The 71,195-nt window shown below is 46.4% G+C and overlaps 2 protein-coding genes across 9 annotated transcripts in view; both read right to left on the bottom strand.

Moving 5' to 3' along the window:
* Positions 1 to 11,311, bottom strand: part of SLC45A3 (solute carrier family 45 member 3) — a 21,881-nt gene extending 10,570 nt beyond the window's left edge. Inside the window, exons 1-2 of one of the 7 annotated variants that reach the window (XM_055333972.1) lie at positions 8,879 to 8,905; positions 4,327 to 4,457 (exon numbers count right to left, since the gene is read on the bottom strand). The gene's annotated coding sequence lies outside the window, so the exon portion shown is untranslated. Of the gene's footprint in view, positions 1 to 1,139; positions 4,231 to 4,326; positions 5,891 to 8,878; positions 8,942 to 10,079; positions 10,159 to 10,388 lie in introns of those variants that run through there. The other 6 variants (XM_055333973.1, XM_055333975.1, XM_055333971.1 and 3 more) reach the window with 6 other exon arrangements.
* Positions 11,312 to 38,550: 27,239 nt separating this feature from the next.
* Positions 38,551 to 69,789, bottom strand: NUCKS1 (nuclear casein kinase and cyclin dependent kinase substrate 1). Of its 2 annotated transcripts, none has more exons than XM_055334018.1 (7): positions 69,694 to 69,789; positions 50,760 to 50,809; positions 47,816 to 47,921; positions 45,125 to 45,180; positions 42,713 to 42,865; positions 41,352 to 41,501; positions 38,551 to 39,819 (listed from the first exon to the last, which is right to left on the bottom strand). In XM_055334018.1, exons 1-7 carry the CDS (start codon positions 69,708 to 69,710, stop codon positions 39,620 to 39,622), a joined length of 732 nt encoding a protein of 243 aa, XP_055189993.1. In that variant the 5' UTR covers positions 69,711 to 69,789; the 3' UTR covers positions 38,551 to 39,619. The 2 variants fall into 2 exon arrangements, with proteins under 2 accessions (XP_055189993.1, XP_055189994.1); XM_055334019.1 differs by having other exon boundaries at positions 41,352 to 41,498.
* Between the last annotated feature and the right edge of the window lie 1,406 nt (positions 69,790 to 71,195).

Below are 71,195 nucleotides of genomic sequence, written 5' to 3'. Positions count from 1 at the left end.
GGCCACCTTTCCTCATCCCTGGGGAGCAGAACCCAAGCACCCAGGCTGGGCCAGTCAGTGAGCCCAGCCCCACGTAGCAGGAGACCCAACGAGCAACCCTCTGGCACCCACCCCATCATGAGGGGCCTGGGAAACATTTACCCAAAGAACACAGGGCTGAAAGCAGCGTGGGGGTGGGCGGTGTGAGCCCTGAGGACACCCCATCCCCACCCACACCGAGGGAACCCTGGCCAGACCCCCCCCACCGAGGAGGCAACCCCTCTAAAGTTTCAAAGCTGGCAGGGGCTGGGGGGGACACTGCAGCACAGCCTCTCGGGCTGAAACACCCCACGCGGGGTTAGGCCACGGGCAAGCGTGGGGAAATGAAACCAAGCAGCAAGAGCAAACTTGGCCTGAACTTTCTCCAAAATTCAAAAGACAGAGTGAGGAGGTGGGAGGAGAAGCAGAGCCCACTCCCGCCGCTCCCTGCGGGAAAGGAGGGTCAGAGGGACGCATAAAGAGGCCTTTGAGGGCTTTCAAAGGGGCTCCTGCCACCCTGACGACTGAGGTGGAGCTAGAGGGAGCGGATTCTCTCCGCTGACAGACAGAGGCCAGAGCAGCCCCGCCTCGGGCCAGTGTCAGGCAGCAATTCTATGGCCCCTTTATGCAGGCCTCGTCCCCCTACCCCGCCCAGGCACATCAAACGCCGGCCCCCACCCTGACCCCAGCAGCTCGGCGACCCCCGTCCTCCCTCCACGCTCACAAAGGCGGCCCAGCTTTCTCACACGCTCCTCTACCCTTCACAGCCCCCGGGCAGCCCCTCCCGCCGGGAAGGCAACGGGGTGGGGGGCTCCCTCCTGAAACAGTGACTCAGCTACAGAAAGGGGGGGGAGGCCCTCCGGCCAGTCTCCCCAACACCCCCCATCTCCTGGGCTGTCGGCACCTCAGGCCACAGGCCAGTAAAGGGGGGGGAGAACCCCAGGTGGAGGCTACAAGGCTGCAGGGAGGGGGGGACCCCCATTCCTGCACACGGGACTGGATCCTAGAATCCCATCCGAGCTGAGCTCTCCGGGCCCTCTAGGTTCTGGGGTTCACCAGCCCCGCATCCCTGTGACCCAACCCTTGCCTCGGTTCCAGGGGACGAATGTCCTTGGCCTTACCGGGTGAAAGCCAGCACACTGTACCCTCGAAATGAGCTCTACCCTCGCGGGGCCCTAGGGTGCCCCAGAAAGAGGCAGTGCCGGCCAGCCAGGAGACCTGAAAAGGAGCATCCTTGTGAGGCAGTAGCTCCCATCTCAGCCCCAGTCAGGGATGCGGGGCTGTGGGAGTGGCTACCTGGGCAGCCTGGGGGGTGGGGGGGCGCAGGAGGAGACCCTGCCTGGTCAGCGCCTTCCTACTCGCCTTTGGTTCTCGGGGCTCTAACTTCCACAGAAGTGAGAGTCTGCTCTCCCCAGCCCCCCCCCTATAAAAAAGGCACTGATCTGCAGAAACACCCGGGGCCCACGTTAGGCAGGGCTCCCCCGGACACCCCGAAAGTCTGCTCACAAGGCAACCCCTCACCCCCAGGGACTGTCAGGAGGAAGGGCTGGACGGAGGGGAGGGGGCTCCACCCCCACCCCAGTCTCGCTCCCTAGCTCCTGCCTCCCCCAGGGCCCAGAGGCCAGGGATTTGGAGTTCGCCCGCTGCGCTGCCTTTTCTTCCCTCGGACTGGAAGCCTTCTGCTTAGCAGCTTGTCAGAGGGAGTGAGGGGGCTGCAGGCCGGGACACAATGGGGGATTACGGAGAAACCTCTCGGCCTGCAGAGTAATCCATCAAACTCTCTCCCGGCTGCCAGCACCGGCCCCTTCCCACTCAATTCCCCTTCCAGCTGCCGCAGGCCTCCCACCCCCGCCGGCTCCTGAGCCCCGTCACTGGGGGCGGCACAGAGAATCCCAGGCCCTGGGGGGGCAGAAGGGCCACACCGCAGACACTGGGAACGGGGAGCAGCTCCCTCCCCCCACTCACCCCCAATGTGTGAAAACCCAACAGGTGGCAGTGGCTTGAGGAAAGTTGCTTTTGTTGCCCTGTCTGAGAGCCCCAGCCCCGCTTCTGAAAGGAAACAAATGCGCAGAGGTTGGGGGAAGGGGAGGGGGCTGGATGAGCAGGCGGGCAGGCAGGCCCTGGAGCCCAATCTCATCTCCCCTCCCCTCTGCAATCCAGTTGACGGGAGTCCTGGGGCTGGCCTGACCCTCACCGTGGTTGGTCAGTCCCAGCCAGACTAAGCTGAGGTGAAGCACCTTCCCAAGGGATCACCTGGCCATTCCAGAGTGACAGGCTGCATGGACACACACCTGACTCGGGACAGTGACCGCCCACAACCAGACTTCCTTTCTGAGCACGGAGGCGACCCGAGGTCACACCGGGTCACCTTGACCAATGCCCTCGGAACCAAGGCGACCGACCGCACCCTTCATCCTAGAGCTGTCTTCTACCCCAGGGACCGCCAGCTTCTGAACACTGGCGGTGCTGCAGGGTGGACCCTGGCATGCAGTCAGCCTGATTCGGGCTCATGTGCCAACTGCCCTCCCAATCCCTCCCACCCTGAGGAGGTGGGTACAAGGAGTACACACATTTGACAGGTGAGGAGACAAAGGAATACCATCCGCCTCCTAGACACAGCTCGTGGAAGTTCCCGGCAGCCCCTCCTTCCGCTGTCTGGGCTTCCTCAGCCCAGAAACCTGGCAGAGGGCTCTCTCAATCCCAAACAGGAGCACCAGAGGTCAGAGGGGGGGCCACTAGCCGCCTTTCCTCTCCAGTAGCATTCCCCTCTCACCCACGTGCCACCCACGCCGGCACTAGCGCCCCTCTCAGCCCCCAGAGGCCAGAGGAATGCCAAGAATGTAAATGCCTCCCCAGGTGCTGGCTCCGACAGGTGAGGAGAGGTCACTGCATCAGACCTGCCTGCTGGCTGAGGCTGCAAAGGCAGATAGACGTGGAACAAACATCCCACAGTTATGAGACAAGGGTGGATCCCGTCCCCAGGGACAATAATCAGGGTGGCTGACACTGGCTAACTGTCCAGAAGGTGTCTGGCATGTGCTGGATACCTGACATACCTTCCTCTCCAATTCAACTGCTGCAGGGTGCTCTGAACTGTGAACCAGGACCATACAAGTCTACTTTTCAGCAACTTTTGCTGCTGTAGAGCCTGGCCGGGCCATTTTACACACACCAGGGACTCACATGTGTAAAATGAGAACTAGTCCACACACTGTCTAAGGTTCTTTACAACTGTACAGCTAAATGCTCTCACACCCACCCGCCCCCCACTGCCCAGCCTCAGGTACGGTGCTCTCCTTAGACAGGTGCCTCCTACCTAAGTGCTCGCTGCCAAGCCACATGGCACTGGGGAGGGTGTCTCATAGCCTTCCACTGTAGAGAGGAACAGGGAACCAGGTGGCGAGGGGCTCCCCAACTGCACTTACCCCATCCTTTACCTGCCGCCACACTGCCCAAGGGTTAGCAGTCACTTGAAACTGAGCCAAGTAACGGAGACATCTGGGGGCAGAGCTGCCCTCTTTCCTACTCCCTCCCACAGCTCTACTGTTCCTGGCAGAAATTGGTAAATTCTTTCTCTATTTGGGCCACAACAATTGCTTCCCTACAAAGTGGGGTAGCAATACCAAGAAACTCCTTGGTCCCTGGCGGGGAGAACAGGGAGCTTGGCACAGTCCTCCCGGCCCCTGAGACGTGTCCTCCTCCTGCTGCCTTCTCAGTCCCTTATAGCCCCTGCGAGGTGAAACCTAACAGCCTCCCTCCTAGTGAATTTGAACTTTGCCAGCCAGCCAGATGGGGCAGCTCTCCCCATCCTGCAGAGCCGACCCTTGCCCCCTTCCTGCAGACTGGCTTCCCTTAGGAGGTGGAAGCACAGAGGCCAGAGGCCAGGGCACGCGGGGTTTGGGCAGATCTACCGATGAGCAGAACCCCAGGGTGGGAGTAGGACCAGGACGCTGGTCCTAAGTCTGCTCTGTCCCACCTCTAGTCTCAAATTCAACGGTCTCTCAGGCCCTCTCAGCCCTGATATCCTAGGTTCTGTGACCAGTCCTATTTATCGTCCCAGGGCTATGGGCCAGACCTAGCCCTATGGAAACGTGTTCTCAACAGCAGCCACTCAGTGGTGAGCAGGGTGCAAGGGGGCTCCAAAAAAGGACTCTTTTATTAAAGAGTCTGAGTTTGTCCACCCTTGGAGGAAGTATGCCTCAGTGCATGCAACCTAACCTCCCCCAAAGGAATGTCAAAGAGCGCTAAAACTAACTCCCTCACTCACCCACCCACCCACCCATCCAACACTTGCTGAGATCCAATTACCTGCAAGCCCACCGTGAAGGTGCTGGGGATACAGAAGCAACTGCCTACGGCCCCTTGTGGCAGTGCTGAGACACAAGTTGCTGGAGTTGGGGGCCCAAGGTGCAGGGCATCAACAGCTCTCCCAGGGCTTCCTGGAGGAAGAAGCCATGTTGTGGAGTCTCATAAGATGAGTGGGTCAGAACCATGCAGAAAAGGGCAAAACACAGCCATTGGGGCCTGGCTCTTCTGCACACACCTGCCTCTCCTTATGGCCCCTCCCTGGTGAGGTATGGTAGAAAGAATACCAGACCCAAATTGTGGCAATGCGTTTCCATCTCAGTTCTGGACCCAAGCTGGGGGAATTTATCAGCACTGGGCCTGATTTTCCTTCCAAAGTAGTCACCATGTTCCAATTACTTCCTTGGGACGCCTCCCCATTCACCTGACCCCTGTCCAGTTCAAATCCCATATCTCCTCTACAGCTCCCCTGGAATCCAAGCCATCACGGATTCCCCCCTTTCCTCCAAATCTTGCTGCCCTCAACAGGCAGCCCTCAGGGTTGGATAACTGCCAGTGATCCTTCTGGTCTCCTTCCCCATCCCCCGCCCCACTAGCCCTTCAGCTCCTGGAAAGCAAAGGACCACAGTCCTTGTCCAGGACCTAGAGGGGGGAGTGCTCAATCAAAGGCCTTCCAAGTGAGGCTGAATCAGGATTCCTGTCTGATACAACGTGACCAGCCTGCCCAGGATTCAAATACCTCCCCACTCAAGGTATTTGGGTGCTCAGCTTTTTCCAGCGGCAGGACCCCGGACTGGGGAGCTAGACCGCCACATCCCCAAAGATGGGCTGTGTGCTTCCAGCTTGGACACTGCTTGCCAGCTCAAAGGATATTCAAACTTTGGGTTTGGGGTGGAGCATGACAAAGAGCATCGGGAAAGGAGGGACTTTTCTCTGGCTGGCTGCTTCTGAGGGCAACTACCTGAAATTGGTAACTGAGGGACTATGGGCCATTAGACCAGGAGCTGGTCTCCAGCCCCTTTCTTGCTTCCCAGAGAGAGTGATCTCCAGAATTAACAAAGGGAAAGGGAACAAACAAGTATTGAGCACCTGGTCTGTGCAGGCCACTTTGTTAAACAGACCTATCTCATTTAATCCTCATTGTAATATTGCAAGGTGAATATCATCCTCTCCGTTTTACAGACACTAAAGTCAACAGGTGAGGTAGGCCTGTCTCCAACATCAGAAGCAAGAAGCCCTTACAAGCCATTCAGGGTCAGGGGCAAAACTGTGGACCTCTTCCCTGGAGGAGGAAACACAGACCTCATAGTAGGAAAGGGATTAAATAGGAAGCTCTGGCCAGATATCAGGACCATCCCGGGATGGCTCGGTCAGCCCCCGCCCCCAAGCAGGGACACTTAATACACTAGACAAAGCTCCACACTCCAGCTCTATTGCTGGGAGTCAAGTGGCATCAGCATTTGAGATGCTGGGCCTGGCACCAACTGGTCCAGCCTCTCTGTCCTTGCTGCCCAGCAAACAGGGCCAATGACTATTCAAAGAAAGCCAGGCTGGGTTTTTCTTCTGGATATCAGAAAGCAATGCATCCCAAGGGCTGGGGGGGGGGGGGAGGGGGGAGGAGGACAGAGCAGAACCCCAACTTCAGTATGCCCCCTCCGCCTCATACAGTTTCCCTAAAATTCACAGCAAATAACCCTTCTGCATAGAAAGCTCTTAATCTTTCAAGATACATATTCATCTCCATTGTCTCTTGGTATTCTCTTCCACCTTGAGGAGACAGGTAGGGCAGGGGTTTCTGGACTGATTAAAAAACAAGTCACACACACAGTACTGACGGAGGAGAGACCAGGATGTCCAGTCCTGGTGTGTTCTTTGCCCTAGACCACAAGTTCAACAGCAAGTAGGTCATTCACAGTTTATATATAGTTATATATGGTCTAAATCTCTTGCTCTGAGACTCTGGTTTCTAAGCATAAACCGCAAAGATTGCCTCCATGGTCACCAAATAACAGCAGCTGACATTTATCAGGCTCTTTTTACACACCCCTGCTGCGCTTGGAGCTTTACCTATATCAGCTCCTTTAATCCTCCTGATACGGGGAGGCCAGTACTGTTACCGTCATTTGACAGTGAAGGAAGTTTGAAGCACAGAGAAATTACTTGCACAAGAGGAAATGGGATTAAAATCACGGCACCTGGATGCCAGAGGCCAGTCTCTTTGCTAGTCAGACAGGCTCCCTGAGGTCCAGGAGAACTTGCTCCCAAAGAAACAAGAGCAGACCCCAAGCACAGAGTCCCAGGCTAGGTGCTGCTACCCATTTGGCCCCGGGGGGAAGGACACAGTATTAGCTAATGTTGAAGGACCACTTAGCACAAAGTCCAGTGCTCTGTATGTGTGATTTAATAAAGCTCTGCATTTGTCATGTTGTATACATTTTATACAAGCAGCTATTTATATTTCATAAACAAAAAAAGCTATGGGGCACCTGTCTGGCTTGGTCAGAAGAGCATACAACTCTTGATCTCCGAGTCCTGAGTTTGAGCCCCAAATGCGGTGTAGAGCCTAAATAAATAAACTTTAAAAAAAAAAGGCTGTCTTTACAACTTTATCATTATTACTATCAGCCCCATTTTGCAGCCAGATATCAGAGGCTTTGAAGAGGTTAAGTAACTTGCCCAACATTCCACAGCTAGCGGAGCATCCAAGATATAAACCTTGTCTTTCTGACAATCTAGGTTTTTACCCATAAGGTTGTGTTGTCAGGCTCAAATCATCCAAACGCTAGAACTTAATTTCACCTTCAGAGTCCTTAGACCATCCCCATCTTTCCGCCTTGTTCCTTCAGAGCCCTGCCCCGGCTGAGAGGGGCCTCCACTCCATCCTTCCACTCCCTAGTGGCCTGTTAAGACCTCCAGTGGGTCACCAAGAATCACCATGCAGCTCCTCCTCCTCCTTCGGGATACCCCGGAGAGCCAGGAGGGGCAGGGGAGTTCAAGGCACACTCCATGACTACACAGGAAAACTTCCCCTCGCACACCCCACACACATACTCTAATTGGGGCCTGTATGTCCACAGCTGTACATTCATCCACAGCTGTATTTTTCTCTTCCTACTCATCCTGCTGACTCAAGCTCCATTTTTCTGAGCACTTTTAGAAAAACAGAGTCCTGGCTCCATGGCAGGCCTGGGGGGGAGGAGATAAGGAAGGAATGAGGGGATGGGACCCATCCAACAGAAGGGCCTGTGACCTCAAATACCGCAGCACTCACTCCCTAGGAGAAGCTGCGCTGTGCTTTTCCCCAGGCTTCCCTTCCAGCCTGGACCTCTGCGGCCCCCCCCTCCCTCCCCCACCATGTGCCAGTCTGCTTCCCAAGCCTTGGGCAGGTGAGCCCACGCCAAGTTCTGTATTGTTCTGAAAGGAGATCTGCTAAGTGCAGGAGGAAAGCGGCCAGAAGCCCCCCGGGGGCCTCACCCCAGGCCTGAGCGAAGCTTCCAAGAGCCCAGTAAGGGTCACTCTGGGCCTGGGTGCGCTGGCTATTCCCGCCTGCAGACTGCAGGGCAGAAAAACAGCAGCTGGGCTATTCTTAGTGTGCGCTCCACTGGGATCAGGTCTGTGTAACAGCTGAAGGGCAAGTCCTCACCAGGTACCCACCATGCCAAACCCCTCCCTAACCCCAACTCTGGCCCCGGAGAAAGGAGGAAGCAGGGTGGCAGGAGTGGCCCGCGGGGGAGGGGGAAAAGCTGAGCAAGGCAAGAGCGTCAGTGAGGAAGGTGGAAGCTGATTCAGAGGTCAAGGGCAAAAGCAAGTGGGGGGGGTGATTCTTGTGCTTGGGGGGAACAGCAGGCCACGGGAAGGGCTGGCTCTCACTCGGGAGAAAGGCGCAGGTTTCCAGGAGCTCGTCCAGCAGGCCACGCTGCTGCTAAGCCCAGAGCCCAGGGAGGCCACAGCGGATGCCCGGGTACCACCTCCTCGCACCTGTTTGCAGGTCTCAGCGAGAGCCCGGGGAGGCGCGGAGAAAAGGGCCTCTCGTCTCGCGTCCCTCCGCCCCAGAAGGGCGCAGCCGGGGGCGGAGGAAGCCACACACCCGCCCCCGCCAGCCTCAACTCCCCGCCCAGAGCCCCGCGCCAAGCGCTCGCTGCCCTTTCCCTCCCGGACAACCCCGGACCCCAGCCCCAGCGAGCGGCATCCCGGCCGCGGGCCCCTTTCCCGGCTCCCCAGCCCCGGGCTGTGCGCGCCGCGGTGACTCATCCCGTCCCTTTCCGGTGGAGCCGAGACAAGGGAAGAAAATAAATGCAACTTTCCAAAGAAAACTCTGACGCCGGAGCTGCCACAGGAGCGAGCTGCCCGTCCGCCCGCCGCCCGGCCCGGCCCGGCCCGGCCCGGCCCGGCCCGGCCCGGGGTGCGCCCTGCGCTCCCGCCCCGCCCGCCTTCGGCGCCGCGCGGACCCCGCTGCAAGACGCGGGGCGCGCCCGGGGCCCGCCGCCTCCCCCGGGCACCCGCGGGGCGCAGGACACGCCCCCCGCGCCCCCCGGAGCCGAAGGCGCGCGCCTACCTGGCCGAGGCGCGCGGCTGTCCCCGCCTCCTCCCGCCGCCCGCCGCCCGCCGCCCGCTTTTAAATCTCCAGGTGGCTCGGCGGGGGGAGGGAGCATGCGCGCTGGGGCCGCGGGAGGGGCGGGGCGAGGCGGGCCGCGGCTGCGGCTGCGGCTGCGGCTGCGGGGCGGGGAGGGGTGCGGCGGGGAGGGAGCCGCAGGTCGCGGAGCGGGCTCCGTAGCCGCGACCCAGCCGGGCAGCCCCCGCGCGGCTCCGCGGCTGCCCTGGCATCACCTGGGCCCGTGCGCCGCCGAGACCTTTAGGCGAAAGCCGCGCGGCCCCGCGGGGCCCCGCCCTCCCGAGCCGGGCGCCCCCAGGACCTGCACGTGCCGTCCCGGCCGCCCCGTCGGGCCTGAGCTGAGCCCCGCCCCGCCGGGAGCAGCCCGGGAGAGGAGCCGTCGCCTCCCGCCCAGGTCCCCCTCCCAGCGTTTGCTCCCCTCGGCGACGGAGGGAGCTTCCTTGCCGCTGACTCCGTCCCTGTCTCTGAGGTCGAAAGCCCGATTTGCATCCTTCGTCTCCTTAGGGGAAGAGGGAGCGATGCGCCGCCTGTGAAACGCTCCTTCGTCGGCCGCCGAGCGCGGTCCCAGCGGGGCGGCGTCTCCAGAACGCCCCCGACAGAGGTGGGACGATGCAGGTGGGAGAAGGAGAGCAGGAGGCCCAGGCTGCCCTTGGGATGGGGGAGGCCCAGCTGGGTCTTTTTTTCCCTCAAGGGGCTTTATTTGGGTGGAGAGAAATCCAGTGTGCGTGCGTTCTTGACTTGAATGCCACAACATCTCGGGAAGATGCCTTTGAAGCGGAGGACACCCTTGGGTCTGGACCTGGACTGGGCGCTGGGGCACCGGGACCCGGTGCTGGCCCCATCACCCACCAGGCACGACATGAAGCAAGCCGCATCCGCATCCTAGGCTGCTGGAAGGAGCTGGGCAGGTCGTCTCTAAGGGCACCCGAGCTGGGAGGCCAAGAAGACAGGGAAGTAGAGAAGGGAGACAGGAACATTGGAGCCCTGGTAGCTGTGGGCCAGAGGGCGCAGGAGAGAGCCGAGAAGAAAAGTTGAGAACTTTCTGAGTCACAAAACGAGTTTGACTTGGAAACTGTCTCAGCCCTCACTCCCGCAACAGGTGACCCTCTGGAGCCCCAATGGCTTTCCCAAGCCTTTGGCATACCCATTGTGTAGCCCGCAGGTACGGTCCTGGGTCCCTGAGCAGGTGTCCCCTCTGCCCCAGAAAGGAGGGCAGGAGTCAGAAGGAATTCCAGGTCAGCCGGAAAATTAGAGCGGGAGAGGGTAGATGATGGCATTTTCCAGGCTTGGGAGAGAGCACTGGGAGCAGGAGGGACCCTCTCTGCCCCCTTGACTTCTAGCCAGGAGCCCACATGCCTGATGCCTTGTGACCTGGGAAAGCGGGAGGAGGGGTCAGAGCCAGGAGCAGACAGCGAAGTATGGGCTCCTGGACCCTATTCAGCAGTCTGCTCACCTGAACAGGTAAGTGCAGGTGCCCCTTCTTCACCAAGCCAGGTGGAAGCCCTCTCCAGGGAGTGCCTGCCCAGCACAGGGTGCTGCAGGGCTGTCTGCTATGAAGATGCTTCCTCCTTTCTCAACTGGTGTAGCCGTGTCATGGTAACAATAAGTAACTATGACTGATTGTGCCAGCCACTGCTCTGCACGCTGTCCGTGTCTTAGCTCATTCCTTCCCTATGACAACTCAAGACACGGGTACAGTTTTGGATAAAGAAACTGAGAGGGGTGCATGGGTGGCTTAGTTGATTATGCATCTGCCTTCTGCCCACGTCATGATCCCAGGGTCCCAGGATGGAGCCCTACGTCATCAGTCTGTGCTCAGCAGGGAGCCTGCTTCTCCCTCTCCCTCTGTGCTCTCTTTCTCTCTCAAATAAATAAAATCTTAAAAAAAAAAAAAGAAAGAAAGAAACTGAGACAATTCCTTAGTCCAATGACTCCTCCCCACCCATGCATACCCTTAGTCTCTGGGTGCCAGAAACAAGGCAGAGGCTCACCAGTGACTTCAGAATCTTAGAGAAAGTCCTGACACCCTTACTACTTGTCACAGTGCTGGTCCTTCTGCACAAATAGTGGCTTCTGTAGACCTTGGTTCCCCATTAAGTCTGCTAGAGGAAAACCACGGGATCCCTGAGTGGCTCAGCGGTTTAGCGCCTGCCTTCTGTCCAGGGCGTGATCCTGGAGTCCCAGGATCGAGTCCCGTATCGGGCTCCCGGCATGGAGCCTGCTTCTCCCTCTGCCTGTGTCTCTGCCTCTCTCTCTCTCACTCTGTCTCTGTCTCTCATGAATAAATAAATAAACTCTTTAAAAAAAATAGAGGAAAACCACTATGTCCCTTTCCTTCCTCTCTGCCCCCACTATAGACACACGTGTGCATGCACACACACACACACACACACACACACAGCCTGCTCCCTAGCCACTTCCCATTTATAGGAAATGGGGGATGACGTGAGGAGCAAGGCCATCCTTGGGGAACAGCTAATAGTCTGGCTGGATATTGGAGAAACCAAAGATGCTGGCAAAAGTGCATTAGTAGCTTCTGCTCCAGCCCCACCTACAGCCCCTTCCCATTATCCTGGGCTCAGAACAAGCATTATCCTCTTCCTACAGAGATAAGATACCCAACTGGGGCTGGTTAGCCTGGAGGAGGGCTCAGAAGGCAATAAGGATCTGGCTCCCCTCTGATGTTCCCATCTCCTCCTGCCATCTCCACCATCCAATGACTGGTCCCTTAAGGGCCTCTTCGCTTCTTCCCCTGCCTGCCTCTGGATGAGGGGTGAGCCGTCTGTTTAAGCATAAAAGCCACCAGCAGGGTCACATCCAGGCTGTGAACTGGGAAGGGGGAGGGATGGGTCCCTTGGACATGGTAATTCCACTTATGAGATTTTTCTTGTGGCAAAATAATCAGAGATATATGTATCAGAAGTATGTATAAGGTGTTCATCTCATCATTCTTCACAAGGGTGAAAAACTAGAATATAACTTAACCGGCAGCATAATAAGCCATCGGCGAAGCAAATTGTGGCAAATCCCTATAGTGGAACATTATCCCATCATTAATAATGGTGATAACATAGAAGAATTTCTTTTTTTTTTTAAGATTTTATTTAGGGGATCCCTGGGTGGCTCGGCACTTCAGCGCCTGCCTTTGGCCCAGGGCGTGATCCTGGTGTCCTGGGATCAAGTCCTGCATCGGGCTCCCTGCATGGAGCCTGCTTCTCCCTCTGCCTGTGTCTCTGCCTCTCCCTCTCTCTCTCTCTCTCTCACATGAATAAATAAATAAAATCTAAAAAAAAGATTTTATTTATTCGAAAGAGAGAGAGAGTACTAGCAGGGGAAGGGGCAGGAGAGAGAGAAGCAGGCTCCCCGCTGAGCAGGAAGCCAGACAAGGTTTCAGGGCTCATCCCAGGACTCTGAGATCATGACCTGAGCCTAAGGCAGGTGCTTAACCGACTGAACCACCCAGGTGCCCTTAAAGATTTTATTTTTCGGTAATCTCCACATCCAACATGGAGCTCGAACTCACAATCCCGAAGCCAAGAGCTACATACTCTATTGACTGAGCCAGCCAGGCGTCCCCACATAGAAGAATTTTAATTGATGGTGAAACACTGATGATATATTACCAGTGAACATATCGGACTACAAAATAGTATGCACAGTGGGATATACTTTTTTTTTTAATTAGGTATATACAGGGATGCCTGGGTGGCTCAGCGGTTGAGTGCCTGCCTTCAGCCCAGGACGTGATCCTGGGGTCCTGGAATCGAGTCCTGCATTGAGCTCCTCGCAGGGAGCCTGCGTCTCCATCTGCCTGTCTCTGCCTCTCTCTGTGTGTCTCTCATGAATAAATAAATAAAATCTTTTAAAAAATTAGGTATATACTAATGCAATGAGCATCTTGGATTGGATCTTGGGTTAGAAAAGAGACCTTAGTGGAAAAACTGGCAGAACCTGAATAAAATCTGCAGGTTAAGGGTGCCTGGGTGGCTCAGTTCTTTAAGCATCTGCCTTCAGCTCAGTCATGATCTCAGGGTCCTGGGATTGAGTCCTGCATCTCCTCAGAGATCCCTGTCAGCAAGGAGCCCGCTTCTCCCTCTCCCTCTGCCTCCCTCTCCCTCTGCCTGCTGCTCCCCCTGCTTGTGCTCTCTCTCTCTAATAAATAAATAAAATATTTTTAAAAACATAAATTAAAAACCAAAAAGTGAATACTGGTTTTCTATCATTGGGAAGGGTGATTTTGATCTGGGGGATGCCCCCTAGGGAAACTTCTGTATCTCCAAGTTCCCTATATGGATCCGGCATTGCTTTTGTAAATAGAAACACTCAATAAACATCATTTTTTAAAAGGAAAAGAATAAAATAAGATGAAGGAAGGAGGAAGAAGGAGGGATGAGAAACCACCAGGGACCTAAACAGGAAAACCAGCCCCAGGGCCTCCTTACCTGAGAGAGAGGTTTGGGTGAAGAAATGACATGGAGCAGAATTTGAGAAAAATGAAGAAAGAACTGGAGGGATTATACCCACACACCTGGGCTGTAGTTCCACTACAAACAAAAATTTTGTGGGCACAAAAGAGGAAGAAATTGAACCCACCGAAAAAAGAACTGGACAACCACATCTTCCCTCTCAGACCTCAAGCTTGGGAATAACATCAGCTTCTAGTTCCTGAGGTCACTCATGCTCCCCTGAGACTGCCATTGCTAGAAGGTGGAGCCTTGTAATTCCTGGCAAATGCAGCCCCCCATTACACAACGGGGGACGGTCCACTTTGAGAGCCGCCCCACACAAGGAAGGTTTTAAAACCACCACCAAACTTCAAGGGTTTCCTTCAGGAAACTCCCTCTGAACTTGAAAACCAGAAACCCTTCCAAGAAAAGAACTTTCCCCTGGATTTAAACTTCCTTCTGAGTTCTCCCTCCAGCCCACTTGGGCCCCTTGGGGAACCAGGGGAGAAACCAAAACTGCCTTCAAAGCCGAGAGATCCAGCTGAGCTGGGAGTGCAGAGGTGGAGTAATGTGGCACCCCTCAAGGTGCCTTGCCAAGGTGTTGGCTTTTCCGTAGACTGCAGCAAAGCCAGTGTCAAAAAAAAAAAAAAAAAAAAAAAAAAAGGAAGGGCCGACCTAGAGCAAGGAAGGAGTCACAGGAGCCAGATCACAGACAAGTTGACTGAAGGAGCGGGTTCCAAGCAGCTTTAAGCAGGTTAAGTGTGGTGGGGACATTGCAGGGCTTTCAGGTACGAGGTAAGGGGTGAGCCTGGGTAAGCACAGTAGCCCGCCCCAGCTCTGAGAGCCAGTGAACCTCATCCACTCTCCTCTCAAAGGCCAGACCCGAGTCCCTTAGCCTCCTCATGTTTTAGAGGCATCAGCGGAGTATTCGAGTCAAGAAGCCTGGAACTAGAGCAGGGAAGGCTCAGTCTGAGAAAACCCGACAGGCTGGTCAGGACGGGGTTTGGGTGGGGGTTAGAGGCCCGATGGGACTCCTCCGGGGCAGTGAGGCAGAGGTAAGAAAGGTGATGCTGTCTCCTTCCCCAGACGGGTTTCAGGAGTGAACCAGACAATGTCCCTGTAGGGGCCTAACTGGGAAAGAGACTTGTTACCTGGGCTGGGTTCTAAACCGCCCCGAGCAACGAGGTGATTAGGTCGCTGTGAATGCCAGGGATTCTAGTCGGGGAGCTCAGACCGCCTGAGGGGCCAACTACCAGGTGGGGTTGGAGAAGAGGAGGGACAACCCGCGGGACCTTGGCTCCCGGCTCCCGCCCACCCTGAGCTCTCGCACCAGCTGCTCTCTGAGAGGCTGCAGGCGCCAGCGGAAGCCTGGGCTCTCCAAGACCCCTCACCAGGTGTCCAGTCATTCATCTCTCATTCAACAAGCATTTATCAAATAACAGTTACAACTCAGGCTCTGTGCTAGGATGTAAAAATTTGTGGCTTTTAAAAAAATTATTTTTTAAAAAGATTTTATTTATTTATTTATTTATTTATTTATTTATTTATTTATTTGAGAGAGAGAGAGAGAACGTGAGAAGGGGAAGGAGCGGAGGGAAAAGGAGAGGAGACTCCAGGACCATGACCTGAGCCAAAGGCAGATGCTTAACTGACTGAACCACCCAGGTGCCCCTTTAATTTAATTTAATTTAATTTAATTTAATTTAATTATTTTTTAATTTTTATTATTTTTAAAGATTTTATTTATTTATTCATGAGAGACACACAGAGAGAGGTAGAGAGGCAGAGGGAGAGGCAGGCTCCCTGTGGGGAGCCCAAGTGGGACTCAATCCCAGGACTCCAGGGTCATGACCTGATCCAAAGGCAGATGCTCAACCAGTGAGCCACCCTGGCATCCCCCTTTAATTTTATTTTTCATTAATCTATTAATTAATTGACAGAAAGAACACAAGCAAGGGGAGCCAAAGAGGGAGAAGCAGACTCCCCGCTGAGCAGGGAGGCTGGGGGATCTTGAGCCCAAGGCAGATGCTTAACCAACTGAGCCACCCAGCGCCTCAAGGATGTAGTAACTTGATGCCTGCAAAGCAAGTCACTTAACCTGGGAGTCTCAATTTTTATGCAGAAAGCTCGTTGGTAAGAATGCAGGCTGTTGCCTAAGTAAGAGAGAATCTCAGTGCCATTTGTTCATCCTGCCTTACGTGCAGCATCCTACCCCTGATGCCTGCTAGGGTGGGAAAGGACAGACGAGGCTAGCTCTCTGCCCTCGTACATGATACAGTCTTCTAGGGAAAAGAGAAAATGCTGTAAAGATGTGATTCCGCAACCTATGAGCAAAGCACAAGGACCTCCAGCTTACACACCAACTCCAGGGGTCAAAATGATCCTAGAGTTCAGTGGGCTAAATCCAGGGAAGCCAGGCAGAGCTGACAAGTTCTGAGCTGGGGTTTTGGGGCCAGCATGCTGGTGACAGGGAATGATAATTACTTGGTTCTGTGCTATACTTAACAGCTTACAAAGCACTTTCACAGACATGGGGTTTGATTCTCACAGGCACCTCCAAGGTAAGCTGGTGCCTACTTCCTTTTACAGATGGAGAAACTGAGGTCAAGTAACTCGCCCGAGGTGGCAGAGCAGAAGCAAGTGAGAGCGCGAGGCCTGGCATTTGGGGGTGCTTAGGGCCCTGACTCCCCACCTGGCGGCAGAAGCCAGGGATCGGCTCTGGCCTATAGCTCTGCAGCTCTGCCCAGGTGGTATGTTAGTGCAGGAGCTCCGCAGGCCCGGGCAGAGCCCAGACCGGGAGGCCAAGGAGCTCAAAGGGGATTTGGTTGCCGCCTGTGACTCCAGCTCAGAGTGGGGAAAACAGAGAGGTCAAGCAAGGGGCAGAAGGGTGCAGGGGAAGGAGCTCCAGGGAAGGCCTCATTCCCTTCTCCCTTGGGGCTGACTCTCTGGACTGCAAGGTGAGAATACAAGGAAGACGGCTCAGCCATACCCACCATCAAGGGCTCTCACACAGAGGCGAGGAGGGCCAAATGAGGGGGAAACCCTAGAACTGCAGCAAGAGGGGAGGTAGACTAGAGGAGGGACTTCCTAGGCATCTGAGGTAAGGTGTGAAGTCCTAACGTCCTTCCCTAAAGGTCCCCTCAAGCTGAATCCAGAGCAATATAGCGAAGGGATGAGGGATGAGTGAGGTAACCCGAGGCAGGCCCCATCCTGGAGATCTGGTGGGGAGGAATCCTGTGGCCTGGGCAGCTTTGTCTCTTGGAGGAATGACCTGACTGTCCCAGGAGTTGTGGGGAATAGGCTTGGGCTGGAGTGACTCTTGGCAGAATTTCCTACTGTACCTGAATCTGTGTGCGTGTCTGCGGGGTGAGGGGAGCTGATACTAATTTAAGTGGCTATAAAGCCATTCTCACGGTCCTGATGCAATGCTCAAGATAATAAGCAACTGAGTAATTAATAACTAGATTGTGAACTAACCTCTTGCCTCAGGGTATGGTGCCACTTTTGCACAATCCATCCCCAGGCCTACGGGAAAGAGAGGCTCAGGCCTGAGCCTAGTTCTGGGCAGGGCCACCAGTCCCCAGACTCTGGAGCCCCAGGAGACAGAAGGAATTGGTAGGAAGGGCCTTCTGCTGGGCTCTAAGTCCAGAAAAGGTATTGAGAACAAGCCATAGAATCTATATTCTAGATTTGGCTTGATTTTTCTTTCCTTCCTTTCTTTTCTTAGCAGGCTCCATGCCCAACATGGGGCTTGAACTCACGGTCCCGAGACCAAGAGTCACATGCTCTACTGAGTGAGCCAGCCAGGCGCCCTTAGTGTTTCTTTCCTCTAATTAATTTCAGAGTCCCTCCCAGGGCTGCCATGTACAGTGGTACCTGTTGTACACTCCCCAGGCACAAGGAGGCAAAGCTCATGGCTGCATCACCCTTCCTCTATGTTGCATGGGGGTGCTGTATGGGCTGGCAGTAGCCCTGGCATCTTCAGTGGACCAGGCTCCGTGCCAGGCTCTGAGGAATACTTCTCTCCCCTCCTCCGCTTCAGGTCACTCCTGTCCTCCTTCTCGTATTTTTAATCTCACACCCGTACCCAGCATAGGCTCTCTAGAGGTTTGGTGGGTACAAAGATCATGGACTCTGGAGTTAGACAGACTTGGGCTTGTTGGCTAACTGCGCCCTCACTAGCGGTAAACCTGGGGCAAATGATTTAACCCTGCTGAGCCGAAGTTGCCCCGTGCAAAATGGGGATGGTAGTGCCCATCCCACAGGGGTGGGTGAGAACTACAGAGCTCTTAGCTTAGTGCCTGACACAGAGCAGTAAATAATCACTGCCCTGGTCCCCTTCCCCACCCCCACCCCCTGCCTCCTGCCCCCATCTCAGGGCCACTGCCAGGTTCTGTACCCCCCGCCTTGCCAGTCTGTGTGTCTGTCCCTGTTCCCTATTCCATGAAAATAGGAGTCCCTTGCATGTAACTGGCACTGTTTTCAAAACCCTTGCACAGACCCCTCCCATGTGCTCCTGACCTTTCTCGGCACCAGACAGCAAGTGTATCCGTTCTGCATTTATGGGATGAGGACACTGCACTGAAGGGGTGACTTACCAAGGCTAATGTGGCTACAGAGTGGCAGAGCTGGACTAGAACCCACAGCCTACCCAATTTGTGCTAAGCTCCCCAGGGGTCACGTGGGGGTTTCTAGAACTTCACCAACACCTTCCAAGAATAAAAAGAGGGGAGTGGCAGGTGCCACCTGAAATCCACTCTTCCAAAACCTCTCTTCCTCCCTCCCAGCCTAGAGCAGGTAAGAGCAGAAGAGGGGCAGGGACCAGAGGAGCTGTTACTCTAGCCTGGGCAGGAAGCAGACAGCTATCTCCAGCTAACTGCCAGGGCTGGCACCGGAAGGCCGGGCCCTATCAGAGATGCTGAGATCAGACCACACGCAGGGGGCTGCCTGGATGTGAGCCGTTGATAGCATCCCCAGGGCCCCCCAGCTCTGGGACAGCCTTCCCTCCCGTCACTCACATCTCCTAGATTGTATAGTGTCTGAGCCCCCAGCCCTCCTCCTCCTCTGCTCCGGGACATGCTGTGCCTTGGTTATTTCTATGTCTCTCGGCCACTTTGGGCCTGTAGGCTGACTCTGTCCATGTAAGGGGTGGACACAAAGATGGTAGCTCACTTCCATGAATGTTCCCTCCCGGGCTTTATGGTTTTTGTGCTCAGTGCGTCCTTTGGCCCTCACAATGACCTTGGGAGACAGGTATTATTAAAAGAGGGTATTGGGGATCCCTGGGTGGCTCAGTGGTTTAGCGCCTGCCTTCAGCCCAGGGCATGATTTTGTAGTCCTGGGATCGAGTCCCACGTTGGGCTCCCTGCATGGGGCCTGCTTCTCCCTCTGCCTGTGTCTCTGCTTCTCTCTGTGTGTCTCTCATGAATAAATAAATAAAATATTTTTTTTTAAAAAAGAGGGTATTATGAACTTGGAGAGGTAGCAGGTGACTCGCTAGGGCTACACAGTTGAGCCTGGCCCCAGCCCCTAGTCCCCTGACCACGTCTACTTCTAAGGAAGGCCATTTAAGGGGGTGGAAGGCGCTGGGACCGGAGCAAGGGGAGGCAGGATACATGCTCCGGCTCCGGCTCCGGCTCCGGCTCTGGCTCTGGCTCTACTCCCAGAGAAGTCCTGGTAGGATGGGCCTTTTCTTCCTTAGAGGGCACAGGGCAGTGGGCAGGGGCTCCACGCAGCCTTCCAGACTTCCCAGAGAGATGGAGGGGCCCTGGGAAGAGGACGAGGCAGCGATGCAGGGCAGCAGCCCGCTTCTGCACCGCGCCCTTGCCCGCCTTTGCCCGCCCTCTGCTGCCTGCCCACCCCAGCACCCAGCTGCTTCAGGGCCTGAGCCTGTGCATTTGCATTTTGATTCTTCCCCCTTCCCCCTGCAGCCTGGGGAACTCACACCCCACCCCTGGGGCCACACAGCTCCTCCCGCACCGGAGGGAGAGCCTCCCAAGGTGATTATAAGCTCCCTGCAGAAAGAGACCTGTCATTAGGGGCAGACTTGCCACTTCCTAGAAGCAGCAAGCTCTCCTGTTTTTGTTCTAAGAATCTACGGGGCTGTCGCAGACCACGGAGCCTGCTGTATGGACAGGGACCAGCTTCCCAGGAGAAAGGGTGGCGAGGGCTCCTCGCCTTTGTCTTTGACAGTTTGCTGTGCCTGAGGTCAAGCCACTGCAACCACCCTACCTCCCACCTTCCAGGAAAAAGCTAAGGGGAGGGGAGGTTAGCTGAGCTGCAACAGGGTGGGGGGCTCCCGTGGGGCACTGCTCTGGGGCCTCTCCCCTCAAAGGCTTAGCAGGTGTGCAGCTCCCCTCCGTTTCTCTGGCCACGGGTGAAGCAGGCCTTCCTGAAGCATGCAGGCAGAGGACCCTGAAAGAGGAGTGGTCCCCAGAGGCCATGCTGTCCTCCTCACTGCCAAACAGCCTCTTAGACAAGCCCTTTCGCTTTTTACCATCAGCCGAGGGTCCACGTGCTTTTTCTGTAAAAGGCCAAATAATAAATCTTCTGGGGACCACATTACCGAACTCTGCCCTTGTTAGCACGAAAGCAGCCACAGACGGCTCACACACGAGTGGGCATGTCTCTGTTCTAGTACAACTTTATTTATGGACACTGAAATTTGAATTTCATACAATTTTCATATGTCATGGAATAATCTATTTTTTTCGACCATGTAAAAATGTAAAAATGCTTCATCACTCGTGGGCCATACAAAACCCAGAGGTGGTCTGGATGTGGCCCACAGATGGTGGTTTTCTGTTTGTTGCATTAGAGTTGCCTTGTGTGTCACCCTCCTTAAATAAAAAGGATGGTAAAGTTGATGAAAGGAGTGGAGAATAGATTAGTGTGCACCAGCACCTAGGGGCTATTTTACTGCCTTTGGATAACCATGTGGATTTATTTTTAAACCAGTGCTTATTCTATATCTATTTTGTGCTTTCATGTGATTTTCTCATCCTCACGGCAGCTCTTCTGTTTAACATCTGAGGAAAATTAAATGCAAAGAGATAAAGTGACTTGTTTGGGAATGCGCAGTTAATGTACAGTGTTCTGGCTTTTTCCAGTGCAACTGGTGACAGGTGACACACGGGTGACAGGACAGGCAACGTCCTCATGTCTTAGAGTGTACATTCTAGCAGGGGAAACACACAGATTCAAAGCTAAATAATTTCAGATGGCTATGAAGGAAGGAAAACAAAATAATTAGTTAGAGGGCCAGTGGGGAGGTTTCGGGGGCGGAGATCAAGAAAGAAAGGACCCGGAGATCCCTGGGTGGCTCAGCGGTTGGGCGCCGGCCTTCGGCCCAGGGCGTGATCCTGGAGTCCCGGGATGGAGTCCCACATCGGGCTCCCTGAGTGGAGCCTGCTTCTCCCTCTGTCTCTCTGTCTCCCTGTCTCTCTCTCTGTGTGTCTCTCATGAATAATAATAATAATAATAATAATAATAATAATAATAATAAAGTTTCCTTTCAAAAGAAAGAAAGAAAGAAAAAGAAAGAAAGAAAGAAAGAAAGAAAGAAAGAAAGAAAGAAAGAAAGGACCTTTTGAGGAGGTGACATTTGGCTAGATCCTGAAAACTGAGGAGGAGCTCACCCCAGGAAGATCTGAGAGGAAAGCACTAGAAAAATGGAAGAGTAAGTGCAAAAGCCCTGCAGCAGGCAAGTGCCAGGAATGGAAAGAAAGCCAAAGCAAGAGAAGGAGGCAGAGATGGGGTGGGGAAATGAGCAGAAACCAGATGATAAGAATTTGACTTTTGTACAGCAGGAAGACACTACAAAGAGTCAAGCAGAGGAGTGACATGATCTAATTTATGTTTTTAAAGATCGCTCTGGAGGTATGGGTTTGCCAAGAAGTATTAATAAATCCAGTGAAAGAAGAAGTTTGAAACAAAACAAGATGCTTTCTGTGACCACTGGAGTAGCATGGAGGCCCTAAATGGGATGGGGGATACACCCAAGGAGAGCTCTGTACCCTCTCCTGTCTCCCCTATGACCACTGTCCCCCACCACACACACTTGAGGAGACCAGCCCTCTGAAACCCAAAGGGAGACAGGAGAGAGCACTAGCAGAGAGGGCAGGGTGAAGGAGACATTTGGGAAAACAGTGTCCTCTTGTCCCCTGCCACCCTAGAGACTGGCTTCAAAGGCCAAGGGCTCTTCTCAGCCATGCCTCTGGCCCCAGCCTGCACCTGGGAGGTACCAGAGGCAGGACAGGTAGATAAGGACAAGAAACAGGGTGTCAAGAGTCTGCAATCTCCTTCTTTTCCAGAGGAGAGACCCAAATGGAGCTAATCCCAGTTCAAAAGCAACAAGAATGGGAACAAGTAAGGAGGGTAGTGTTTCTCCCTTGCCAGTGGCCAAGGGCTAGGGACAGTCCCATGATGGGATCAAAAGGTTAAGCATCTTTGTCAGATCAAAGGCTCTTGGTTGGGAGGAGGGCCATGCAGGGGCAAGCAGTTTCTGGAAGGCTTTGGAGGCATTAAGGACTTTGGCTGCTTTGCGGTTTGGAAATTGGAAAGGAGGGGTGGGTTGGTGGACGGTTCGCTTGCACTTGGCAAGGAAAGGCTCTTCCCCAGCACAACCCTGTTGCTGTTCCACAGAAGGGCAACCGCTGTCCATCTCAGGCCCCAGTGTAGTAAGGAGAAGCACACCTCATAAGCAGAAACAAGCAACATGGCATGTCGAGCCAAGTGGCGGTGGAACGGGTGACTGCTTGGGGCAGAGCCCCGTTGGCCGGGTCCTGCTCTGCGTTGAGGCAATGCCAGGGCCACAGAAGCAGAGACAGGCGGCCTGCATCTAATCCAGGGCACTGCTGAATCCAAGTGCCCCACCTTTGCTCAACACCCCACCCCCCTTCCGTCACCCTTGTGGCTCTATGGGCTTCCTTTACACCAGATTTCTGAAGTCTTTCCTGATTAGCACAGCTTCGATGTCTGTTGCCCCTACTTCCCCTTTGGGAGGGGAGAGAGGAAGGAAACTGACCTTTATTCGGGGGGTCACTTGGAGTCAAGAACTCTGTATATACTATTTTATTCATTTCTTTTTTTAATGTTTTTTTAAAGATTTATTTATTTACTTAGAGAGAGAGAGAAAGAGAGAGAGAGAGAGAGAGAGAGAGAAAGGCAGAGACATAGACAGAGGGAGAAGCAGGCTCCATGCGGGGAGCCCGACGTGGGATTCGATCCTGGGACTCCAGGATTGCACCCTGGGCCAAAGGCAGGCACCAAACCACTGAGCCACCCAGGGATCCCCTGTTTTATTCATTTCTTATGAGAAAAATATTTATGTTTTTTTTGCAGATTAGGAAGTGGAGTCTCAGAGAAGTTAAGTACCTTGGCCAGACCACACAGAAAATGTGGTGCTGGCAGGGTTCGAATCGGGTCTGCTTCCAAAGCCCCCTTCTCTTCGCCCTTAGTGCTGCCTGGGCATCTCTGTGACTTCCCTGTGAATCGGTGCACCCTGTCATATGCTCTTTGTCACCCGGTCTCATTCTCTCCCCCTGTCAACGGAGCCCTACCTTGTGTTTCCCTCCCGTCATCCCAACAGCTCGAAGCTAATGACGACCGTTCATCTTCTGATCAGTCCTTTCTGCAGAGGTGCTCTGACTGTTGGCTGGTTGTCGCAGGTCACCACTATCAAGCCCGATCATTCTGGTGTTCTCCTCCACACCCGGAGAGAAGTGCGGTTTGCCCTCAGTCCTTACCAAGGACCACTGACTGAGGATCCACCATGTGCCCACACGATGCTGTCGCTTGATAGAAAACCACTCGATGTTCACATAAAAGCTGGACGTTCGTGTCCAAAGCAGCCTTATCTGTAACAGCCCCCAAACTGGAGGCAACGTAAATGTCCTTCGACGGGTGAATGGCTGAGCAAATCCTGGGATTAACACACCACAGATTACGACTCAGCACTAGGAAAGAATGAACTATTGACACACGCCACAGCTGGAGCGGATCTTCAGGGATTTTGTGCCCAGAGTAGGCCAAGCCCACAAGTTACCTGCTATATGATTCCTTTCATATGACATCTTCGGGATAAAACTTTAGAAATGGAACACAGGAGAGTGGTTGCCAAGGATCAGGGATGGGCGGTGGGGAACGGGGTGACAGGACCACATGAGGGATCCTGTTCCCTGTGGTGTGGTAGTTGCTTGGAAACTGGATTGTGATGGCTTGGGCGTATGTAGGCAACACAACTGTAGGAAACTAAGCCCGCACACACACACATACGCACGTGCACTTGCACACACATGCCAGCGGGTAAGTGAAATGGGCCATCTGCACAGCGTTGGTGGACTGTATCCCGAGTCAACATGCTAGGTAGTGACATGACACTAAGTTTTGCTGGAAGTTACCATCTAGCAAAGTGTATAAGTAATCTCTCTGTATTATTTCTTTTAACCGCATGTGAATTTACAATGATCTCAATTAAAAAAAAAAGATTTCAGAGATTTCCTGCCCTCGAGGGCCTCACGGTCTCTGCTGGGTCCCCTGTTCCTTTTCTCTGCCTCTGTCCAGCTTGGCCCGAACGTGGTTGAGAAGGAACAAACAGTAGCCTGATTGCTCCCAAGCTCCTGGACTTTGCATTTTGGTAATAGAGAACTGGGAGGGGAAGAGGCACCTAGAACCTGGGGGATAGCCCTGACATCAGAAGAGGCCAGGGAATGGTCTCCAGCTCGGGACCCCCAGGCTCCCCAGTGGAGGATTGCAGAGAGGGCTGAGCAGTGGTGGGGCTGCCCATCCCTGTCCCCTGCCCCCTCCCTCTCTCCGGAGGAGCCGGGGCGGGGAGGAAAGGTGCCCAGAACCCTCACATCCTGGAACAGGCTTCGTGAGTAACCTTTCTAGGGAAGCAGTAGCCCAGCTGCTTCCTGCTCCCCTGGCTGCTCCCTCCGAGGCCCCCTCACCTACAATCCCACGTGGCACAGTGTTTCTACCGCTGCCTCCCAGGGACTAGGCCGCAGAGGGAGGCCCCAGGGGGAGGAAGATCCTGCAGTCCTGGCCCGGGCCCTCCGCCAACCTCCCCTGCCTCCCCCGCCCCTGCCCCCCCCAGCCAAGCTGGAAGCAGCCAGCCATCTCCAGCAGCTGGACACAGCAGGGGTGGGCCAGCCACACTCCCTCTCACTCCTCAGCAGCAGCTGAGGGGCCAGGGATAAACAACTCCCTTCCTCAGGGACTCTCCGACCCGCGGCCACCACCTAATCTCATCCCCTGCTTGGCTCTCCCACGAGGAGCCCTGTCACAGCCATGCCCAGTGGCAGGTTGGGACAGAGGCCTCTGTGGGGATCCTCTGAGAGGATCCTGCATGGAGCCCCGGGGCCGGCACCCCTGGGCAGGGCAGGGGTGGGCAGGGGGGAGGCTCGGAGGACCGGGCAGCTGCTTCCTTCTTGTCCCTCCCATGACACCCATGACGAGGGGGCACCAGGGCCTGGGCGTTCCCAGCCCAGCTGAGGAACTGCTTCCTTTCGCAAAGAGGCATGTAGTTAGCCTGGGGGAACGGAGGACCCTGGAGATCCCGGCATCCCAGCATCCGTTGGCTACCAGAGTAGAGAGAGGGGTGGCAGAGAGGTGAGAAGCCCCCCTTCCAGCCTCCTGCCCTCCAAAACACACAAACACTGGGTCTCCTGCTGCTTCTCTCTGGGACACTCGCCAGGGCCACATTCGAGAAACACCGGGTGCCTTAGAACACCTCTGCCATTGCAGGGGTGGAGGGAGGCAGCCAGAGGCAGAACGCCCCCCCCTCCCCCGAGAGCGGGACTAGCCTCCCTGTTCCACCTTAAAGGTTCACTCTCTACTCACGTCAGCCCCCGCAGGCCCCCGTGGGTGCGGGTGAGTACAAGGCTGGCACTTGGAGCCTGTCCACCTGGGTGTGGATGTCAGTTCCAGGCTTCCCCACCACCCAGCACTCCCTCCTCTATGGGGACCTACTGCAGATGAGGGGCTGAGAGACGCAGGGCTGAGGGGGCCTCACACCACTCCCAGCCCCATTAGTGTGGTCCTGGCTCCTGGGCGGAACTCCCATGTGAACCGTTTCATGGAGGGAATTGGGTACCTCTGGTGTCCACCCCTATCCCCCCCCAACCACCACCACCTTATCACGGGGACCTGACCCCCTGGGAGAATGCTGTTCCGAGGCCGACCTGGCCTGTGCCCTTCCCAATGTTCGGGCATTCCAACACAGCCCCTGTCTGGCTCCATCCACAAATACCAAAATGTACATGAAAAGCCTGTTGTTTGCCAGCTACTTTGTAGGACAAATACAAATAAACAGATAGAGCCTGAAGCAAGGCATTGAGGAGACACAGAGGATGAGGCACCAGGAACGGCTGGGACAAGTAGGCTGGTTGGTTCCCAGCCCTTCCTCTCACCCCCTTGTTCCCGCAGATTGCACCATCATCCCACCCTCCAGAGAAAACACAGAGAAATGTAACTTCGCTCGGCCACAAGAATGAAGGCTTTATAGTTCCCGGCTGGGGCTGCTCTGGCTTCTGCTCCCGAAGCATTACTAACTTGTCATCCCCCTGGGGTGGAAATACTACAGGGAGGCCTCCTAAGGCGGTTTCACTTAGGATCCTCACTCCAACTCCAACTGGCAGAGAGCAGTCCGAGACATAGACCAGGGAGGCGAAGCGTCTTGCCAAACGAGGGCCCAGCTGGTTCGTTAGTGGAGGACGAGAATTCAAGCCCAGGGCCCTGATTTTCCACGTGTCTCTCTTTTTATCTGCTCCCTGATGCTTCTACTAGAGGCTGGATATTCTGGAAAGCCAGTGAAGGGAACCAAAATACGATTGATCAGCATTGACCTTAGTTAATAAAAAGGTTGCAAAGTGTCGTTGGGCGATGGGGATCTGAGGTACATGGTTCAAGCATGTTGAGATGTCCGTTCCTTCCTCTGTAAATTGGGGATAGCGGTATTACCTGAGTGGACTGTCCCAAGGACTCAAGGAGAGAAGGCATTGTAAACGTTCAAGATGGTTCCTCGCACGCAAACGCTCAGAACCACGAGTTGTTGTCATTATGAACACATGTCAGAAGAAGTAGACGTGGACAGCCAAAATGAGTTTCCCAGGGTGAGATGGACATTATTAAAAGATGTCGCCACGTATATTCTCATTGCTCTGTTCTTGAACATGACCATCTGTGGTTTGCCAAAGACATTTGCAGGGTTCAACTGTCTTTCCAGGAAGAGAATGAAAAAAATCCTCAAAACCAAGGTCTGGAGTCCAATAGCAGGCAGCATCCTTAAGTCACAGGACAAAGAGCAGAGGTGCCAAAGGAGGTCTGTGACAGTGGCATTCATGGAGGGGAAAACAGTCAGTTGCATCTTGGTGACTCTTACAGAGAGACGAAGCATCCAAGAATGAAGGCAGTTATTTCCAGGAAAGGCAAATAAGAACGCAGATACAGGATTTCATTGGTGCTGATGGGCCGAATCCCAGAAGGATGCAATAACTGGTCTGTTTCCGTATCATCACGTAGGCCAAGTTGCCTTTGCCACTAAGGAGAAAACGGCAAAGATTTGGTTCTACTAATCCTTCGGCATGATGAGTCAATCCACCAGTGGTTCTCAAATGTCTGTGAGCTCCAGAATCAACTGGAAGGCTTGTGAAAGCCATCCTGTTGGGCCCCACCCCCAGGGTCTCTGCTTCAGTAGATGTGGGATGGTACCAGAGATTCTCTGCATTTTGAACAAGTTCTCAGCTGATGCTGCAGCTGTGAGTCCCAAGCTCACATCTTGAGATCACTGGCTGAAAGCGCTTTCCTCTGGGCCGCCAAAGTCTATCGAATTGCAGGGACGCCTGGGTGGCTCAGTGGTTGGGAGTCTGCCTTCGTCTCAGATCGTGATCCCGGGGTCCTGGGATGGATGAGTCTGGCATCAGGCTCCCTGCGAAGAGCCTGCTTCTCCCTCTGCCTGTGCCTCTGTCTCTCTCTCTCTCTCTGTGTCCCTCATGAATAAATAGATAAAATCTTTAAAAAAAAAGAATTTTATGTTGAACGTGATGTGATGAGCACTGGGTGTTATACTACATGTTGGCAAACTGAATTTACGTTAAAAAAAAGAATTTAATGTCGAAAACAGACGTCAACCCCACTCAAGCAAAGAAATCTCTTTTGAAAGTCTTCTTGACAGACCATCAAGCGAGTAGAGCAAAGGGCCTCAAGAGACAGGATTCCTTATTCCTTCACCGTCGAATGCCTTCCCGTCGAGAATCTTGCCTTGTGTGCCTCTCTGTGGCCCAGCTAGTGCTCTCACTGCACAAGAAAGCTGCGAGGGCCATCCTAGTTTACAGCTGAGTTTTCTTAATACCACACGCGTAAGAGGGAACGAAAACCCAGTTCTCACGACCTTGGATGCTGACACTTGTCCAAAATGCCTAATGAAGAGGAAGCATGTGTCATGTACTTTAACCGAACTCAGTGATGGTCACCGAGTGGAGAAAAGTGAAAATTCTACTAAAGCCAAAATGACCCGTTCTAGCTCCTTGAGCAAGATAACAGGACAGGCGGAACTTTCAACTTCTGAGAATTATCTTATCTATACAAGAAGCACAAGGGATGTTCTTTAAAATCTGATGGAAGAGATTGGTGTAAGATGACAGGCTCCTGACCAGAATGTCAGGATTTATAGCTTGACCGTTACTGAACTTACATAAACCAATTTTTTTTTTTTAAAGGCCTCCTCACTCTCTGTTGAGATTGGGTCTTTCTTCTCCAAGGCTGAAGAGAATTTGCGGGGGAGGAGTTTCCATCTTGTCACTGCAGATTATCTCTGGGGTTCAGCTGCTCTCCTGATGGGGCTGTCCAAAGAGGCAGAGCGTGAGGCTTCCAGGATCCTGAGAACACGGGAGGCCTCACTGCGCCACTGAGACAGTTCAGTTGAGGCTCGTGGGTTCTGCCCTGATAATGGCCCAGTGGATGGTTTGGTGGCTTCCTCTCTGGTGTTAAACTTGAAAGACCAAAGGCAGAAAACTAGGCTGATTTCGTATCCCTGCAAATCGGCCACTGACAAGTATTTCAAATCAGTTTTCCTGTCCCAACGAATATTTCCGCATTGAAACGTATGTCCTAAACTAGGAGCCCAGTTTGTAACCACTGGATGAAAGCGGGTTTTTTTTCCTAGGAGAGGCTGAAGAAACATTAAAGTCCAATCAGTTTTGTGTACTTAAACTACTAAAAACACACTTTTAGCAGGTGCAGGTGACTCGGGAGATGGTGCCACTCTTCCCTCCCTTAAAAGCTGCCCTATATTGTGGGTTGGTTAAAGTTTACCCTTTTGCAAGAGTGTTCTTACTAATAAATAACTCATTTGTACTTCAGGGACAAAGCTAAAAGGATTTCAGTTCTGCAGGAAGGAGCTTTTCACCGCCACATACCTGGCCTAGAGGTACATTGTTGCTTTTGCTTGAGGCCTCCAGTGCCAACAGCTGCTAAGGTGCACAGAGAGCCCTTTCCCAGGGGCTGGGTACACACAGCCCCACTTTCTCTTATGGTGTCCTTTGATGCAGAGGAGAGGCAGGCCCTTATTATTCCCCTTATATAAAAAGGAGAAACCAGCATGAGGTGGGCGAGGGGGCAGGTGGGTAGGTGACTTGCTTGAGAGCACCCTGTAAACCGATCTACTTCAGCCACAGGCAACACAAAGGACCGCTCATGCTAGAGTGGGCACTACACACCCTTCCCAACTCTGCTGCTGAACACCTGTTGTACTTTTTTTTAAAATTTTTATTTATTTCTTTATGATAGTCACACACAGAGAGAGAGAGAGAGAGGCAGAGACACAGGCAGAGGGAGAAGCAGGCTCCATGCACCGGGAGCCCGACGTGGGATTCGATCCCGGGTCTCCAGGATCGCGCCCTGGGCCAAAGGCAGGCGTCAAACCGCTGCGCCACCCAGGGATCCCTGTTGTATTTTTTTATACTAGTCACATACATTTTCTGGAATCCAATTTTAAATATTTTATGCTTTAGTTCCTTAAACCATAAAAATATCCCAGAAATGCCACTGAGATCCAAACTTTGGTATCTTTGGGTTTTCTATTTAGGAGTAGAGCATAAGTCTTCACTGTACCAATTTTGGGTTGGGGAAATATTCACCATAATTTCCATTGTTAATAAATATTGTTGGCAAAAAAAAATATTGTTGGCTAAGGGATCTCTAGAAGCAACAGGTGTTCTAGAAACTCCCATTTCCCCTGTCTGGCATTATTATTTTTTCCTTTTCTTTCTTTCTTTCTTTCTTTCTTTCTTTCTTTCTTTCTTTCTTTCTTTCTTTCTTCTTTCTTTCTTTCTTTCTTTCTTTCTTTCTTCTTTCCTTCCTTCCTTTTCTTTTCTTTCTTCTTTCTCTTTCTTTCTTTTCCTTCCTTTCTTTTTTTCTTTCTTCTTTCTTTTCTCTTTCCTTCCTTCCTTTTCTTTCTTCTTCTTTCTTTCTTTCTTTTTTTCTTTCTTTCTTTTTTTCTTTCTTTTTCTATCTCTATGCCCAGTGTGGGGTTTGAACTCACAACCCCCAGATCAACAGTCACATGTTCTACTGACCAAGCCGGCCAGCTGCCTGCCCGTCCACTGTCTGGCATTATTACCGTGTCTCCACTTAGACTTGATTCTCCCAGAAAGGGGCATCTGCTTCTCAGTGACTGCTCAGTGGTGTGATGTCTAGAGAAAAGTGAATGGCCCTTGAACCAAATATTAGGTCTTGTTGCTTCACTGGAGGGCGTGGGGAGAGAATGAGGGAAAGCAAGATGAGACGAGGAATAGCCTGCTTCTTCGATGGCCCAAGACTGGCCCATTGTATAAAGCTTAGAACAACCGATCTCTTTAACGAGGTGCTGTATCTACCCTGCATTCCTTCGCTCACACCAGCACTTCCCTACAATGAAGCTTGGAACCTAAGCCCTGCATTGTTCCAGGTTTACCAGGAAATACTGTTTGTCTTGTACTTGAGCCAGCTGTGTGGCTGTCTATAGAACAGCAGGCTCCCCAACCACTTCTAGGGATACCCGGTTCGTGTATACACAATATTTTTGCCCCAGAAACACTAACCCCCGTAGAAACCATTCATTCACAAAAACAAGAGAAGGAAAAGAGAGATAGTGGTGAATTAGGTCAGAGGCAAGAGAAAAAGCAAACAGACAGGGCTTGGAGCTTGTAACTGAGATGTGGCATGCATTAGATATGAAGTTAGGTTACTGAAGCCCCAGATTATGTTCTGAGATCTAAACAGAATGTCAATGGAGTACTCACCTTGAAAAGACAGTCTTGTGAAAGAGCTTTGCTATGACATCATTCTTAAAAACTTCAGAAGTCAGACCGTATTTTATTTTTTAAGATTTTTATTTATTCATTTATTTATGAGAGACACAGAGAGAGGCAGAGATACAGGCAGAGGGAGACGCAGGCTCCCTGTGGGGAGCCCAATGAGGGACTCGATCCCAGGATCTGGGGGTCACACCTTGAGCTGAAGGCAGATGCTCAAGCACTGAGCCACCCAGGCGTCCCCAGACCATATTTTAAAAAGGCATAGTATTTTATTCTGTTAGGGCTGAATTAGTGAACAAGAGAACTGAAGTGAGGGTGCATGTATATCACGGTCTCTATACACTTTTTATTGATGATGTCACCACACGTACTCAGTTCACTGTGGACGGGAATCACTTTTGGCCACATAACCAATCAGCCAGAGCTAGCAAATCAGTAATCTTATCCTAGAAGTTCAGGCCTTCATTGTTCTTGTTCCCATGGTTGGTTCAGCCTTACCTAAACCATCCACCCTCATCTCTTGTAGTCAGACCACTGACCACTTAGAGACTACGACGCTCCTGTTCCTCCCCAAAGTGGGAAGGACTATTATATACACAACAGTCCACATGGCCAAGGGAGTGGTCTCACACATTCTACTAAAAGGGCTTGTGTGTGTATTTGACACATATATTATCTCTTAATAGCTAACACATTACCGATATTAGTAATAGATACACAACCTTCCACAGTCTATTCCTTAAAGCCAAATTTTTGGACAAATCATTTCTAGGTGCTACCTTAGAGCTAAATCAAGGCCAACTATTATTCCCAACATTTTGTTATCGTACTTTTAAGAACGCATTTGCTTTACTAGGATGGAAACTCTGGGTGCACCCTCACTCCCTGACCCCAGAATTAGCACAGTATCTGTTTCACAATATTTGTCCTGGACTTGCATATTGAAACAGGCGCACACCCATGAGTAATGCCCGTTTCTCCTAGCCAAAACATGTCAAAATGGGTAACTGTCCATTCTATTAAGATAATGGAGGGAATGAGAAGCATGCCATCAAGATAAAGGAACACAGGGCACCAAGTTTCAGTATTCGTTGTATGCGAACATGTGTTAGTATTGCTTGTGCAAGAGACAAGGATTTTGAGCTGGAGGGCAGTTTCAAAAGACAGTACCTGTTTCAAAATAGGACCGAGAGTTCACAGTTGCATTTTGAAATCTCAACCTATCCTTTGAACTTGGGATATTATCCACATGGATTCTGGGAGTTGTGAAAAGAGAACATGAGCAGATAGATATGCATGAAATCAAGAGATCCTATATCCCACTTAAAATACAGAACAGACCACTGCTGCACACATTAGGATGTTAAGTGGGCACAGCAATCACAGAACCTTTCTAATGCAAGTAGGTGGGAGGGTGTGCTGATACAGGGGATGCTGAGCCTATGGGGACAGTATGTAAAAGTGAGTTGGGAGGACACCTGACTGGCTCAGTCGGTACAGCATGAGGCTTGATCCCGGGGTCGTGAGTTCAAGACCCACATTGGGCCTACAGCTTGCAGAATAATAAAATAATAAAATAGTAATAGTAATAATAAAATGAGCTAGAGAGCGTAGCGAAGCTTTTAGTTAAGTCTATGGAGGACAAACACTGCCCTCTACTGGCAGAGGAATAGGGCCGTATTTATAGTCAAGATGACTACTACTTTCCTCAATACAGTCACTATCTTAAGACATAATCAGAAAAATAAAAGCTTTTAAATAGCTTGAAGCTTCGTATCTAGGGGCCATAAGGACTTTTGGGTAAATTGAAGCACTTGGCAAGGGATTTTCATATCTTATCGAAAAGACATTTTTCCCTTTAAATATTTGATATTAGTTATTGGACTGGCTCAAGTATCAGCACTACTGAGACGCTGAAGTACAGCAAAATGCTCTAAAGGTTATTATCAGGAAGGAGACTCAAGGGGCCCATTTATACAAGATGGGGGGTGCTGGTTTTAGAAACAGCTGTGACAACTCAAAGCTCACCTGATTTCAAACCTTTGTTGTAGTTGTTTTTTTCTTTTCTTTAACTTATTCTTCTATTAACTGTCCTACTTTATCCTGGTAAACTCCTATACATCCTTCAAGACCTGCTCAAAGCCTGAACACGTAACTCTGCCTGAGCCATAGCTTTTTCCTCCTCTAGACTGCAGAGCACTTCATTCACTATCACTGCATTTGTTTAAATTTTTTTTTTTATTTATTCATGATAGTCATACACAGAGAGAGAGAGGCAGAGACATAGGCAGGGAGAAGCAGGCTCCATGCACCGGGAGCCCGACGTGGGATTCGATCCCGGGTCTCCAGGATCGCGCCCTGGGCCAAAGGCAGGCGCCAAACCGCTGCGCCACCCAGGGATCCCCTCAAACCTTTGTTGTATCATAATACCAGCCACGACAAACCATATCCTACCTGAACCCGTTTATGCGCTATGAAATTGGAGGAATAGCAAACATCTGGCCAGCCTTGGTTGTTGGGAAAACTGAGGGAGGGATTAGATAAACAAACTCTTCATATATTACAATGTACTGTACATCTACAGTATTAAATTATGGTTTGGTAATGCTCATAGACGGGAGTCAAGGGAGTTCCAGGTTATTTATGACTCTGATGGTTTTCCTTACACCAGACTACATTTCTCCCGCATTGTACTGAAACAGAAATTGGGTATGTTAATCATAAAACCTAGATTATGGTTTGTTTTGTTTTTTGAGAGAGAGAGTAGGCACATGAGCGAAGGGAAGAGTGGGGAGTGGGGCAGAGAGAGACTCTTCAGCAGACTCCACGCCCAGCAAGGAGACCTCCACAGGGTCTCATGACCCTGAGATCACAAGCTGAGCCGCAATTAAGAGTCAGATACTTAACCGACTGAACCACCCAGGTGCCCCAAACACCTAGAGATTGAGGAAAAGTGGCTGGTTCTTCCGAAGTCAACTTTGACCTGGGACCAACAACTCTGTAAGAAATAGTTATCTAGTCACTGAGAGTTAACAGCGTGCAAAAACATTTAATCTCAAAGCCAAGCTGAGCTGGTATGTTAATAGAGGACAAGGCAAGTATGTGAACCAGGGAAAAGGTTGAAAAGAATAAAAGCCCCCAATAGCTACAATATCAGCCCCATTCTAAAGAGGGATTTTATACATCTGTCTCTGTATTTAGCTCTAAACTGCAGGTTACTGTAGTTCATCTGGGTATTTGGAATTGAATGCAAATGTTTTTTTAGTATATTATCTTCTTACATATATTATGACTGAAAGAATTTTGCTCTTCACAACTTCATAACCTTGAATGTGAACATTAAGGGAAAATGCTAACTAGGAATCCTCATAACACCAAGTCCAGTGCTCCCTTGATTATCAAAAGTTAGGCAATCTATTGCCTCTTCATTCCATACTCTTAAGTATTAGTTTCTCCTTTTGACTTTGGAGACAAGACATGCCTTTCTCTTTCACCAACAACAGTGATAATCACTGTTAGTTTCAAAGAATTCATTCAGGAAGCAGAATCCCCCCTATAGTCAGTCTGGGCTGGGAGCTGACAGGCCAAGGTGATCAACTGTATAATTAGTGTATTTGCTTGAGTGTTATAAGAAGTACACAGAGCACACATCTGGGTTATAAAAGCCCTTTTATAAAGCCATTTTTAAACAAAACAAAAAAAAAGTTTACAAAAGAAAAAAAAGATACAGAAAAAGAATAACTTGCTTCATATGTCCCAAAAAGAGAAAAAAATAAAGGGGACAATGCCAACATGCTCAACAATAAAGGGTTCTTTTTCTTATTTTTTTTTAATACAAAATACAAGCAAAGGATACACATACTCAAAACAGAGCTCAGGAGCAGACACGCAGTCCTGGAGACCCTTCAATAAAGAAAGCAGGAGTTTGTTTTTTCTTTGTCTATGCAGATACATACAGAGACTGGGATATGTAAAAAATTAAGTATCACAAAAGACCATCACACAAGTCTATCAATGCATGTTGCATCTATAATTCACGAACATGGTCAACAAAATCATGTTCACTTCAACCTCATTTCATTTAAATTAAAAAAAATTTTTTTAAATAAAGTGGTTACATTCAAACTTTAACTTCCTTAGTACCATGCTGCAGATGTCAGCACCCTGAAGGTATCGCAAGGATGCCCAACCCCCAGGTGTCTGGTGGTGTATCTAGCAACACTGTAGTATTAAGAAAGGATGCCCCCCATCTCAGCCCATGGACTAATTAAATACATTGAAACAGGTTCCTCTCTATAATCCTTCCTGCTCAGAACACAGAAGATTAAGAACAAAAATCAAGGAAGACTGGGAGTTTTAGAGCTGGCAAAACGAAGTCTGAAAGATGATGAATCAAGGCAATTACTGAGAACTCGGCTGCTGCTTAACCTGGCAAGTCTTAAAGTCTTTCCTTAAATCTTGCAGGAATTAGGTGTATAAGGTTTGCTGCAACATGTTCATGGTAAACAAACTAAGTAGAGCTCTTATTTACAAATCTTGTAACAAATACTTCTGGAGGAAAAGAAGAAAAGAAATCACTTATTTCCCGGAGACAAAAGTTTACTTGCCAGACATATACAAACACACACTCACACACACACACACACACACACACACAATACTTTGGAGGGTTTTATACATGTTATTTAGGGCATAAGCTGAGTACTGTACCCCTACACTCCATTGAAAAAGGAACCAAAAAAAAAAAAAATCCCAATTTTACCCTCCCCCCCATAAACCTAGAAAACCCTCCCTTCACCCCTGATGTACAAAGTGTATGCACAATGGTGGCATTCCATCAGCCACACAAAGCATGCTCAGACAGATGTCACCAGCTCAGTCACTCCATTGGCATGGCAACAGGCAGGTTTACGGGACTTTTCCCAATAGTGGTTAATGCACAGTCAGCACCACTGTGAATTTTGTGAGTTAGGCTTTGAAAAAGAGTGTCACTTAGGGATTTGGGATTCAAAGTCATTTTGTATCAAGTTTATCCCAAGATGAAAGGAAAATGGGTTGCAGATGGAAACTTTGCTATAGATAGCTTGATGTCCCAATATTCAAACTACGTCCCTTTTCAAATAAACCCAGCTCTATGCACAGAGAAAAGACACTTTTCCGACCCCAAGAGCAAACGGCTTGTTTTATTTTCCCTATCCTGTGGCATGAAATGTTTATTACTTGTCTGTCTGAATGCCATTGAAGACCAGAGCCCAGGTTTTATCCTTTCTGAACTCCTAAGGTGACAGTTCCTTCACAGTAACAGCTACTGGTGATGCAGGAACAGAAAAGAACTGTTCAAATCCAAACACCCACTCTATAGAACAGCAACAGTGGCCAACATGGTCTTTTATAAAGCTTTCCCTGTTGCTCCTGGCAAATTCTGCTACTACACTCAAAGCATCTCCTACACTGGTTTAAAGAAAAGCACCTCCTCCTTCTCCCAACCAGGACTTTATCTAAAATCCACTTGTTACTTGTATGTTCATGGATAAACGAAGAAATGTTAAAAAAAAAAAAAAAAAGAAAAGAAAAGAAAAAAGCAAGCAAGCATTGAAGTCAGTCTAGCTGACCATTATCCACAGCGTCAAAAACTTTACTGGATTATAACCTCAAATTCCACTCTTGATTTGTTACCTGTAAGAAAATGCTCTTTCAACTAGTGCCAAAGGTAAGCACAAACTGAGGATTGAAATGGGGCAAACCAGTTACTATGGGGGGGAAGAAAATCTGTATCCAAGCTCCTTCCTGGGAAATCAACTGCTCTTCTTCCAGAGGAAAACACTCACACCGTTACCTCCTCGAAGGAGAGATACACCCATTAATTTCCCTTCATGGACTCCATAAAGAATGGGACTATGAAAGGGAGAGGCGTTTCCGTAAGCAGGACAAATCTACTAGCACTGAAACTCAAGCATATCCAGTGGGCCCACTCCATTGATTCCAATTTGAGGTGGGGAGTGCTAAAAGCAGCAGCAAGTTACGGATTTAGTAAGATGTAAGCTACCCATTTCTAGCTGTGGATGGTGGAGAGAGGAGTCTGGAAATATCTTAAGAACTAGAATGTAGTGTCCGTTAGCATAGCTGCCGAGATCCATGTTCCAGAGGGAAACCTAACAGAGCTAAGAGAATTCAGGTACCACAAACAAGCACCTTCCGAGTGAAGGTCCCACTTCCTGAGCACTGCAAACAAGACCGTGAATGACGCTCTTGCCATTTCACCATAGGCACACTAGAGGAAAAAAATGGGAGTTGAGTCAAGGGTGGTGCCAACGGCCAGTCATTGTCAGCTTCTAGCTTGTAACCAGTCCTGGCATCGCTACCAAGCCTGACTATTGAGCACCTGTTTCCAGTTGAGACACCACAGTTGTCCTCCTATATGCATGCATGATTTGAGGGGAAGACTAGAGTGTTTTGAATCATCAACAAAAAGGTGGAGAAAACAAAGGTCATTCAGAGCCTGTCTCACTTGGGGACACAGATCCTTTTGTCTAGTCCATTAGAAATATAGAAGAAATTTTTCAATCTCATGAGTTAATTTTTTAAAAAGGGATCACAACCAAATGCACACAAGTAACCTAAAAGACAGGATTACCTCTAAGAGAATAAGCGTGTATCACAGAGAGGTTAGTGCAGATTAATATATTAAAGAGACTGTTACATAAAATACCAAGGCTAAAGTTTTAAAAGACACCCCCCATCTGCACGAAACATAATGTAAGAAAAGTCCAAATGTTACTAGGAATGTAGGACTTAAAGTTATAAATCCCTAAAAATTGAAGTGCATGGTGGAAACACTGGGAGGTCTTTTGACTATATGAACACAAACCTTCTTGTTAAAATCGGATACCCCAACAAACCCACCAAAGCAGAATAATCTTTAACACCCTCGTGACAAAGTTCACAACTCTAAAGTCAACCATCATGAAAGATAATAATCCAACTGCTACTTATGTTCAAGTTTTGCATTTTTGGCCAAGTACCAAAATCTCCAAATTCATTCTCTAACACGCACAGCGCACAACAGTGAAATGACTCTGCCACTGGGTGTTATTTTAAAAAGTCATGGAGTAAGGACAGTCTTTAAAGTGTCTTAAAAATCAGAGTACAAATATTCCATAAATAACCTTTTGTCCTAGGAATATCTGCAAGAAAGCCATGTTGTGTAAGAGAAAAACATGCTCTAACTTAAAAGATAGCAAGAAAACTGCATAGGATATTGAAGCGGCACACCTAGATAAAAAGGCAGAGGTTAAATTTCACTATTTTTTTCCAACTTATTAGCATGCTAAGACCCCTAAACCTCGCTCCCATGAGCTCGTGGTATCAGGATGGAGAATCAAACCTACAGAACTATCTCCTGACTGTTTTCATAAGGCATGTAGAGTCTGTTATCGCTGGCACATGGGCTCCTAACCACATGGGTCTCCCTAGCTCTGAGCCCCTTAAACTTCTGCTTTAAACATGAGCAGTAAGCAGGGGCACTGTAAAAAGACAAAAGCAAATTGAAAGGTATGGGAGCAGCATTTACCATACTCCCAACCAAGCACAGAAGGTGAAACAAGTGAAGAATAGAGCCAGGAGAAATCAATCATGTCTTAGAGCAGAGCTAACAGGCTTTGAGGATGGGGTATGCAGTGGTATCTATGTAGGAACAGGAAGCTGAGAGATGCATTTCATGTGTCTCCAAAGAAATGGGAAGATAGGTTATGAAGACAAAAATGTTCTATCCCCAAATAAAAACAGAGCATGGTTCATGGGATCTGAATGCGTATTTTTGGCTTAAAAGAATTTCAACTTGCTGTTTTCATAAAGGAAAAATCTCAAGTCTTTGTGATCGAGTTTCACATTAATTGGTACTTTATTTGCTTAAAACCTAAACAATGTCAGTTAAGAAAAAATTCACTCTGGTGTATAGATCTTGCCATTTAAATTCTAGAGTTCTTTTTCTTTTCCTTTTTTGATCCTTGGTAAAATGTTATCCAAGAAACAGAATAGATACATATATATTTTAAAACATGAACTATTAGAGAATGAAATAAAGAAATCAAGAGTGATTTAAGTTTTGGCGGTCCTTTTTTTTTTTTTTTTTTTTTTTTTTTTTTTAAGTTCCTGAAAGACTGTAGCAGGATAAAGGATCACTGGCTCGGGGTCTCTTGAGATAACAAGTGATGAAATTAAAAAACAAAACAAACAAAAAAAGAAAACCACACCCTCAAACAAGGTAAGGTAACACCATCCCCTGCCTTGCCCCCAATGTAAAAAATATGGAATACTTTTAGTAACAATGCAGAATTCATTCTTATCTCCTACCTGCCCCATCAGTGGAAGTTTAACATCATGATTTTTCTAGACATCTAGACTTCTGTATATATAGACATATAAACTTGTATTAGATGACAACTTATTTTTTTTTAAGTCCAGGTAGAGAAAGAAGCAATCATTTTTAACTAAAACCCTTCTACATTTTTTGATTATGGTCAACTTGCTACTGTTTAGCAAAAAGCAAAATTTCCATAGTGTTCATCTCAAATCTTATTGCTTTACAACTGTGGTATACCTTCCATTAAGAATAAAAAGGTGAAGCAGTCAATCCAGTGATTACTTTGACATGGCTTTCATTGGGAGGGGGTGGGAAAGAGGGGTGATGGCAAAGAGAGGACCAATAGACAAAAAGGTAAATTGAACTTACAATGGTTTTCTTAAAAGAGAGAGAGAGAGAGAGAGAGAGAGAGAGAGAATGTTATTTTTAAGAAAAAGAAAAAAAGCATTGAAAGCCCATGAGTCAAGCCATAGCCAAAACCATGTTCTATCTTAAGTAGGTTTCTTTTTTTCCCCCTTTTTCTTTTTTCTTTTTTTTTCTCTTTTTTTTTAATAAAATCTCTCCCCAAACCATCATCACTTTTTTAATCCTCCCCAGACTGGGCTTCATCTTCGGACCCTTCATCCCCAGATTTCTCAGGTGGAGGACTTGCAGAGGGCTTCTTTTCTGGAGGGCTTTCTGGTTCCTCGTCTTCTTCTTTGGGAGAAGGAGTCTTTTCCTTTGATGCCTTTGAAGCTGTGGGGCGACCTACCTTCCCTTTGCCTTTCACGGGGCTTGGAGTCACTGGAAGAAGAAAAATACCAATGTGGGGCAGGGAAAAGAAGAAGAGATCTTTAATAAAAATTGGCTATAAACAAAACAAAACTAAAAGAATGCAATCTATAAATCTGAGTAAAAATCAAAGTGGGCACTGGTTCCCAATCATTCTTGCCAACACTATGGTGCTATCTAGCAGTAATGTTTATAATAAGGAAAACAGGACGGTACAGAAACTGCATACTATCCTTAGTGGTTTGTGAAACCAACCACTAAGTTGGTTGTGATATAAGTCATGTTTCACTTTTTGTGAAAAGTTGTGATAAAAGTCATGTTTATTATTATTTTTTTAAATAAAGATTTTATTTATTTATTCATGAGAAACACAGAGAGAGGCAGAGACATAGGGAGAGGGAGAAGAAGCAAGCTCCCTGCCGGGAACTTGATGCAGGACTCAATCCCAGGACCCCAGAATCATGACCTGAGCCAAAGGCAGATGCTCAACCACTGGGCCACTTGGGTGCCCCAAAGTCATGTTTAAAAAGCGGGTCAAAAAGAATAGATACAACGTGAATAGGAACTGAAGTCATCAAATTTTTTCTAAAAAGTCTTCTAAGGATGTGTTTTATTTTTTTAACTAAATTCTATGCCCAACATGGGACTCAAACTCACAACTGAGATCAACAGTCCCATGCCCTACCACTGAGCCAGTTGGGTCCGCCTGCCCAACTAACTTTTTTTTTTTTTAATAAATTTTTATTTATTTATGATAGGCACACAGAGAGAGAGAGATGCAGAGACACAGGCAGAGGGAGAAGCAGGCTCCATGCACCGGGAGCCCGACGTGGGACTCGATCCCGGGTCTCCAGGATCGCGCCCCGGGCCAAAGGCAGGCGCCAAACTGCTGCGCCACCCAGGGATCCCCCCAACTAACTTTTGACAGTTCCACGATGTGTACTATCATATCACTAAGTGATGAGTAAAAAATTTAAAAACCACCAGTTCTGCCACAAAAAACAAAGCAAATCTAGCTTTCTGATTTAATGACAAACTAGCCATGACTCAGAAAATACCTGGCAGAAACAACAACAGCTCAGAGAAAATGAAACCCTGTTGCCAAGTGTGGTTTTATTCTGCCAATACAAAGGATGATATAAAGATCAGACCGCAGTAGTGAATCCTAAGATAATATATAGGTGTGCTCTTTCACAATTTCAAGTCTTTCCTAGCTGCTGAGGTTGTGCCATCGGTGGGAAAAAGCACAAGGCGCAGCTATGATGCTGCTGCAGTGTTTCTACCACGGTCACTGCCAAACCTCGCTGTGTAAGGCAGCAGCAGAGGGATGGGGCTGCGCCACCAGACTTTTGCAGGGGCTATAGATCTTATTTATAAATATGTGATCCTCTCAAGTGTGGAAAACCAGATCCTCGCAGAATGCTCCTATTTTTGTTAGGTATGTGGCTAATGCCAAGCCCTGATGAAGAATTTCTGTAGAAAAAGTTTAGTGGTTCATGAAATTTTTCAAAGCAGCTGTTTGGTTTCACTTGTGTACAACTCACCTGTAGCCTTTAGCCTGGGTTTGGGCATTTTCTTTTCTTTTCTCTCAGGTTTGGACTTCTTAACCATCTTTTTGTTTTTCTTTTTTGAACTGCCATAGTCACTATCGTCATCATCTTCCATGAGGAAATCTTCATCGCTGCCAGAATCTTCTGAGAGGAAAGAAGAAATTTCAACGTCCAACTTAATGTATACACCTTTCCGAGCAAACGAAGGGAGACAGCGCTAAGCATGACTGCAGGATGGGATCTGGGAGTCAAACACTCTTGGATTCTGGTGGCAGCTGTGCTACCAACCTGGCTGGAGTGGCCACCGGCCCCATACATGGGATGGGTTTGGCACGCACATGAGGGATGCACCATGGACTTGTTTAAAGACTTGGTTGAGGGATCCCTGGGTGGTGCAGCGGTTTGGCACCTGCCTTTGGCCCAGGGCGCGATCCTGGAGACCGGGGATCGAATCCCATGTCGGGCTCCCGGTGCATGGAGCCTGCTTCTCCCTCTGCCTGTGTCTCTGCCTCTCTCTCTCTCTGTGACTATCATAAATAAATAAAAATTTAAAAAAAAATTATATATATATAAAAAAAAGAGACTTGGTTGAAGGCAGCCCAGGTGGCTCAGCAGTTTAGCACTGCCTTCAGCCCAGGACATGATCCTAGAGACCCAGGATCGAGTCCCATGTCAGGCTCCCTGCATGGAGCCTGCTTCTCCCTCTGCCTGTCTCTCTCTCTCTCTCTTTCTGTGTGTCTCTCATGAAAATTAAATAAATAAGATCTTAAAAAAAAAAAAAAAGACTTGGCTGAAAACGGGAAGAGATAAAATTTAATCTGAATAAAAACTGAAGCCACCACGTAACTTTCTTCCCCCCCATCAAATAACTTTTGGTAGTTCCATCATTCCCTGATAGTACCAGAGAGACCAGGGAAATGAAACAGAACCAATTGGGAGTATCTGGTCCAACTATGAAGAAATGAAACCAGAAAGCTGAATACAAAGCAAAAATACATGTAAGTTTCACCTACCATACAAAAAATCTAAATTCTGTTATTATTATTTTTTTGTTGTTGCTGGGGGAGGAAGGCTACAACTGTTGCTCCCATGCCAAAATACAAATCCTAATCACAACACCCACCATGTAACTATCACTTTAACAACTGTTCGTTTAGTATTTGAGTTCAAATGATGGCCATCATAATCAAGAGAATCCTTGATCCTCTTAAAATATCAACCAGTATCAAAACCAGTGATCTCTTCTAACTATGAATATCTAATATAAGGGACTGGCTCTAACATTTAGCCACAACAACAGAGGCAATCAAGATCACAAACTGTAATCATGACTCCCGTAAGCCAACTTCACTTACTCTCCTGGAATGGTGCCTCATCCTCCTCTTCTTGCTCTTCTTCACTGCCCACGTCTTCCATGAGCATCTCTCTCTGTTTGGAAGCTGCTTTAGAGGCTGCCTGCCGTTGCTGGCGTACATTTTTATGATCTTCTTTTTCATCTTCACTATCCTCTGTAATATCAAAGTTATTATGCAGTGATCAAAAAGTTGTGCATTTATCTGATGGCTGACCAAGAAAGCCGATATGAGATAGAACCTGTAGCTTTATTTCCTTCAAACGAGGTAAATTCTATACTTAAAAATTCCTACAAAATATACAAAAGAGGAACTAAAATTCAAAGAATGAACTTGAAAAAAAAGCTGAATTTAGGTGCTTCCTTAAACTTGTATCATTGTGTCGCCCTAAAATTATCAATTACATTTTGATCTATGTTCACAGTTTTTAAAAACTAAAGTTAGATGGAGTCTGCTTCTCCCTCTGCCTATGTCTCTGCCTCTCTGTGTGTCTCTTATGAATAAATAAATAAAATCCTTAAAAAAAGAAAAAAGAAGTGTGAGAGTGGGGGTGGGGGGTCAGAGGGAAAGGGAGACAGGCAATCTTAAGCACGCAGCAAGCTAGGCTCCATGCAGACACGGGGGGCTCCTGATCTTAAGACCCTGAGATCATGACCTGAGCTAGAAGCTTAATGAATTGAGCCATTCAGATGCCCCTAGAAAAATATTTTCAAATGGAAGAGGGGAAGACTGTCCTTCAATGATACTTATTCTAAGGTACAAAACATATTTCTTTTCAACTTAGGCAGTCAGATAATAGGCTAGAAAAGGAAAGAAAGCAAACAGCTCAATGGAGTGAATTTAGGAGAGCTCTGTCTACCCTCCACATATTAGCTAATAGCAATCTCATTTAAAGGGAGAGCTAGGAAGGCAAAAGCAGGGTAGTGTACATCAAAACTAAAGTGGTTGGGAGCAATGTGGAATAAACCCTTAATAAGTAGAAGAGTTAAATTCAGAAAAATAAATATCAATAAGTAATTAGGATTTAACTTTAGTATATGTGCTGCCGAAGCAAGCACAGGATTTAACAAATAAAACAAATGAAATTTGGCCATGGAGTCTATTAACTCTTTTGAGTTAAAATTCTTGCCAAGAAAGCTTTCTCTATGGCCACTGTTTCTTTCTTTTTTTTTTTTTTTTAATTTATTTATTCATGAGAGATGCAGAGAGGGAAGCAGAGACACAGGCAGAGGGAGAAGCAGGCTCTATGCACCGGGAGCCAGACGTGGGATTCGATCCTGGGTCTCCACGATCGTCCCCTGGGCCAAAGGCAGGTGCCAAACCGCTGCGCCACCCAGGGATCCCATATGGCCACTGTTTCTAAGGACTACTTGTGGCAAAACTATCCTTTGCTTGTTTTTTTTTTTTTTTAAGATTTTATTCATGAGAGACACATACACAGAGAGAAAGAAGCAGAGACACAGGCAGAGGGAAAAGCAGGCTTCATGCAGGGATGTGGGACTCGATCCCATGTCTCCAGAATCATGCCCTGGGCCAAAGGCGGCACTAAACCCCTGAGCCACCAGGGCTGCTCCTTTGCTTGCTCTTTACCCCAGAGTTCATCACCATCTCCCTTTTTTAGAGCTCTATGTCATTAGTATTATATATGCTCTTTTATTATTATTATTAAAGATTCTATTTATTTATTCGACAGAAAGAGAGCATGAGAGTGTGTGTACACACGCAAGGAGAGGGGCAAGAAGCAGGATCCCGCTGAGCAGGGAGCCTGAGGTGGGGCTCCATCCTAGGGCCCTAGGATCATGACCTGAGCTGAAGGCAGATGCTTAGCCACTGAGCCACCTGGGTGCCTCACGCTCTTTTAAATCTATTTAGTTTGATATTTGTTCATGTAAATAGTTTTCTATGTTAATTGTGTATGAGAATAATCTGCACAATTAAAGTAAAAATAAAATTTTTATTTATTGTATTATTTTTTTAGATTTTATTTATTTGAGAGCATGAGCATGGGGGAGAGGGAGACGGAGAGGATGAAGCAGATTCCCCAGTGAGCAGGGACAAAATATGAGGCTCAAACCCAGGACCCTGGGATCATGACCTGAGCCAAAGGCATAGTCTTAACCACCTGAGGCACCCAGGTGTCCCTGTAAATATTTTTAAAAAACAAAGCCCCAATGTTGCACTGAGACCTACTGAATCAGAAATCCTGGAGTAGGACAGAGCATGTAAGCATGTTAACAAACCCTCACAGGAGACTGGAGGTAAGCCACCAGCATTGAGCTCTTCAAAGACGGAAACATCTTTGTAATGCCAGTATTTACAACAGTGCTTGGCATTATTATAAAACCGCATATTAAAGGGTCCAGTGAATAAAAAGACATACATCAATCACCTATTACATTAAAAACTGTTTGCTACCTGCTGAGTGAGAATCATCTTTCTTGGTCTTCACATCTTTTTCTTCGGAGTCCTCACTATAAAGGAAAGGAGGGGAAAAGTTTAAAAGTCTTAGATCAATCTAACTGAACACAAACCACTGGTATCTCTAACAGGGGAAGAATCCTGAAGAATACCTCTTTTGTAGATGAAATATTCAAACCTGCTGAGGAATGAAGCTGGTTCTATTATTTCCCTAGCTTCACAGGGGTAGGGGTGCTAATGAATAAGCACAATTTTATGTGCTTTTGGAAAATACTGCTTCCAAAGACCCAAAGGAAGAAAAGACAGTATCTCAACATGGGCTGAAAATTTCTCACCTGTGGATAAGGCCTGGTTCACAAGAACATTTAATAATAAAAAATACAATTCTCTGTTGTCAGAGGCAGAGTACAAAAACACTGAAAATAAATTACCTAATATGTGAATGGTGGGAAAGTAGGCAAATAAATAGCACCAAATACAGATGCAAAACTCACCTAGTACACAATTATTAAAGGAGATTGGGAGTGCAGTTATATAAACTACAATATCCCTAAAAACTTACCTAAAACAAAATGAAAATCAATCAATTAATCATCTCATATTTTTTGCCTCCAATATTTCTAATATATCAAAAACCTCAACACATAGATCTGCCTCGTATCAGGAAGAAAATAAATGTCAGGCTCAAGAACACCTCAAAGTAAAATAAGGTGCCTCAAAGCTCAATGGAAAGTTTTATAAAACGGTTTTTAGTCTCACAAAGATGCACATTTTATGTCCTTACAAATCTTAACTTGGCAATCTGGGTTCTAGTGTCTTGTTTTTGTCATTAATTAGTTGTATGATCTCAAGCAAATCACTTGGTACTCTTCAGTGCTAAAATTTTACGATTCAATGAGAAATTCTGACAAAAAAAAGAAACGCTCATCCATGAAAACTGCCTTCATAGCTTTTTCAAACAGCAGGTCTTATAAATCTCTTTTAGTATTTCCTATAATCTAGACCACACTCAAATGACAAACTACCAAACGCAAGATTCCTGAACAAAGAGAAAAACCAAATATATTTTTTTACTAAGCAATCTGATCCAAGGCACACTGTAATTCTGAAACCTGTGACTATTCTAAATGTTTTTATGCAAAATAAGCACTTAATTCGCAAGTCACAATTTTGAGAAACTATTGCTTTCTCTAGTTCTTTTATTATTGAGTTTATAAAGACCATTAATCCTCGAATCCCATTATAATGAAGTCGAGTAAAAGCTGAAATTTTAAGTAGAGACCAGTAGAAAACTCAACCAACAATGGTCTGAGGAAATAAACTGTACAAGACACCTAATACAAATGGCAATAAAAATTCTATTTCAACCACTCCTGATACTTAGGAAAGAAAAATAAAACCAAATGATTAGAACAAAGAAAAGTTTAGGCTAGATATATAATTATATTGATGAGACATTATAATGGGTAGTAGGCCACACAAATCCATTCCTAAGAAAAATACAAAAAATGAATATAATGAAAGAGAAGCAAAGTTGGGCTGCTATATAAAACTGGATTAGAGAGATACACTACAAAACCATGGGATACTTGTTGCCCCACAACATAATTTTGCCTTGTTTTTCCTCAAAACCATGTTTCTGAAATTTTCTAGGAAAGAAAATACTGGAGGTAAATACTGTTACTTCTACAAATTTAGCATTCTGTGAATTCAGAATGGAAAGACTTCTGTGTGGGGCTTCATTTTATTAGATTTTAGTACTTGAAGTTAAGTATCTTGGAAGAACTGCTAAGATAAATTTTATTTCTTTGAACTTTCCTATGTAACAGTATTATCTGGAAGTAGTATAGCCTAATGGTTAAAACGTGGACTACAGAGTCCAACAGATATGGTCCCAAAACCTGTTGGACAATTCGCTGGATAACGTTGGATAAATCACAGAACCCTTCTCTAAGCTAGTATTATCCTAGTAAAGAATTAAATGATGATGAATACAAATTAGCAGATAATAGAGACCGGAAAAGAATCATAGATGGTAGTTATCATCATCATCATCATTAAGAAAGTCTTAAAGTTTGAGTATGAGAGTGTGTAGATCTGTGACAGAAGCAAAAATTACAATATCTAGCCTCATGAAGCAATCATAGATAAAAATCACAACTCCTCTGAACATGTTTATAAAACAAGGGAAAGGAAACTGCCACATGAATGATTACGGTATCTGAACAAAGGAGAATTGATTATAGATAGTAAAATTCAGAGGTGAAACAACCTAAGATTCTATAAGCTTTAGTTCCGATTCCGCCGTGTTGGGTGACTGAATGGGCGAGGGCATTCATTCTGCTAACACTACAATGAAAATGTCAACACTAATGCTAGGTAACAAATCACACACGTAAACAATCTCTCTGCTTATGTTCAGAAGTTTGAGGTAGCAACAAAAGCATTCTTGGAGATCACCTTGGATTCCAGGTTGAGTCCAAGCAAGCCTCATGACATTAAAGCAGCTCAGCTCTACATTCAAGAAGCACTGCCTGAGAGAGTAAGAAATAGGCAAAACATCAAGTGGACAATAAGCACTTTCCCACAGTAAATGGAGTGAATGGAGATTCCACCAAGTTAGAGATCAGAGCCAACCCTCACATCCAGCGTAAGCACAAGCACGAACAGATTAACAATGCCTCTTACCTATCCTCCTGTGAATTCTTTCCAGATCGCCTCTTATTTTTAGCTTCTCGGGGAGATGATCGAATTTTCTTAGCTGGAGGGCCTGAATCTCTTCCATAATCTTCATCTAAACAGATAATTTTTCAAATTCAATGAATTAGATTATGATTTTTACATGTAGAAATTGCCACTGTTTATTTATAAATATCTCTCATGCTACTTAAATGGTGAGGGGGTCAGGATTTCCCAAATAATTTTCTTTCACTTTTAAAAAGTAAATTGTTTTCTACCCCAGTCCCTTCTAGTCCTCATGTGTTTAATATATTTAATATATCCATAGCCAAATAAATATTTCTTACCAATTTATATCCTACCCTTTTAATTTCTTAAAGATATGCCATGTTTCGACATCTTCCAACTTATTTACTTGAAAACTATTAAACGGTAATAAAGCAATATATGCATTTTAGAATGTAGAGAGGACACAATTCTATAATCCTAACACAATTACTGTTATCAAGTAAATTACTTTAAAACCAAAGTATTAAATGTAGCATACTGACACTTAAGGGAAATACCTCCAATTTCAAAAGTCCTTTAACTAAAGAAAACTACCCAATCTTAAACATTGATTAATTCTTTTTAAAAAGACTTATTTATTTATTATAGAGGGATAGCGCATGCACGTAAGTGGGGGGAGTGGCAGAGGGAAAGGGACAGTCTTCCAGCAGTCTCCAGGCCCAGCACAGAGCCTGACGTAGGGTTCAGTCCCATGACCCTAAGATCTTGACCTGAGCTGAAATCAAGAGTCAGACACTAGGAACACCTGGGTGGCTCAGTGGTTGAGCATCTGCCATTGGCCCAGGGTGAGATCCTGGAGTCCTGGGATCGAGTCCCACATCAGGCTCCCTGCATGGAGCCTGCTTCTCTCTCTGCCTATGTCTCTGCCTCTCTCTCGGTCTCTCATGAATAAATAAATAAAATCATAAAAAAAAAAAAGAAAAGGGATCCCTGGGTGGCGCAGTGGTTTGGCGCCTGCCTTTGGCCCAGGGCGCAATCCTGGAGACCCGGGATCGAATCCCACGTCGGGCTCCCGGTGCGTGGAGCCTGCTTCTCCCTCTGCCTGTGTCTCTGCCTCTCTCTCTCTCTCTCTCTCTCACTGTGTGCCTATCATAAATAAATAAAAAAATTAAAAAAAAAAAGAAAAAGAAAAAAAAAGCCAGACGCTCAACTGACTGAGCCACCCAAGCGCCCCCATAATTGAATATTTCTAAAACTGTTTATTACTCTATTATATAGAATAGTGGAGATCTGGAAGCAGTCTGGAGCTTCAGTAATTATTAAATGGTTGGACACATTATAAATTCCATTATGAAATATCACACAACCATTTTTTTTAAATTTTTTATTTATTTATGAGAGAGAGAGAGAGAGAGAGAGAGAGAGAGAGGCGCAGAGACATAGGCAGAGGGAGAAGCAGGCTCCATGCACCGGGAGCCCGACGTGGGATTTGATCCCGGGTCTCCAGGATCACGCCCTGGGCCAAAGGCAGGCGCTAAACTGCTGCGCCACCCAGGGATCCCCGATATCACACAACCATTAACAGGAGTTTCTCAAATAACTTTTTGTAACAGGAGAAAGATACTCATAAGTAGGAGTGTGATGGGAGGGAGACAGAACCAAAGATTTTTTTTTTTTTTTTAGTATTTACTCGTGAGAGACACAGAGAGAGAGGCAGAGACATAGGCAGAGGGAGAAGCGGGCTCCCTATAGTGAGCCTGATATGGGACTTGTTCCCAGGGTCCTGGGATCGCAACCTGAGTCAAAAGGAGATGCTCAACCACTGAGCCACCCAGGCGCCCCAGAACCCAAATTCAATAGCAAGACTTCAACTACATTTTTATTTATTTATTTATTTATTTATTTATTTATTCATTCATTCATTCATTCATTCATTCATTCATTATTTATTTTAAAGATTTTATTTTATTTACTCATGAGAGATACAGAGCAAGCGAGCGAGAGAGGCAGAGGGAGAAGCAGGCTCCACGCAGGGAGCCCGACGAGGGACTTGATCCCGGGTCTCCAGGATCACAGGCAGCGCTAAACCGCTGTGCCACTGGGGCTGCCCTCAACCACATTTTTAAAAGGAGAGAAAAGACACAGGCTTTTTAAACAAAAAGATTAAAATGGTCATTTGCTAGCCAAGGGATCCTGAATAATATTTCTGCCCCAATTTCTTCATCTGTAAACAGTAACAGTATTTCCCATTTTATTAGAACTGCTCTACTAAGGATTAAATGAATAACTGCAAATATTTAACAAGCATTTAATAAATGTTAGTATTTCTTCCGGGAGGCTGGATTATATGTTATTACTCTTCTTTACATTTCTGCATTTTCTAAATTTTCCCAAAGTACACATATCTTTATAACTAAAATTGTATAAAAAAAAACCAAACAAACAAATAGCAAATGGATCTGAAAAATTATTAGAGTAAGGACATATTCTACAGAAACTTTTTATGGCTAAGATTTAAGACACACTACTCATTCCATGATGAATTAGTTCACAATTCAAATGTTTCACAAATATTCTCATGTTAGTTATTTTATCATGCAAAAACCTTAAACTACTATAAGGTACAAGTTTTGCTGTGATTATAACAGGAGAAATAGCTAATGAACACTGCATCAGAATTATTGTATATTTAAAGTGTGGAATCCAAAACCAGATAAGAAAAAAAGTATTCAAGTATTTACTATCAATGACTTACTAAGAAAAGTTAAAATCCATGCAAGTTCAACTTTTGTTTTGGGTGACACAGATCTTGACATAATTTACACAGTTTAAAAATAAAGAATAAAATTTATTTTAAAAGCATGATCTAAAAAAGTACGTTAAGTTGGCATTCTTTCATTATTAGTTGGCCCAACTTACAATTTACTGAAATCATGAAACTTACCAGCATCATCAGATTCCTGAAACTGTGAATAATCAACGACCTTTCTATTTCTGTAGAAAGAAGAGACTCTAATTAAGATCATAAAAAATGTAGGACTTTTCTATATTAGAACACAAGTTCCTATTTCATAAACAAAATTAGAACTAGCACTGTAAAAATTTTTCAACAAGTCTCCACCTCAGCCCAAAACCCTTCACGTGTTGCTGAAAAGTCTAGTTTAAACCAAAAGTATTTCAAACTACAATTCTCCGAACTGTTCTCATCTCAGTGATAGCTCAAATACTATTCTCTCCCTCAAAACCCTTTCAGCTCCCAAAACACACATAAAACAGCAAAATGCACCAAACTACCATATGTATTCATTAATGACACAGAGATATAACATGTGCATAAAAAAACTGTAATAAATGTTTTACATTTTTATTCTTACTGCTATACATATATAGATGTGTGTATACCTAACAAAATTATTACTGAGGTTTTTTTTAAGGCAAAGTGATTTTTAAATATAATGGTTACATTATAATATACAAATTATGATGACAGTAAATTAAGCCTTACACAGAAGAAACAAGTAACTGATTGAGTCAGGAGATGCTTTTTATTAAATGGTCTGTAATTAAGAAGTCTATGAAAGTCCCACAAATTTATTTATCTACTTGTCTCAGTGACTTTAAGTACTTCCTACTACGTAAGGGATCTTTAACAATCTGAACAAATCTCAATTTCCATTTTCCTACTTCATACTCTAAAAGTTTAAAATTTCTCCTTTAGAGATATATAAAAGCTTCAATGTCAGTATGCATATAGCCTGTCTTTGAGAAAAGAGCCTTGGAGGTACTGTACTAAATGGATACTGAATAAGTGAACTGAAAGTATTAAAAAAAACATACCAACTACCCTTACGCCTGAGAATATTCCTGATTTTATAGATTAAGACACCATTTATATCCAAAGACAGGATGCTCAGAATTCAAGCACACATAGAATTTCTTCATATGTGAATATAAAAGGTGGAGGAGTAAATTCTGAAAACATGTTTGGGGCTTAGATTGGAGGAAGGTATAGCCATATACCTTTGAAGAAGAAGAAAGATAGGTTCTTAAGGGATTTTGCCTTCTGTTTTTCTTTAGTCTACCAGCAATGAATTATCTTTTTATCATACGGCCTCAGTAAGTCAAGATGCAAAAGTATAAAACATAGTCTACATATGTTTTGTTAAAAGCAGCTGAGTTTATATATAAACAATGCCACTCTATTAGGAAAGTTAATTTTAAAAACGTGACTATTAATTCCACTTATATGAGATACGTAGAGCAGTCAAATTCATAGAGACAGAAAGCACGGTGAGGGTTCTTTCTCAGAAGTGGCTGTCTCAGTTGGCAGAGTGTGCAACTCTTGATTTCAGGGTTGTGAGCTTGAGACCGCTGTTGGGTGTAGCAACTATTTAAAATAAAATCAAATCTGGGATGCCTAGATAGCTCAGTGGAGTGTGGACTCTTGGTTTCAGCTCAGATCATGATCTCAGGGTCCAGAGATTGAGCCCTGAAGCTGAATCTGGTTGAGATCTACCTCCTAATCTTGTGCATGCTCTTTGTCAAATCAATCAATCAATCTTAGGAAGGAAGGAAGGAAGGAAGGAAGGAAGGAAGGAAGGAAGGAAGGAAGGAAGGAAAGAAAGAAGGGGAAAGAATGGTGGATGCCAGGGGCTAAGAGGAGGGGGATTAGTAAGTTAATGATATGTATAGTTTGTTTTGCAAGACAAAGAGTTCTGGAGGTTGAGTTTAAAACAGTGTGAATGTATTTAACACTATAGGCCTGTACACTTAAATTGATTAAGATGGTAAATTTCATGTGATTTTACTACAATTTAAAAAAAGAGTGAATCCCTGGGTGGCTCAGGGGTTTAGCCCCTGCCTTTGGCGCAGAGCGTGATCCTGGAGTCCCGGGATCGAGTCCCACGTCGGGCTTCCTGCATGGGCCTGCTTCCCCCTCTGACTGTGTCTCTGCCTCTCTCTCTCTCTCTCTCATGAAAAAATAAATAAAATCTTTAAAAAAATTAAAAAAAAAGATTAAAATAAAATTCTATCAAAAAACTATTTGGGGGCTGCTAACTAATTGCCTACTATATTTTAACAAAATAGTGATTTTTATTGACAGATGCTATGAAAAACAGTATAATGACCATTTTCTGCATTATTTAGGATCAAGATGGTACCCAAAAGTGGGAGTTTGAAATCTTAATCTCTAATAGTTAATGTACAGGTTCTGAAATTGCAGGCATAATAATTCTAATTTATCCATGCTGGTGGGATTGCAACTAAAATCATGATACAATTTCTGGGTACCATCTGCCAACAGATACATACATTCTATGAGACTATATAAAGGATGGCCAAGGGTATATCATATGAAGAGCAGCTGAATAAACTGAAATTAACTTGCAAAAGAGCAAATATGTTAGCTACTTTAAGGCTTTGAAAATAAGGGAGCAATAAACATACTGGCTTATTAGCTTCCTGATTAAGTGTGGGTTCAATATAAACAACTTTGTAGCAGTTAGCTAATGATAGTTACTTCCTTGATCTATCATTAGGAACACTCAGAAAGTTATTATCTCGTAAAAAGCACAGAATGTTTGTTAATAGGAATCTTGGGTTCTGGTTCTAGATCTTCGGGCAAATCACATGATTTTTCTGGGCCTCAGATCCTCCTCTGCTGGAACTAATGGCTTAAATTGCTGGACAGATCTAAAAAGTTATGCCATTTTTAAAAAAAAGTTTATTTAGGGCAGCCCTGGTGGCGCTGCGGTTTAGCGCCGCCTGCAGCCCAGGGCATGATCCTGGAGACCCTGGATCGAGTCCCACGTCGGGCTCCCTGCATGGAGCCTGCTTCTCCCTCTACCCCTCTCTCCCTCTGTTTCTCATGAATAAATAAATAAAATATTTAAAAAAAATAAAATAAAAAATAAAAGTTTAAGTCAACACTGGGCTCAAACAACCCCGTGATCAAGAGTTGGCACACTCTTCCAACTGAGCCAGCCAGGCATCCCTATACCGTAAATATACGTAAGATTATTATTAAAGTTCAAGGTAAAACTTTTTCTCAATTGTAAATGGTCACTTTCATTCTCTACACCACACATCTCAACTCATATCGCTGTACTATTTGTTTTCTGCACTAATTTGAGTTTCTTGAAGGTAACAATGGGCTTACATCCACATTTTCCCCTCAACATTTCTTTCTAATCACAAATCAAGGTAAAAAGTAGACATTCAAATGTTTTTTATTTTTCACTCTTAGGCCAAATTTACGAGCTCTGTTAGAAATCTAATTTTATAATACACTTGAGAGGATAATATCCAACCTCCTTAAAAGTCTTTGAAGGCCTTATCTTTTGCCACTTAATCAAGCAACCCAGAAATTTGTAATTCTTCCATCAAGTTATTTCTTATCACTTGTTCACGCTTCTCCTGGGCCTACATTTCTCCTTATGTCACTCCCACTCGTATCAGATACCTCACCTCCTCTCAATACCTTTAATCCTTTATTGATAACTATATAACCTACTAAACGTCTGTCTTCCCTACTAAATGTGAACTTGTGTCTCTTTCATTCAAAACACCAAAATTCAAGAAATGTGTTTAGGCGCACCTGAGTGGCTCAGCCAGTTAAGAGTCTGCCTTCAGCTCAGGTCAAGATCTCAGGGTCCTGGGATCAAGCACCACATCCTGGCTCCCTGCTCAGCAGGGAGTCGGCCTCTCCTACAGTTCATGCTCTCTCTGGCTCTCTGTCAAATCAATCGTTCAATCTTAAAAAAAAAAAAATATGTGTTTGATGAACAAATGGATTTGGCATCTGCAAATGGTCAGGGTGGGAAAGGGCATCATGAGAGAGCATATATACAGGAGCCTTCAGTTTAATTCCCACTGCCCTTAATGATAAAAGAAAATTTAATTTTAATTTTCTCCATATAAAATAACTAGTTATTTTAGATCTAAAAAATGTAAAAGGCTACTATTTAGAAATTTTTTCTACCCTAGTTTTCAACAAGCAGAACAACAACAAAAAATTGCTATGTAGACTATACTGATAGTATAGGAGTAATTAAATTTTTCAAAGTTAAATTCAAGGCCATTCCATTTGAAACAAAATATTTTACCTTCAATTATGTGAAAATGGCCGAAATTAACAGAATATCTCATGTACATAATAAATATCATTTATGGGGATCCCTGGGTGGCGCAGTGGTTTGGCGCCTGCCTTTGGCCCAGGGCGCAATCCTGGAGACCCGGGATCGAGTCCCACGTCGGGCTCCCTGCATGGAGCCTGCTTCTCCCTCTGCCTGTGCCTCTGCCTCTCTCTCTCTCTCTGTGTGACTATCATAAATAAATAAAAAATTAAAAAAAAAATAAATATCATTTATCACAGAAACCAGAAAACTTGAGTAAAGCAATTATAATAGAAGCAAATCTGTCTTAAGGATAACTAGATCCCGGGACGCCTGGGTGGCTCAGAGGCTGAGCGTCTGCCTTCAGCCCCAGGGCCTGATCCTGGAGTCTCGGGATCCGGATAGGTAATCGCATCCCACATCAGGCTCCCTGCATGGAGCCTGCTTCTTCCTCTCCCTGTGTCTCTGCCCCTCTCTCTCTCTCTGTATCTCTCATGAATAAATAAATAAAATCTTAAAAAAAAAAAAAGAGGATGACTAGATCCCCACCCAAAAAGAATATATCCATCCATAAATGTTAGAGGAAAAAGATAAAAATATTGAAATAAAGAATCTGAAATAAAGGATCTCATTACAATGATTTAGAATAATAATTCAGTTCATTTCCTGCCTTCTAAAGATGCTTCAAGGGTCCCGGGGTGGCTCAGCTGGTTAAGTGTCTGCCTTTAGCTCAGGTCATGATCCCAGAGTCCCGAGATCAAGTCCTGAATCGGGCTCCTGCTTCTCCCTCTCCCTCTGCCTGCCACTCACCCTGCTTGTGCTCTCTCTCTGTCATATAGTCTTTAAAAAGTAAACAGGGACACCTCGGTGGCTCAGTGGTTGAGCGTCTGCCTTTGGCTCAGGTCATGATCCCGGGGTCCTGGGATGGAGGCCTGCATCAGGCTCCCCACAGGGAGCCTGCTTCTTCCTCTGCCTTGTGTCTCTGCCTCTCTCATGAATAAATAAATAAAATCTTTAAAAAATAAATAAATAGGGACGCCTGGGTGGCTCAGTGGTTGAGCATCTGCCTTTGGCTCAGGTCGTGATCCTGGGGTGCCAGGATTGAGTCCTGCATCAGAGTTCCCACAGGGATCCTGCTTCTCCCTCTGCCTGTGTCTCTGCCTCTCTTTCTGTGTCTCTCATGAATAAATAAATAAAATCTTTGAAAATAAATTAAAAAGCTTCAACACAATAGTAGAAATATTATTCCACTACCTAGAGATTTACCTTAAGGTGGAAAGGGATTTTTAATGAACTTATGTATAAACTAAAAATTGAGAAGATATATTGGGATGGAAACAAATATTTAGGAGTAATATTTAAGTCTAATTAAGGGCATGAGAAGTTCTACTTCAAGTTGAAAACAAAGAAACATTATTTCCTCGAAATACCACTACTTAATGCCAAAGCTAAGCCAACTCCTCAGTGTAAAATGAGCATCAATAACTAGACAACAACCAGACCCGAGAGGACAAAAAATTTGACTATAGCACAGAAGGTTAAAAACACAGATTTTGGAACTGGGTTTAAATCCTGGCTCTGCCACTTACTAGTTGTATGTCCTTGAGCAAGTTACTTCCCCTCACTGAACTTCAGTTTCCTCACCTGTAAAACATGAGTAACAACACCTATCCCTGAAGATTGTTGTGAGTGCCAGGTACACAGGTAACCAACAAAAAGCAGCTATTATTACCTGTAAGTACTAACTTGTTCCCCCAGAATCCCCTTTCAATTGTGAACATACATGAGTAACACTTTTAATGAATTATTTTATTTTATTTTTTTTTAAGGTTTATTTATTTATTCATTCAGAGAGAGAGGCAGAGACACGGGCAGAGGGAGAAGCAGGCTCCATGCAGGGAGCCCGACATAGGACTCGATCCTGGGTCTCCAGGATCTCACCCTGGGCTGCAGGTGGTGCTAAACCGCTGCGCCACCGGGGCTGCCCATTAATGAATGAATTATTTTAACATGATGATCAAGTTACTATTTTAAAAAAATGAATGTCTTAGGGAAAATTCCCGAGAACTTTTTTTTTTTAATTCCCGATAACTTTTGATCCCTCCCCCCAAACTTTTAACATTTATTTTTTTTTAAGATTTATTTATTTATTTATTCAGAGAGAGCGAGAGAGGCAGAGACACAGGCAGAGGGAGAAGCAGGCTCCATGCAGGAAGCCCAACGCGGGACTCGATTCTGGGTCTCCAGGATCACACCCCGGACTGCAGGCGGCACCAAACCGGTGCGCCACCGGGGCTGCCCTCCCTCCCCCCAAACTTTTTTTTTTCCTCCCCCCAAACTTAACCACAAATACCCCATTGTGGACCAGAAGTCTTAATCAGTAATAGTTGATCGACACATATTTTTTATGTCATATGTATTATATACTCCATTCCTACAATAAAGTAACCTAGAGAAAAGAAAATGTTACTGAGAAAATCCTAAGGATGAGAAAAGAGATTTATAGTGCTATGCTGTATTTACTGAATAAATCTGCATAGAAATGGACCCATGCAGTTCACACTCAAGTGTTTACGGGGCCAAGAGTATAGGAACACAAAAACTTCAACTGTGTGTGCTCTTACTTTACAAACTTACATGATCTATCTAGGTTCTAATTTTTTTTTTTCTATCTAGATTCTAAATGTACCTTGGTCACAATGAACCAATTCCTGAATGATCACCAGAGGGCTCTGAGATGAGAAGTTCCCCCTTTTGCATCAGGTCAAAGTGCAAAAACAAAGGGTAAAGTGGGAAGCTGGACAAAGAACATGAAAAGATCTGGTTTTGGCACCAAATATGGATAACTCAAGCAACTCAAGAAGCAATAGGGACATTTTTCTTCCACTAATCAACTTCTTTCTACTAAATACTGAGAAGTCTACACCCCAAATGCTTTTATAGCAGCAACTAAGACCAAAACAATATTTGTGAAATGTGACCTACCTCCAACCAACATTCTGAAGAGTCAACCATCAGTGTTTAAGATGAAAATTATCACTTTTAAGATGACTTTATCTAACCTCTAGCTCTTTTTTTTTTTTAAGAGAGGGAGATACCAGGGGTGTGTGTGTGTGTGGGGGGGGCACAGGAAGAGAGAATCTTCAGCAGACTCTATGCCCAGTGCAGAGACTAAAGAGTCCTATGGTTGGCTTGATCTCACCATCCTGACATCATGACCTGAGCCTAAACCAAGAGTTGGACATTTAACCGACTGAGCCAGCCAGCACCCACCCCCCCTTTAAAAGTAAGCTCTTGGCCCAACATGGGGCTTGAACTCATGACCCTGAAATCACAAGAGTCACATGCTCTACCAATTGAGCCAGCCAAGTGCCCCTCTCTTTAACTTTATAAATAAGGAAAAAAAAAAAGCCCACATAATCCAGCTCTACTTTATAACAAGCCAGCAAATCAAAATATGGAGACCAATAACAAGTGAATAACTCTGGAGGAGGAAGCAGAACTTCCGATATATTCGGAAGTAAATTTAATTACATATTAAATTATTGACAACCTAAGCTTTATACTACTTGAAGACCACAAAACCATTTTCTCAAGGCAAACTGGAGCGCCTTTTAGACAATCTATTATATTATTTAGCTCAATCAACAGACTACACTTCCATTTCTACCCTAAAGAAGTTCTGGCCAATGCAGGGAAGGATTTTTTAAAAAATCCACCTTGCTAACTTTATAAAATTTAACAAGTTCCTCACTAGGCACTTAAGGCACATTTGAAATTTGAATTTTGAGAAACCTATAATAACCAAAGAAAAATTGTTTTTTTTTTTTTTTTTTTTTTAAGATTTTATTTATTCATGAGAGACACACAGAAAGAGAGGCAGAGACACAGGCAGAGGGAGAAGCAGGCTCCACGCAGGGCGCCTGATGTGGGATTCATCCCAGAACTCCAGGATCATGCCTTGGGCCAAAGGCAAGCGCTAAACCGGAGCCACCCAGGGATCCCCCAACATTGCTTTTTTTCACTCATCACCTGAGTGGTAAATACCTCATTTGGTCAGATGAATGAGATCCTGCGGAACAATGTTTTTCAACTGGCAGGTCATAACCCACAACTGGGTCCTGAAATGAATTTACTGGTGTATAAACAACTTTAAAATTACAACCAAGCAAATGAAAAGTATCAGAGAAAACCTTATCTAAATAATAGTAAGTTCCTGAAACTTGTTTCAGGTGGTTTGTATCCTCATATGCAGTGATCTCATCAAAACAGTTTGAGACCCACTGCTCTAGAATAGAAAGTGGATTGCAAAAGGAGATTTCTAAAGTCATTTTTATTTTTACCTTTACGAAAAACAATTTGTTATTGATCCATGGCAGCAAAAGAATAACATCTCTTCCTGTTTTAATTTCCTATCTTTTTAAATTTTAAATTAAGTGGGCTCCACGCTGGGCATAGAGCCCAACACAGAACCTGAATTCAGGACTCTGAGATCAAGAGTTGGAAGCTTAAATGACTAAGCCACACAGGTGCCCCCGCTTAAAGATTTTTAAAAAGTATTTTGAGAGAGAGAAAGAGAGCTCTCTATTTTGAGGAGCAGAGGGAGAGGGAGAGAGAGAATCTTAAGCAGGCTCCATGCCTAAGTGCAGAGCCTGACAAGCCCGGCACAGAGCTGGATCTCACAACTCTTGAGATTATGACCTGAGCTGAAATCAAGAGTCAGATGCTCAACTGACTGAGCCATCCAGGTGCCCCAGCTTGTTTTTTTGTTTGTTAGTTTTTAAGTAATCTCTACCCCCCAGTACGAGGCTTGAACTCACAACCCAGAAATCAAGAGTGGCATGCTCTACCAACTTAGCCAATCAGGCACCCTACTTTCCTATCTCTTTTAAAAACTTACTTTTCGCAGCTTTAGCACTCATAAAACCTATCCAAGTTTGGTGGGGCAGGAGGTAGGATGCTATGATGATGATAACATGAGGTGTACTATATGTACTAGAACTACTGGACTTTAGATGATCTAATCCAATCTTACCCCAAACTTGCTATCCTATCAACAAATATCCCTAGGAGGGAATTCTAAGGACCGCTTATGACCTCCTAAGGCAGCTTATTCTAAGAAAATTCCAATAATGAAATAGTTCTTTTTATCGTGAAATCTGCCCTCTCAAGTCCACTCACTGATTCTATCACGTGTATCTTCTGAATTACCATGGATTCAATCTAACCCCTCCTCCAAAGAAAGGCCCTTACACTTTATAGGACAGTTTCCACTTTTTTCTTCAGGGTTCCTTTAATCTTTCTTCATAACTTATTTCAAGTATCCTCATGACCTAATTGTTACCCTTTGTATCACCTGGGATTTTGTCAAGTTGATCAAGTAGTGCCCCAATCTAATCATAACATAGTACAGTTCATAAAGGTGTATATGGAGGACAAAGGGAGATCAGGATTATAAATTTCCTCCCCCTATTCTACTCTGTATGTGTACTAATGCAATCCAAGAACTCAACTGCCTCTTGGGCTATTATATCACACAATGTACTATTTATTGCAATTCCAGTAACTAAAGCCTCCTTTTCCCAAGACCTAAAACCTTTCTGTAGTTCATTTCAAGCATATTATCTTTCTCAACTTCGTATTATCCACAAACTTAATCAACATAAGCCAAGAACAAAGTCCTTTAAGGCATCAGTGGAAATGTTCTTTCAGGCTGACATCAATCTATGAATAAATAGATTTGTCTTCCCTGGGTATGGCTACTGAGGTACAAGTCCATCACAGCAAACTAGCATTCTGCCCACATTTCTTCATTTTCCCCACAAGGACCTCCTATGAAGCTCTGTCAAAATCCTTGTTGAAAGAGAAACCCAGGAAGCACATGGGTGGCTCAGTCAGTTAAGGGTCCGCTCAGGTCACGAGACAGGGCTTGTGGCTGGGCGTGGAGCCTGCTTAAGATTCTCTCTCTACTTCTGAAGAAGAAAAGAGAAAAGAAAAGAAAAGAAAAGAAAAGAAAAGAAAAGAAAGAAAAGGAAGAAAAAGAAAGAAAAGAGAAAGAGAAAGAGAGAAAGAGAAAGAGAAAGAAAAGAAAGAAAATGAAAGAAAAGAAACGAAAAGAAAGAAAAAAGGGCCAGTATTTTACTCTAATTTTTTAAAAAATAAATGGGTTTGTTTAAACCGATAGTGAAGTTTTAAAAAAAATAAACCTTTTTTGTTTGCACTAAATATTCCCAGGAACCACAAAATAAAACACAGCTAGTAAAGAGTAAAAGCAGTATGCTAAGATCATAAAGTTGTTTTATAATTTCAAATTTAAAGAATTTTCTCATTACAGATTTTCCCAAATTGTGTTCTGTCAAGATAGATTTTCTAAAGATTTCCTGGTCAGATCATTTTGGATATTATCACCTCCTTAAACAAGTGAAAACTTAGAAAGTTCTGCATTAATGAAATCTGCTTAACTTTGATCTCTCAAATTACCAATATTTTAAAAACAAAATCTGAATCCAATGCTTGAGATTCTCTCTGAAAGCCAACACCAGGAAGACTACTGACCTATGAGACTTTTTTTTATCATGCTGAATTTAAAATTATTACAAACAGCAGTTAGTTCGATGCACCAGATAGCTACTTCACCTAAATTCTCATTTAATCCCCACAATCTCAGAAGAGTTAATTAACATGAATTCAATTTTATCTGAAGAATCTAATGCTCAGACAGGCTCATGAACTTTCCTATCACTGCACTGCAAGCTATCAGGTAGTAAAGCCAACTTTCCAACTCAAGCCCATTAGAACCAATACTGATGGGGCATTGTTGTTGGCTGCAACCTCTCAAACCTTCCCCCTTTGTAGTTGTTCAAATTGAACTCTACAGAATGGAGACTACTGAAGTTTCTGCAGATCTACAAGTTCCTGTATCACTGCCCTCCCCCCTTGAAACTTGGGCCACTTGTCTCCCACCATTCTTCTATTTCTCAAAGATTATTCATATACTAAAGTATCTCAGGATGTTAAAAACATCAGTTCAGAGAAGTGAGGATACCTGAACTCAAGAGTTAACTCTTTAGAATTGTTTCATTCATCTTATGCTTCAAGTTCCTCTTGGCTAAGATTTGTTCCTTTGTGTCTTGTACTACTGTTACAACTAAACCTAAGATTCAAAAAGTCACAAGACGCAAGAAAACAGTAAGTAAAATGAACATTATAGGAAAGCACTCCTACGTGTTTCAAATGGAGGGTATAATTTCTGCAGAAAATGGGAGTGGAGTTTTAAATGATGAGCCAGGCAGGTGTTTATTAGCTCATTGTCACAATCTCTTACTAAATCCTTAATCAACTTGCTAATGTTTCAGGCTAGATACATAAATACTCTTATTTTTTTTTATTATAAATTAATTTTTATTGGTGTTCAATTTACCAACATACAGAATAACACCCAGTGCTCATCCCGTCAAGTGTCCCCCTCCGTGCCCGTCACCCATTCACCCCCACCCCCCGCCCTCCTCCCCTTCCAGCACCCCTAGTTCATTTCCCAGAGTTAGGAGTCTTTAAGTTCTGTGTCCCTTTCTGATATCTCCCACACATTTCTTCTCCCTTCCCTTATATTCCCCTTCACTATTATTCATATTCCCCAAATGAATGAGAACATACACTGTTTGTCCTTCTCCGATTGACCCACTTCACTCAGCACAATACCCCCCAGTTCCATCCACGTCGAAGCAAATGGTGGGCATCCGTCGCCTCTAATGGCTGAGCAATATTCCACTGCACACACAAACCACATCTTCTTTATCCATTCATCTCATAAATACTCTTAGATGACACTTCCTATTCCTAAAAGATCTTCCGTTCCACCATATTCTTTCCATATGGGAAAATATTGTGTTTAAAGGTCACAAATACAAATTTCCGTGAGTATAAGATAAAATATTAGATAAATAACATGGGCCAGATTTTTCCCAACATAAGTTGAGTGTAAAACCTATGCATTTAAGGAGAGAAGCTTCAAGCGGCTCAGGCTGAAGGGGCCTCAAATGTGCACGCTACCCACCCAGTGGAGTCCTGTCTGCAGCAGTGTCTTGGGAACCTCAGTGGACTCTTTTGGTTATTTTAACTCCACCAGGCACAAATCTGTAGCCCATCAGGCTTAGTGACTCACTCCACCGAAGGCAATGGCACATCACAAGTGTGGAGTACCTCACCACACAGAGGAAGACAAAAGCATTTGGGGAAAGGTAGATTTCAGGGGAAATTAAAATGAAGCAGTATCTTGATAGGATCAAAGTACAGTGACAATGCATGTAATGGGGTTAGCCTCAGGTCTGGGCACAAGTGGGCCCTATTTGTTGGCAGAGAAGCTGGATGTAGAATTGGGTTCAGCAGCGCCTCATCTGAAGCTCTGGAGTTGTAAACCAAGTTCTCCAAAAAGGACCTAGCTCTGACAGAAGTGTGGTGTTTTCATTCCTACTAATTTCAAACAGCAGTTTCTGATAGTCTCTTCTAGCGAACTGTTCTTAGTAGGAAAGCATAGTCACTTGAAGGATTGTCGTCTTTACAGCTGCAGCTGATCTGTGGAAGACAGACAGCCATGTCTGTTATCCCAGCCTAGTGAAGGGCAGAGTGCATGTACTTCTAAGGGGAGCTAATAAGGTTTACTTTCTCAAGTAGTTTATCTTTGGGTCATTTTAGCTTGATGGGTGAAATATCCTTGAAGATCACCTTGCTTATTATTAGCAAGTAACTAGAGAGGTGCACAATTCAAAAAACAGACGTGCAAGAAGTGGCACCTGAAAACATGCAACACCCAACTGAAACACTCTGGCAACCTGTGGTCTCTCTGCCTAAAGTATTTCAAAGACCTGTAATTATGGCTATTTAGATAGTAGTTATTTAAAAACATGGTGATGCAATTCTCTAACCACCCGTTCTACTTCTCAGAATCTATATAGAAATAGGTTTTTTAAAACAAAGGGGATGCCCAGTTTGACCACAGTGGTCCTGTGCTAAATCCAATTATTTTCTATTGTGCACAACATGGCGGTCTGTTAAGTGCTAGCTCTAGTTTCAATCCAAGAAGCTACTTCTTCATAATCTGGAGTAATGAGGTCATATTTATTTCTATCTTTGCAGCTGAGAATTTAAAAATGCGAACAGAAGTCACACTTCACAGCAAACTCAATAGCTCCATTATTAAGTTCAAGTAGTCAAAGTTTGCAAAGCCACCCATCTGGCTGTGTAGGCTCTAATTCTAACTCCAGAGGAGCACCACTCACAGGACTACGTATGCTGCCCTGGAATTACACAGTATAGTGGTGACCTTCTTTTGTATTTCTGGCAAAAAGACCACATACAAAAAAAATTAGTAAAACCAACTGCCCTTTCCTTATTCAAAACTACTTTCTCAAAAAAAAAACAACTACTCTTTATTTCTAAAGTTGAAAGAAACCTATGAAAACTGTAAAATGCTTCATAAAGTCATGCTACTATCATTCTAGTGGAGTGCAATATCTCCATTATACAAACTTAAGCAGAGACCAGGGCCCACATTGCCTGATCCCGGGTTTCTTTTGCTGCACCATGTTACCTCCCCCAAACGGTTTTATTTAAGACACTAAAAATTCAACCACTTACCTTAATTTGTAACTTGTCAAGTTAAATCAACTCCAATTTTTAATTAATCTTAATTTTTCTTCTAATTTTAACATACTGAGTTTTACAAAGGGTGTTGAACCTTTCCAAGTGCCAGGTTTTTTTTTGTTTTTTTTTTTTTTTTTAAAAGCCTTTTAAAAGTGAGCTCTACACCCAATTTGGAGTGTGAACTCATGATCCCAAGATCAAGTCACATGCTCTACTGAGTCAGCCAGGTGTCCCCTCCTTTTGTCTTTTAATATGATGTATTAGTAGTAGATTTTAGGTTTTGTTCCTAGGACAAATCCAACTTCACCATATAGGTTTTTAATACACATTGGATCCTGTTAGCTAACATTCTGTTTGGTGTTTTTGCATCTATACTTGCATGTAAAACGAGTCCATTAATTTTCTTGTAGTGTCCTTTAGTTGGCTTTTAAAATCTAATCACTTAATTTTAGTCAGGGGATAAATGCTCTTGTTACAAAATGTATACACTGAAAGCAATGCCACTTGTCTAACATTCACATTTTCTCCCAAGTGTCACACTATTTCACCGCTTTTCCCTCTCCATTCAAGTTAATGTTCCCATACCTCCTTCATGTCCTCCTATTCCAACAATTTTTCACCCTCCTTCCCCACTTTAAAGTTGATGCTCCCCATCAAAGCCCTATTATGAATTGTAAACCCTTCCACAGGTGGCAAAACGCGCCACGACCATGAAAACGAGTAATACCCTGTGGCAGTGTGTCTCATGGGGCAGATCACCTTGGTTTTGGGTTGGTCATACTTGGGCCCAAATTCCTGCTTTTCACTTCTTCACAGGTGAACTGGCCCAGTTAATTTAGCCAAGCTTCAGTTACCTCACATAGGAGATGAAAATAACATATACCTTGCTGGGAGAGTTATTTCAATATTGTGAAATACGTGTAAAGTTTCTGGCAGAATATTTGGCACAAAAAAAGTTGCTCAGTGGTGGCTTGAATTTCAACGTGATTTTACTCTTTCCAAAACTGAAGGTTGAAAAAGTACTCCTGTTAAAGGTCCACAATCTCTAATTAATCCACACTTAGAAATTCAAAAAGTTCTGAAACCAAATGTTTCAGGTTTACCTGAACAGTGAGAGGGCTTTTTTGTTGCATTTCTTTTTTTAGTTGTGAAAATTCAGTTTCATTACAGATAATTAAGGTGTTTGATTACATAAGTACTACTGCTGAACTCACTGGTGATGACCCATTAGTGCACAGTATAGGCCCCATTACTTTTAAATATTTTGGAAAAAAAATTAAACTTCCAAACACACATGGCCCCAATGATTTCCAACTATACAGGGATTGTGGACCTGTACTACATTCTATGTGGAATCAAATACAGTAAACGCAAATCTAGTAGAAAGGAGAATAGCTAAAACTCATGCAGTTTAAATACAGTCTTGCTATTATTTCTACATTTTAATTCCTTTGGCTTCAAAGTCATCGCTGGTAAACTTAAGGAATTGGACTTAATCTGCAAAGTTGTTTTTTTTTTTTTTTAGTTTTTCAAAAACATGCTTTTAGTTAAAAAGTATCTCTGAAAATTATTTTTAAGTTGAGTTGAAGAAAACTGCTCTTATTTAAAATAATTTTATATCAACCAGTATGAACCTATGCTTTCACATCTAAACTTTAAGGTTAAAGGTTCCTTGCAAGCTCAAGTACTAAACAAAAACCAACCAGATATCAAGTACACTTACATTACGAAGAAAGGAGCAAACACTGATCTGAATGACTTGGATCATTTTCAATAAGGGAGGAGCATAGTATATGTACTAAGCTGAATTTCAAGAAACCTGGTTTCTAGTTTGGGCAAGTCAGTGAATCTCTGAGCTTTCTTTCTCCTCTTTTACAAGTAATGGTATTTTCATTCCTTCTTCCCAAGAATCATGGAAGCACTTTGAAAAGTTAAAAGTGCCATATACTACAGTAACATCAATAGTTATGAGGCAGAAGGTAAAAGTGATTATTATAAGGGTGAGGATGAGCAGTCCTGAGAATTAGGACATCTAGGTTGTAGGCCCAACCTTTGCATCCAGGGTGTGATGCAAGGCACTTCACTTGTCCAGGTCCCCATTAAGTCACTTGTAAAACGAATCTGCCTAAATTTCCTTCTAGCTCCAAGACTGTAATTTCATGCTCTAAAATTGAACCCAAGGCCTAAAATATTTGAGCTCTCGTTTATATGCAGTGAGTCAGATGCAGTAAAAAGGCAAAGACAGCAACACTATATGAACAAAACTTAGTTATGTGTTGCACGTGTCTATGGAAAAACCTGCTCTAGCTCATCAGTTTATTTCCTGCACACGGAAATTGGTATCAAGCAGCCATTAGCACAGTTCTAAATATCTTCTTTAAAAGCTCAGATCAGTATTAAAATGAAAAATATTTACAGTAAATACGAAAACCAGAAAAAGTTCCAAAATTACATATAGGACTAAAGGGCAGAAACCCTAAAAGATGCGCTGACACTTATTTTCCAACTTGTGCTTTTTTTGGGTTCATTTTAAAACAGGTTGGTCATTCTGATATCTGGTCAAGCTCTATCATTCATTTTTTTATTAAATGCCCCCAGGTATATAATATAGATTCTTTATTTACACTTTGGAACCAAAGCAGTTCCCTAAGGCAGGACCTTTTTTATTGCAAAATTTAACAAACCACCAAACTCAAGTTTAATTATTTCTGCTTTATTATTGGTCATGAGTATATTAAAAACTTCAAATAAAGTTACAAAGAGACTTCATAATCACTAAAGTATATAATCAGAAACCAAGTTGTCTTAAAATCAGTTAATATGAAAGTCACCCCAGAAGCCAATAAATTAATTTCAGAATTCTTCGGTTAGGGGCAAATAGACAGTTAAAATTAGTTTTAACAACATCATCAACAAGAAAAAAGTCGTGCAGAAGTCCCAAGGCCTCCAAAAAAGGGGACAGAGCCATGCTTAACATATCCCCACCTGGTGATACCAAGAAACAACAACAAAGTTTTCAAGTAAAAGAAAAAGAAAAAAAAAAAAGTTCCGTTCGTGCAATATCTAAATCCGGGAACACAGATTCAGGCGGATGAGTCTAATAAAGTCACAATAACATAAAAAGTGATCAAAATCTAGTGAACCAATGTTGAAAGGCAGAAAAAAAAAAAAAAATCCAATTTCACCACACAGTTTACTTCCAGAGACAGGAGATCCAATCCAGATGAATCAAATCTTTATTACGATATTGTCTATTTAACCTGATCCTAAGGAAAATATTCTACAAGAACTGATGAGTACATTGATCAATTTCCATGCCAAAAAAAAAAAAAAAGGGGGGGGGGGTAATGCGTACTATAATCTGAGCAATCTATTCAGACTCCTTGCCAGAAAGTGGGCAAAACTCTTCCCGGTGGCGATGGTGAGTTATCAGAGACGCGCGGGCAGAAATTAGAAGGCGGAAAGGCGGTCAGGTAGGTAGGTAGGTAGGCAGGCAGGTAGGCAGGTAGGTAGGCAGGTAGGTAGGCAGGCAGGTAGGCAGGCAGGTAGGCAGGCAGGTAGGCAGGCAGGCAGGCAGGCAGGCAGGCAGCGCTCTCCTGACGCCCACCCCGAGCGCAGGGTGCGGTCCGCGGCCACCGCCGGTGGGAGACGGACGATCTAGCCGGGAGAGGAGAGCGAGCGGTGCGGGACAGACCCTTGCCGGGCTCCACACCTGCCTTTAGAGCTCTAGGTCAAAATACTCCCGTTTCTCACAAAACTTGGAACGAAGACGGGGAAGCAACGACCGTCACGACATGTTGCGTCTAGACCTTCACCTACTCAGCGGGCACCAAGCGCAGCAGCCAACCCCTACAGCGAAAGCGTCACCGACAGTGCGTTGGACCAAGTCCCGCGCCACCGCCCTCCACGGGCCGCACCTCCCGCACAACAGCCAGGCCCGCGGCAGGGGGGCGAGTCCACCGCCCGCGGGGAGCAGCAGACTTGTCCAGAGCCTCAGAACCGAGTCTACGGGCCACCGGCACCGACCGCTTTTCTTTTTTAGGTCGTCGCGGGGGAGCGAGAGGGTCACCAGCACGTCCGGGGCGCGGACGCCGAGGGCGCGGAGACCGCGGCCGCGGGAACGAGAACCGCGCGGGGCCTGGGCCGTGCCGCGCCGCTAACCCGCGCCTTCCCGGGCACGGGCGTCTCCCGAGGAACGGCCGTTGCAGGCGGAGGGAAACGGCCGGCGCGCCGCGGGGAGGGGCGGGGGGAGGGGCGGGGCGGGGGGAGGGGGCGGCTAACTCGCCCCGGGCCCCGAACCCCGAGCCCCGAGCCCCGAGCCCCGAGCCGGGGCACAGGAAGCGGCCACTCTCTTCCAGGGCCCGGTCCCGGGCTCCCGCTTTCGTCGGGAGGGGGGAGAACGGGCCCCGCCCACGCCCGGCCCCATCCGGGAGGCGGGGCCCCGCGGCGACCCTGCAGGCCAGAGGCGGGGCCGGCGGCAGGGTGCCCCTCCCCCCCCGCAGGGAACACCCCCGTCCGCGGGAGACGGAGGGCTGGGCGCCCCACCCCCACGCCGGCGGAGGGGCGAGGGGCGCCGGGCGAGGAGGGGCGGCGGGCCGCGCGGGCGTCCCCGCCCCTGCCCACGTGAGGCGGGGAGCAGGGCCCGGGCCGACCCCGCCGCTCGCCGCTCGCCGCCCCCCCTCGCCCCCCCTCGCCCCGCAGGCTCCGAGGGGGTGGCCCCGAGGGGGTGGGGCCTGGGTGGGGGCGCTGACTTCACACCCCTCCCCCTCCGGCCGCGGGCGGCTCAGGGAACACCCCGCCCGCCCGCCCGCCCGCCCGCCCGCCCGCTCGCTCCAGTGCGGCGGGTGGGGGAGGCAGCACAGCAGCCCGGAGCTCCGCAGCGGCGCGGGGCGGGGAGGAGCGCGCATGGGCGCGCGCGGCCGCCACCCCCGCGCAGCCCCGCGCAGCCCCGCGCAGCCCCGCGCGCCAGCGGGGCCCCCCACGCTCAAGGGCGCGCGCGGGCCCCGAAAGGGAGGAGGCCGCGCGTGGCACCGGGAGGGCCGACTGCAGGCCGCCGTGCCCCAGGGCCTCACCACTCCCCCCACCCCCGTCCATCCCGCTCCAGGCCTCGGACTCCGCACTGACCTGACAGGCCGAGACATGTTCGCTGTCGAAACAGGACCGAGTCGAGAAGCCAAAGACCGGGACCCCCCCCACCCCGCGCGCTCGGCGCCCCACCCCCCCCAACTTCGGCCGATGGGGCCGCTGCCGCCGAACCCCGAGCTGCTGGCTCCTCAAGCTCCGCTGCTGCTTGGTCCAGGGCCCCTTAACCAGGCGAGCCCCCCGCTCCCCCGTCTCTTCAAAATGGATGAATCAAACCAGCCGAAAATGCGCCAAAGCCGCGGTGCAACCAAACCCCCTAGGGCCTGTGGGCTCCGCCCCATCGCGTCCGGTCATTGGCGGTTTCTGCCCGACGAGCAGAGCTCATTCGTCCGTTTGAATCATCACGTCCCCTAGGCCCCGCCCCGCGCGCCGGCAGGCCCCGCCTCCTCCGTGGGGTCCTGCTAGTCAAGATGCCCTGAGAGCGCACGGCCGCAAAACAAAAATGGTCGCTGTTCGGCCCGCCCCCCCGGTTTCCACTCCGGAATTGCAGATTCGTCTTGGGTCGCGTCGCGGAGCGACTGGGAAAAAAAAGATTCACGTAAGGTTCAATGTCATTTAGTGGCGCTTTAATGATGTTTCATTTCGCCGGCCTTGATCATCTAGAAACTGCGCCGATAGCGAAACCCGTGGGATAGGCAGCTGATTCGTCACTAAGGGGGCTGCTTCAGAATTGGAGGGAAATTCCATAGGTTCAAAATTGTTGACCTTAAACGCACGAGCCCTTTCACCTGGCCAAGAGCACTAGCCCTCAAGGGCCCCAACCGCTGTCGGCGCAGAGAGGCAGGATCGGAATCGAGCGAGGACTTCACTCCCGGTTTCCATTCTCCATTCTGGACCTTGAGATCCACTTCAGGGTCATTAGAGCCCCAGTCTCCGGCATGACTCCAGGGGCTTAGGGATCAGAAGCCTGAGCTCTGAGGCCACAGCCTGTTCCCATTTGCACCCCAGGTCCACGACTTAGTAGTTGAAGGACTTTACCTCGCTGTGCCTCAGTTCTTTCAAGTGTACGATGGGAAACGAAGATACTTAACCTCATAGGGATATTAGGATTGAAATGGGTGGCGCAGCCGTTTGGCGCCCGCCTTTGGCCCAGGGCGCGGTCCCGGAGGCCCGGGATCGAATCCCACGTCGGGCTCCCGGTGCATGGAGCCTGCTTCTCCCTCTGCCTGTGTCTCTGCCTCTCTCTCTCTCTCTCTCTGTGTGACTATCATAAATAAATAAAAATTAAAAAAAATTATATATATTTATAAAAAAAAAAGACTTGGTTGAAGGCAGCCCAGGTGGCTCAGCAGCTTAGCGCTGCCTTCAGCCCAGGGCATGATCCTAGAGACCCAGGATCGAGTCCCATGTCAGGCTCCCTGCATGGAGCCTGCATCTCCCTCTGCCTGTGTCTCTCTCTCTCTCTCTCTCTCTCTCTCTCTCTCTCTCTCTCTCTGTGTGACTATCATAAATAAATAAAAATTCAAAAAAAATTATATATATAT

The sequence above is a fragment of the Nyctereutes procyonoides genome, unplaced genomic scaffold (assembly GCF_905146905.1).
Source record: "Nyctereutes procyonoides isolate TBG_1078 unplaced genomic scaffold, NYPRO_anot_genome, whole genome shotgun sequence".
NCBI classification, from domain to species: domain Eukaryota; kingdom Metazoa; phylum Chordata; class Mammalia; order Carnivora; family Canidae; genus Nyctereutes; species Nyctereutes procyonoides.
This window is presented reverse-complemented; position numbering and strand designations above follow the sequence as displayed.

Bases quoted from the DNA above. Each gene is read 5' to 3' on its own strand.
- NUCKS1 (XM_055334018.1), bottom strand. The intron at 47,922-50,759 runs GTAAGTTTCATG...TTATCTGTTTAG, and splicing joins TCAGGAATCTGATGATGCTG to ATGAAGATTATGGAAGAGAT. The intron at 42,866-45,124 runs GTAGCAAACAGT...TTGATATTACAG, and splicing joins AGATGATTCTCACTCAGCAG to AGGATAGTGAAGATGAAAAA.